This window comes from Ranitomeya variabilis, chromosome 1 (assembly GCF_051348905.1).
Source record: "Ranitomeya variabilis isolate aRanVar5 chromosome 1, aRanVar5.hap1, whole genome shotgun sequence".
NCBI classification, from domain to species: Eukaryota; Metazoa; Chordata; class Amphibia; order Anura; family Dendrobatidae; genus Ranitomeya; species Ranitomeya variabilis.
The window spans coordinates 116,608,994-116,681,082 of NC_135232.1; the positions used below are offsets into that span (position 1 = coordinate 116,608,994).

At 45.8% G+C, this 72,089-nt stretch overlaps 1 protein-coding gene across 4 annotated transcripts; it reads right to left on the bottom strand.

Moving 5' to 3' along the window:
• Positions 1-12,102: 12,102 nt before the first annotated feature.
• On the bottom strand, positions 12,103-45,516 carry MARVELD2 (MARVEL domain containing 2). 4 transcript variants are annotated; one of them, XM_077288140.1, is made up of 7 exons: positions 45,345-45,516; positions 36,899-38,086; positions 35,086-35,127; positions 21,447-21,598; positions 20,637-20,808; positions 14,178-14,228; positions 12,103-12,786 (listed from the first exon to the last, which is right to left on the bottom strand). In XM_077288140.1, exons 2-7 carry the CDS (start codon positions 38,075-38,077, stop codon positions 12,667-12,669), a joined length of 1,716 nt encoding a protein of 571 aa, XP_077144255.1. In that variant the 5' UTR covers positions 38,078-38,086; positions 45,345-45,516; the 3' UTR covers positions 12,103-12,666. The 4 variants fall into 4 exon arrangements, with proteins under 4 accessions (XP_077144255.1, XP_077144245.1, XP_077144263.1 ...); XM_077288130.1 differs by having other exon boundaries at positions 45,175-45,396; XM_077288148.1 differs by lacking the exon at positions 45,345-45,516 and adding an exon at positions 45,272-45,343.
• Positions 45,517-72,089: the final 26,573 nt, after the last annotated feature.

Below are 72,089 nucleotides of genomic sequence, written 5' to 3' on the forward strand. Positions count from 1 at the left end.
GGCAATATCCATGGCCCATTACCAGCATGAGAATACCAGCCACCAGCTATCCGCTTTAGCGTGGCTGGCTGACAATTTTCTTAATTTATTTATAGTGCAGGCAGTGCCTGATGAATACTCACATCTGCTGTCTGCTCTCAAGGTTAACAGTTCAATACAAATCTCAACAGTGCTAGCCTTGCTAGCACTGATCACAGCGCAAAAAAGGGACAGTGATGTGAGACGTCTTCAGCACCTGGCGCCAGGGAACAGCGCAAACTATACATCTGATTGTCAGGCGCCGCTTCGTGTCACACTGATGACACACGAATTTCACAAGAAAATTCTAATCACTAAATAGCAGCCATCTAGCACAAAGAGTCATAGAGGTATTACCTGATGTGCATTAGCGGTGAGGGACCCCAAGCCCACCCCGACGCGCGTTTCGGAGCACCGCAATGCTCCTTCCTCAGGGGGTGTGTCCCCCTGAGGAAGGAGCATTGCGGTGCTCCAAAAAGCGCATCGGGGTGGGCTTGGGGTCCCTCACCGCTAACGCACATCAGGTAATACGTCTATGACTCTTATCTTTGTGCTAGATGGCTGCTATTTAGTGATTAGAATTTTCTTGTGTGCATTTGCACTATACTCTCAGTATCAGTCCTATGGAGATTATTCAGCATAAGTGCCCCTCTAGACGTGTTTTCATCCACTCTGCGTGGTCTATACTATTAGTAGATTATGTGCTGCTGCGGTGATGTGATCTTATAGCCCGATGTGCATTGTGCATGGACATACGGTTTTCCTACTAGCACCATTGTTTCCTATGTACCTTTTTCCTGTATTGTTGATTCTTTTAATGTACATCTAATAAAGATATATGTTATACTCTCAGATGAGGTAGCAAAAACCTGGTACCAGATTCCCTTTAAGGCCAGAAGTAGACAACACGCCACATGTATTAGGCTATGTTCACACGATGCGGTTTTCGCTGCGGATCCGCAGACGTTTTCCATGCAGGGTACAGTACAATGTTACCCTATGGAAAACGAAATCCGCTGTGCCCACTATCCTTTTTTCGGCTTGAAAATCAGCGCGGATTTTCAGCGGAAAAAAAGAAGTAGCATGTCAATTCTTTCTGCGGATTCCGCTGCGGGTTTCCACCTGCACCAATAGGAAAATGCAGCTGGAATCCGCAGTAGAAAAAGGACTGAAAACCACAGTGAAAACCACCGCAGGTTTTGCACTGCGGTTTTCACAAATCAGGACCTGAAAAATCCGCAGTGAAAAAAGGATCGTGTGAACAAGCCCTTAGTGTGATCCGACCCATCAAGCTCAGTAGGTGTGTTAAAAGAAAAAAAAGTAAACAGATGTCATATCAACCTAATCCATATGGCATCCCTTTTTACTGATCTATTGAAATTAAAATAGAAAACTGTATTTGGTCTTGTGCAATTTTTTTTTATTGTTGATGTGTGAAAACTGATGTCGTACAAAGGTAAAAACAGGACGAATGGATGGCAATGTGGATGAAAAACTGATAGTACAAGCTGTATTAAAATCTACATTCCCCTAAACAGTTTCACAACACTGGCCAGCTATTCACACCCTTTTAAAAGGAAGGTTTTTCCTTACAAGATTTTGATAAACAGCCTGCGGAGCCAGCAGCTGTTCAGCGAGTCAAGACACACAACTGCTGAAAAAAAACCGTGCCCAAAACTGTATGATTCCCGCAGTGAGGAAAGGAGCTGATGCCTTATATGGATCAGAGAGATTTATTTTGTGAAAATAAACAAACTAAAAAAAAAGGAAGTATCCATCTCTTGGTTAAAGGGTAATGTTACCAGTTTCACATTACACTAGCCGAGCTATATAACATACTGGATAACCTGCAGAAGTTCAGGAGTAAAACAGATTTTTTTGACCTGATGGACTGGTCAGCTGAGAAGCAGCGGTGTAACAATCGTGGTCGCACTTAAAAATCTGAGGTCATGTTACAGTATAATTTATTTATTTTTTATGTATCCTGTTCTAGTCCATAAAAGAACAAAAGGCTGATACCCATCCATGAAAATTTGAAAAAAAAAAAAAAAAAATCTGCCTAGATAGAAAGGGTAGATAGAAAAAGCTCTGGCAAAGCAGAGGTGAAGTATATAACAAAATTATCATATTTGTAATATAATAGATCAAATATCTATATAAAAATCTTTATACTGTACAGTATATAAAAAAAATTAATGTGTATGTATGTATGTATGTGTGTATCAGCCACGCCCACTCCACTTAGCCCCAACCAATCACTAAGCATCTTTCATTTCACCAGAGCTGTTTATAAGAAGCTGAGCTGAGGTTGATTGCTATGAGCAACAGTTTTCCATGTAGACAGTTGTGGTAACTGAGGCCTATTATTCTTATCATTTCTATGGTGTTATCATCCTTCTGTAAAGCTGGAAATAACAATTTTGTTACCGTGCCGAAACAGACAACCCTCTGCCTCAGACTGCAGGGGGAGCCCAGAATCAGGAACTCTTTGTCTGGCATGAAGCATCTCATTAACTTAAAAATTAAAACACAGATTAAAAAAAGAAAGAAACCCAAGACTGATTTCTCAAACCCAGGTATCATTTTAATCGGTGTAACTGCGCCAACCTGACAATGTTGGCTCTGACTGGATGATGTGGGATATTAGGGGTAGTAGTCCGGTGTCTCTGACGGATGATGTTGGATATTAGGGGTAGTAGTCCGGTGGCTCTGGCTGATGGGATGATTGGGATATTAGGGGTAGTAGTCCGGTGGCTCTGGCTGACGGGATGATGTGGGAAATCTGTTCATCTTTGTACCGGAAAAACAAAAATGTTGTTTACCAAAAGGCTCTTGAATGAGTTGAAAATTAAACACTATCAATACTTGGGTAATCATTTAAAGTGTTGCAAATCTGTAGTGTTGAATATATGATGTGAAATATTTTTATGTGCAATATAAGGATTTTTGTGTACTCACCGTAAAATCCTTTTCTCCGAGCCACTCATTGGGGGACACAGGACCATGGGTGTTATGCTGCTGTCACTAGGAGGCTGACACTAAGTTGAGACAAAAAGTTAGCTCCTCCCCTGCAGCATACACCCTCATGCTGGCTTCCAGAGACCCAGTTTAGTGCAAAAGCAGTAGATTAATAACAATATATTACATATCATTTGAGTATAAGATGTCAGAGAAAGTCAAGAACCAAAAAGGTAACGAGCCGTAAAGCTAACAGGGTGGGTGCTGTGTCCCCCAATGAGTGGCTCGGAGAAAAGGATTTTACGGTGAGTACACAAAAATCCCTATTTCTCCTTCGCCACATTGGGGGACACAGGACCATGGGATGTCCCAAAGCAGTCCCTGGGTGGGAAATAATACAACCAAATAAACTCCGTGTACCAACTGACTATAAATGCGCGACGGCTGCTTGCAGAATACGTCTGCCAAGGGCCGCATCCGCAGAAGATTGAATGTGGACATTGTAGTGTCTTGTGAAAGTATGCAGGCTCGACCACGTTGCGGCCTTGCAAACCTGCTCCGCCGTTGCCTGGTGCCGGATGGCCCAGGAAGCACCCATCGACCGAGTGGAGTGTGCTCTAATCCCAGCCGGGATAGGCCTGCCCCTGACCCGATAGGACTCTTGAATTGTAGAACGGATCCATCTCGCTATTGTGGCCTTAGACGCGGCTGAACCCTTTCTGTGACCCTCCGGGAGGACTAAGAGGGAGTCCGATCTGCGGAAGGCAGCAGTCCTAGAGACGTACCTCCTAAGGGCCAGTACCACATCCAGGGTGTGCAGGGCTTTTTCGACCCTGTGTTTTGGCTGTGGGCAGAAGGAGGGAAGAATGATATCTTCGTTAAGGTGAAAAGATGAAACCACCTTAGGGAGAAAATCCGGAGATGGGCGTAGGACTACTTTGTCCTGGTGAAAGGAAAGAAAAGGCACCTGGCAGGATAGTGCGGCCAACTCCGAGACCCGTCTGTTAGATGTTACCACCACGATGAAGGCGACCTTCCAGGAGAGGACAGATAGCAGGACATCCTGCAGAGGTTCGAACGGGGGTTCCTGAAGCACGCCCAGAACCAAATTGAGATCCCAGGTCTCTAAAGGCATTCTGTAGGGGGGTACCACGTGGGAGACCCCTTGAATGAAGGTCCTGACTTGCAAGTTGGCAGCGATCTTACGTTGAAACACCACAGATAATGCTGAGATCTGACCTTTGAGGGAACTGAGCGCCAGGCTGGAATCCAGGCCGGACTGTAGAAAATCCAAAATGGTAGGGATTGAGAAAACAAGCGGAGGGCGACCTCAGAGCCTGCACCATGAGAAGAAGGTTTTCTAGGTGAGGTGATAGATGCAAGCAGAAGACGCTTTACGAGCGCTTATCATGGTGGGAATGACCTTCTGGGAGAAACCAGCTTGAGTTAGAATCCAGGTTTCAACAGCCACGCCGTTAAACGTAGGGCCCCTGAACTCTGGTGGTAGATTGGCCCTTGGTGAAGCAAGTCTGGACGCTCTGGTAACCGCCAGGGGACGTCGGATTCGAGTTGAAGGAGCTCCGCGTACCATGCGCGATGTGGCCAATCCGGGGCGACAAGAATCACCGGAACCCCCTCCGTCTTGATTTTTCGGATCACCTTCGGCAGTAAGGGAAGCGGAGGAAACACGTACGGGAGGTGGAACTGATGCCACGTGGATATCAGTGCATCCACCCCGATGGCTTGGGGATCCCGAGAACGTGCTATGAAGTTGGGAACTTTGGCGTACATTCTGGACGCCATCAGATCCACGTCCAGAATTCCCCAGCGAAGACAAAACATCCGGATGGAGTTCCCACTCCCCCAAGGCGAGACCCTGACGGCTGAGAAAATCCGCCGCCCAGTTCTCGATGCCTGGAATGTGCACTGTGGAAATGGTGGAGTGGTTGGCCTCGGCCCAACGGAGAATGTGGGAGACCTCCTGCAAGGCCGCCCTGCTGCGGGTACCCCCCTGATGGTTTATGTACGCCACCGCTGTGACATTGTCCGATTGGATTTATACTGGGTGACCCGCGAGCAGGAAGTGAAAGCGTCTCAGAGCAAGTCTGATCGCTCGAATCTCCAAAATGTTTATGGGAAGTCTCGACTCCCGAATTGACCAAATCCCCTGGGCAGTGTGGTGGCGAAACACCGCTCCCCAACCGAGCAGACTGGCGTCGGTAGTTACCACCAGCCAGCGGATCGGGAGAAAAGACCTCCCCTGGAGGAGAGATGATCTTAGAGTCCACCATGTGAGAACTTGCCTGATCCGTGGGGACAGAGGACATGGCCGATCGAGGGATAAGGGACTCCTGTCCCAATTGTCCAGTAGAGCCTGTTGTAAAGGGCAGAGATGGAGCTGAGCGAAAGGAACCGCTTCTATTGCGGCCACCATTTTCCCCAGGATCCTCATGGCAAACTGAATGGACCGCGGGTGCGGATGACAGAGTGTCCGAACTCCCTGCTGAAGCTCTTGGGCCTTGGACCGAGGTAGCAAGACCAGCCCCTTTGACGTGTCCAGGATCATGCCTAGGAAGGAGATCCGTTGGGCAGGAATGGGGGAGGACTTGTCCAAGTTGATTAACCAGCCCAGGCGCGAAAGAGAATCCAAGGTAATGCGGACACTTGCTTCGCAGGCCTGATAAGATGGAGCCTTTATCAGGAGATCGTCCAAGTATGGCAAAACGACCACTCCTCGGGAGTGAAGAATGGCCATGACCGCCACCATGACCTTTGTGAATACCCAGGGCGCAGTGGCAAGGCCGAAGGGTAAGGCCGTGAATTGAAAATGGTCCTCTTGGATGGCGAAGCGGAGGAACTTTTGATGTGGCGGGAAGATTGGGATATGGTGATAAGCATCTTTGATGTCTACTGATGCTAGGAATTCGCCTGTCTCCATTGAGGAGATGACTGACCGGAGTGACTCCATCCTGAAGTGCCGAACCCTTACGTACTTGTTTAGGAGCTTTAGGTCCAAAATAGGGCGCACCGTTCCATCCTTTTTCGGAACGACGAAGAGGTTTGAGTAAAAACCTCTGAATCTCTGGTGTTCTGGGACTGGAACAATGACCCCGTTTTGGCGGAGGGATTTGATGGCGCGATGAAGTGTTTGAGATTGAGCCCCCGAACTTGGAAGACGAGAGGGAAAAAACCTTGCTGGAGGAGAGGCGGAGAATTCTATTTTGTTGCAATATATAAAAACGTGGATACTCCAGCTCCAATAAAATGGTGAAATTCTTTATTAATCCAACTTCATAAAACGGACAATCCTTACAATAGTGGGTAGACACAGGTGATTACATGAATGGTGGCAACGCGTTTCGATCACACAGGATCTTACTCATGCCCATATGATTTTTCCATTCAGTGTTGTACATATAGAATCCCTGGACCCATCACAAACACTTCAAAAGTCACGTGACACACTGAAAGGTCCTGAAATGTCAAATGTGCAACAATTTAACAAAACACTGAATGAAAACCTCAGAATATAAATCTAAAAATAATTAACATTACTATAAAATATCAACAATATTGATATAAAATTTAATTCCTTTTGTTCAGACCCGCAGGGAAACGAGTATTTAGATTATACATCCAAAAAGCCTCTCTGGTAAGTAAACGCCTCTTTATATCCCCGCCACGGCTATGGGAGTAAACTTTCTCAATACCCTGAACTCTCAGGGCTGTGATATTGCCATTGTGTATTGTACTGAAATGTTTAGAGACCATAGAGATGTTCCTAGTTGTAGTATTGCGGTTATTAGCATCCCTAATATGTTCTGTGACACGCGTTTTTAATTTGCGTGTCGTACAGCCTATATATGATAACTGACAGGCTATGCAATCTACTTTGTATACTACATTTTTTGTGTGACAGTTAATAAAACTCTTTATATTATAGCTTCTATTCTTTTCTGAGTTTGTAAATGTGTTGCCCAAATGGGAATGTGCACACGTGCTACACGCTGTGGTGCCGCACCTAAAAAAAACCTTATATTGTAGCCATGTGTTTATTCTGGGTTTGGACATAGTTGTATTTGGGGCAATAATATCCCCAATGGTTTGTGCTCTCCTGGCTACCACATTTACTTCGTCTTTTAAAATATCCATAAGGACATGATCTTCATACAGAATGGGTAGCCTTTTATTGATAATTTTTTTAATATGTCCAAATTGAGAACTAAATTGTAAGCACACATGAGGCTTGATGTTGTATTTCTTCTTTGCTAAATCATTAGTCAGATTCGGTATCAATAGATCTTCTCTACACTTCTTATCCACTATTTCTGTAGCTCTATTTAACGACCAATGGGGATATTTGCGAGCACTGAATTTCTTCCTAAGTTCCCCAAATTCTTTTATTTTATCTTCCTCCTTGCTACAATTTCGTTTCGATCTGGTGAATTCGCCCACCGGTATTGATTTTATTGTGTGGGCTGGGTGATTGCTAGTTGCGTGTAAAATAGTGTTCCCACTGATCGGTTTTATATGCGTTTTACTAGCAATAAATTCATCCTCTATCCCAGACATAAGTAAATTTTATACCGAAATCCACCCATTCACACAGGTGTTCCGACATCGACCCAATGCCTGAAACTATGGCTTACTGGGAACAGAAGTATATCTATTCAGTTGAAAATCCATTTATGGATGACATCTCCTGGTATGGCAGATACATCGACGACACCCTCATTATTTGGGGGGGCGATGTGTCTGCCATACCGGGATTTGTGGATTATATCAATGCTAATGATTTCGGTATAAAATTTACTTATGTCTGGGATCAACATAGTATTTCTTTTTTGGACCTTGATTTATGTGGCATAGAGGATGAATTTATTGCTAGTAAAACTCATAAAACCGATCAGTGGAAACACTATTTTACACGCAACTAGCAATCACCCAGCCCACACAATAAAATCAATACCGGTGGGCGAATTCACCAGATCGAAACGAAATTGTAGCAAGGAGGAAGATAAAATAAAAGAATTTGGGGAACTTAGGAAGAAATTCAGTGCTCGCAAATATCCCCATTGGTCGTTAAATAGAGCTACAGAAATAGTGGATAGGAAGTGTAGAGAAGATCTATTGATACCGAATCTGACTAATGATTTAGCAAAGAAGAAATACAACATCAAGCCTCATGTGTGCTTACAATTTAGTTCTCAATTTGGACAGATTAAAAAAAAATCAATAAAAGGCTACCCATTCTGTATGAAGATCATGTCCTTATGGATATTTTAAAAGACGGAGTAAATGTGGTAGCCAGGAGAGCACAAACCATTGGGGATATTATTGCCCCAAATACAACTATGTCCAAACCCAGAATAAACACATGGCTACAATATAAGGTTTTTTTTAGGTGCGGCACCACAGCGTGTAGCACGTGTGCACATTCCCATTTGTGCAACACATTTACAAACTCAGAAAAGAATAGAAGCTATAATATAAAGAGTTTTATTAACTGTCACACAAAAAATGTAGTATACAAAGTAGATTGCATAGCCTGTCAGTTATCATATATAGGCTGTACGACACGCAAATTAAAAACATGTGTGTCAGAACATATTAGGGATGCTAATAACCGCAATACTACAACTAGGAACATCTCTATGGTCTCTAAACATTTCAGTACAATACACAATGGCGATATCACAGCCCTGAGAGTTCAGGGTATTGAGAAAGTTTACTCCCATAGCCGTGGGGGGGATATAAAGAGGCGTTTACTTACCAGAGAGGCTTTTTGGATGTATAATCTAAATACTCGTTTCCCTGCGGGTCTGAACAAAAGAAATGAAATTTGATATCATTATTGTTGATATTTTATAGTAATGTTAATTATTTTTAGATTTATATTCTGAGGTTTTCATTCAGTGTTTTGTTAAATTGCTGCACATTTGACATTTCAGGACCTTTCAGTGTGTCACGTGACTTTTGAAGTGTTCGTGATAGGTCCAGGGATTCTATATGTACAACACTGAATGGAGAAATCATATGGGCATGAGTAAGATCCTGTGTGATCGAGACGCGTTGCCACCATTCATGTAATCACCTGTGTCTACCCACTATTGTAAGGATTGTCCGTTTTATGAAGTTGGACTAAAAGAATTTCACCATTTTCATGGAGCTGGAGTATCCATGTTTTCATATATTGCAACTGCTTGGCGTCCGGGTCAGGACGAATCTCCGTGCTCAATTCCTGATGGTCTGGTTGGTGAGCTGGCTACGGCGTTCTACCGATTTTTTTCTGTTTCAATTCTATTTTGTAACCAGAAGACACCAAATCTCTGACCCATTTGTCGTGGACGACGGAAAGCCAGACTTGTTGAAAGAGAAGCAGACGTCCGCCTACTTTGGAGGTGTCGACTGGAAGAGTCCCCGAGTCATTGTGAAGGGAATCTGGCAGGCCTGGACCCTCTAGTTCTGGGTTGTCTAGGTTTTCCTCGCCAGGACTGATTCGGCCGGTATGAAGGCCGGGAATCTCTGTCTGTGCGTGGAGATCGTTCTGATCTGGACGAGGCTGCGGAGTTGGACCAGAATGGGCTACTGCGAAAGGGCCGAAAGCGAAAATATTGTTGGCGCTGAAAAGCAGTTTTTGGCCTGTGTTGTGGAAGGAACTTGCTCTTCCCACCTGTAGCATCGGAAATAAGCTGGTCTAATTTTTCTCCAAAGAGGCGTCCGCTCTGAAAAGGAAAGGAAATCAGAGACTTCTTTGAGGAAGAATCTGCGCGCCACTCTCTAAGCCAAATAGCTCTCCTTATGGTGATGGTGTTTGAAGCCGCAGTTGCCGCACAGTCCGCTGCGTCTAAAGACGCGTACATCACATAATCTCCAGCCATGGCAATTTGTTTGGCAAGGTCCGCCGCCTCAGACGGGAGATCCTGTTCCTGAACGGATTTTGCCAGGGCATCTGCCCAGAAAACCATCGCTTTGGCGACCCAAGCCGCCGCGAAGGAAGGAGATAGAGAGGAACCCGAGGCCTCGTACACTGAGCGAGCTAGGGAATCTAGCTGGCGTGCTGTGGGATTTTTAATTGAAGCACCATCAGGTACGGATAAGAGCGTCTTGGTAGCCAAGCGCGATACCGGAGGATCTACTAGTGGAGATTCCGTCCACTCTTTAACAAGATCTGCGGAAAAGGGATACTTCGATTCCAAGGCCTTTTTGCCTGTAAAACGCTTATCCGGACAGTCCCTGTGTCGCCGGACTTTATCCAGGAAATCTGGGTGAGAGGCGAACACCTTATGGGAACGCTTGGTTCTCGTAAAGGAGACTGAATGGTCCGGAGCAGAATTAGGGTCATCGTCCACTTTTAGCGCATGATTGACTGCCTCGATGAGGGAGTCAACAGTAGATCTAAACTCTGGAGCATCCGGATCTAAGGATGCATCAGACTCATACTCAGACTCATGATCGCTACGAGCCCCTGGAGAGGGTGAGCGAGAAGTGGAGCTACCAGAGGCTGAATGGCGTGGTGAATGCTCAGGAGAGGTAGTGCGGATCCGTTTTTTGGATGACCGTGCCTCCTTGCGGTGAGAGCGGCCCCTGCTGGCCGACCCTTCCCCTGATATAGAGGGATCTCTTAACCCATGAAAAGGAGTGCCCCGCTCCCCAGAGGGGTCATGAAGGGATTCAATCGCTTTGGCCAACAAAGCCATGGATTGTGACAGTGACGCGGCCCACTGAGGGGGACTAGATACACTGGGGTCAGTAGCGGCGGAGAGCTCCTGGGCACATTGGTTATCACAGGCAGGGCAGAGAAGGGAACTTTGAGGCCGAGGGTGAGGAGCCTGGCAGGTGGTACACGCAGTAAAAAAGGTGGTATGCACCTTAGTGGTCTTTTTACCCCTTGACTGCGACATGTTGTATCCCAAAGTGAGAAGCTGCTAGTGGAAGCTGAGGGGTAACTGCTGCAGGGAAGCGCTAAGCGTCGTCTCCTTACTCAGGTCCTGTGCCCCGCAAGTCAGATAGGTGGCGTGGAAAAGAGCCTCCAGAGCTGCAGGCGTGTGGAAGAAGCCGGCCGGCGCTGCTGGGCAGAGGGAAATATGGCTGCCGAGAGTTTGTGGGGTAGTCTCGCAGGGAGCGAGAAGCGCCAGGACTGGGGGCGGAGCCGCAAGAATGACGCGAGCGTGGGCGGGGCTTATCGAGATGCGGCCTGTACTAGGCCGAAGCCGGGGACTACATTTTCGGCTTCGGCCGGCGCACACCCGCGGACCGCCGGAAAGACGTCGCAGAGCCCTTACCGCCATGGAGCCCTCCCAAAGCGCCGGAAAACACGACCCCTTATCAGCACTTACCCCTATTTGAGGGGGGGGGGGCTGAAAACGTCGGATCTCCTACCAGCCTGATGTAGTGATCCAGGTAGAAAAAAAGACGGTGCAGGGTTAGGGGAGCCTCCATCCACCATCCCCTTTAAAGGGGGCTGGAGAGGAACCGTCCGCCTCCTTCCATCATCCGCTTTTTTAGTGGTGATGCAGTGGGGGGCTGCACGGACGCCACAGTGGGAAAGGTGCCTCTGAACAGCCGAGGGGTGAGACCTGGTTGGCAGGGCAGATGTCCGGCAATAAGGCCTGGCTGCAGAAGAGGATACTGGAGGTGACACTCCAGTGCTCGTCTGTAAAGCGGGGGGGGAGATCGGTGCCCTTGAAGTGGCCCGTCGCCCCAAAAGTCAGCTCAGGCAGTGGCTTCCCACGTCGCAGGAGAGGATACGGAGAGGTGAAACTCCCGTGCTCACCTGTTGTTGGTTCGGGGAGATCGGAGCCTTGAAAGGTTCCGTCGCCCCTTCGTCCAGTAAAAAAGAGTGAAATCCAGTGTGCCTCCTACGGACACTAAGCTTGAACTGGGTCTCTGGAAGCCAGCATGAGGGTGTATACTGCAGGGGAGGAGCTAACTCTTTTTGTCTCAACTTAGTGTCAGCCTTCTAGTGACAGCAGCATAACACCCATGGTCCTGTGTCCCCCAATGTGGCGAAGGAGAAATAATCATTATAATTTGTTATAACTAACCACAGTTTGTTACTATGGCAGGGCAACACCGGCGGGCTCTTCAGCTAGTTGGGTATAAAAATAAACCATGCCAGCAATAAAAAGGGAAACTATAGACATTTTATTTGTAAAATGGAAAAATGTTACATCACTGATCTGTAGAAATTACATCTCATTATTACAGTGTATGCCTCAGAAATAGGTAAATGAAATGACAAGTGTTCCCACTAATTGGTCACTAATGTTTATTACAGATAATAAAAATAAACTATGAAAAAAGAAAAAAAAAATACAAAATATTTTTTTTATTACATCACTGCCCACATTACAAGTACTATTTATGAATGGATGTACACAGTCTTTCATATAACTAGCATCTAAACATTTTCACAATAAAATATTATTTACAATATAACATGTAAAATATTCTGCTCTGATTAAAGAAGATGTCCGCTCATATCTCACAATTCTTGCTGTCACTGAGACAGAACCTAGTGGATCCCATTATAATTTGAGGCCGTAGTCCATCTTTGGTGTTGGTTGCGTGATGGTTCCTGCACTGAATGGTGACTTTCGTTTAAAAAAAAAAATCCACAACTCAATTGTGAATAGAGTGAGAGAATATTGACATGACGCCATTTAAAGAAATTAATCTTCCCAACTGCTAATTAAATCCATCATTCCAGGTCATGACCTTGTCATACTCCTGAATCCTCTGCTTAATGTGAGAGAGCTTGTTCTTCAGGTACTCGCAGCGCTCCTTTTTCTCCAAAAATGTAGGATCCTATTAGGAAACAAACTTATTAGTTAGCCTGCATTTCACAGTTACGGCACAATCATTCACATGTTGTACAAAGGCCAGTGTTAAACACCCAACAATAAAACAGGCTGGATGCTCAAAGTTCATTTTGCGCTGAGAAAGAAGACAATGTAGTCTAATGTCCAACTGATATTATTGGAAAAGACAAATATAGTTCCATAGAACGCTATTTAAAGGGGTTGTCCACTACTGGGGCAACACCTTCTCAATCACCGTTTCCCCCAAGTAAAATAAAAGCAGCACTACCTCACCTCCAATACAGGCGCTGTTCCAGCAGTAACGGCACTGGGTCTTTCGTCTTGCATGACATGCAGTCAGTCAGGAAGAAGTCAGAGCTGCGGCTGCTCGCTCACCTCCTCCGAATCTCAGTTACGTCCCAAGGAGAGAAGAGTGAAGCAGCAACTGATTGGCTGAAGGGATCATGTGATAATGTCACGCAATCCCTAAGAGGGTTTAACAGTGTCAAGCAATCCCTGGGAGAGCCAGGGCCAACACTACTGGAACAGCGCTGGCAACGGAGGCAAGTATAACTGTTATAATTTTACATGGCGGAAACATAGGGATTGAGAAGGGGTTGTCTGAGTAGTGGACCATCCCTAGAAATATTATACATGTGCTATTTTCTAACCAACCACAGTATATTTCTATATTACAGCCAGTAACATATTGTTGTTGGAGATTCTTTTAAGCTGGGTAGACCAATAAGATTTCTCAAGGCAGGCCTGGATAAATTGTAGCCAGGCCTAAGAGCAGAGAACATACGTAGAACTCAGTTGAGCATTAATTACCACCCCCAACTCCTATCCTAGTAGCACCCCCCCACACACACACACACCATTACCGCAACCAGTCATATCCGTCCAGAAAAAAAACAGAAAAGGAAAGCAGGCTGCATTCAGATTACAATAATTGCTTTCATGAAAGGGAACCTGGCAGTAACAGTATCCCCGCATAAGCAGAGGTCGTGCACAGGGCTGGGTGAAATATTGAGAGGGATACAGTTTACATAAAAAAGTTAAATTTGGGCAAATTGGATTGGCTCCATGAGAGGTATCTGACAAAAGTTTTCACTGCCCTATCCTGCATCACCTTTTCTGGGTTATGTTTCTGACAGATTCCCTTTAAAGGGAACATAAGCACTAAAAAAAGGAAAAGCGCCCAGTCGGGAAGCCATAAAACAAGGTTAGAACGACTTACAGTAGCTGCAATTAATTTATTATGTAATTAAAATACCACAAATTACTAAAGTGGATGCAAAATGACACTTCTCTATGTTCAGTTTAGCAGATGAGTGAGGAAACCAGAATTTATTCTTGTCACTATTATTATATTCCATGTGCACTGAATATACTCACGTTCTTTTTCTTCTGATATTCCTGCAGAACCTTGGAAATTCGTTCATATTCCTGAAAAATTTAAGGAAAAAAACAAAAACAACAAACTTTAGTATACCTTCCCTCATATACAGAAATGGCTAATATTAGGTTGTATATCTAGCATTTATTAAAAAGATGCCATAGTGTAAATGCGAAATATGGAAATATACAACCACAACTTTGGAATTCTACGGTATATGTCTTTATTTCAGATATTAAGTCCTGTCCTAACAGCCAACATCAGAAGTATTACATAGACATAGGTGGAGCTCCGGAATTGATGCTATTAGTGGAAACAGTAATTAGTCAGCTGCTGTAATGTGAGCAGATGCATATTACATGTTGAGGCGTAATCTGGCGCTGGTAAACATCACACTCCCTACATAGTGATTACACCTTATTGTCACACGTGAAAAACAGCTGGAAACAGTCTTCGGGACTGTCCTGCGAGAACACGTATTACAGTGTGCTGGACTAGTAAAATGTTGCGCACTCTCACAGATCCATCGTTCCTGACAATATTACAATCACAATGAGATATCACGTGCATACTTTTTCCATATTACAGGCGGTATTACCAAATACTGTAGGCCTCGTCACCCTGCCTCTGCTCAGAGATGATGTAACTCCAAGGAAAATCTTTACAATGTTCCCACTATGATTAATTCATTACTATTTTTATATTGCTGGCAGGGTGGAGTTCTGTATAACATATGTATTGTTTCCCAAGAATTAAGTTGTAAAGCAAGGAGTCCCCAGTAATCAGCAGTTACTGCAGGGGAAAGCAGCCGGAAGTCACCTGGCAGTGGCTACTTCGGATGTGTAAAATCGAACATCATGGTTATGGCGAAGAGGTGTTGAAGTGGCTTTATCCTTGAGATTATAGGAGAGGGTAGGAGAAAATGAACTGATGAGACAACCCACTTAAAATATTTTTAATCTTAATCTTCGTTACAACATTTATTTAAAAAGTTAAAGTCATTGTCATAGACTCACACATGAACACTTGAATGGGAGACAAACATCAGTACTCGAAGGTAGCCACTAAACAAGGTACGGAGCTGCGGTGTTCCACTCCAAACATCCAGCCACAACACGAGCAGATAGCAGCTAATCGGTGGGACTGCCGGGTGTCTGACCCCCATCAATGTTATACTAATTACCAATCCTACAGTTAGGTCATCAATATTCAAGTCCTTGACCGCTAATTTAAAGTTTTCACACAACATAGGTTACTGAACAAAATTACTATTTGTGTTCTTATAGTTAAAGGGAACCGGTCATCAGAATAATGCTGCTCAAACCACGAGAACATGAATCAGACACTGACGGTGTGATTGCTGCCTGGTATGATTTACTCTGAAAAGCTGCAAAGCTCCAGAATAAAGACACTTTGAAAAGCTGGCCAGGGACTGTCCTTTTTAGAAACTCCAGAAATCTGATCCCAATTGCATATCTCAGCAATACACCTTGCTCTTAAGGTACCTTCACACGAAACGACTCTACAACGAGAACGACAACGATCTGATCGCTGCAGCGTCGCTGTTTACATCGCTGTAGAGATGTCAAACACAGCAGCTCCAGAACGACGCAGGAGCGATCCTGTGACGTAGCGGTGACGCACTTATCGTTCTCACAGGTCGTTAGCTCCATGTTTAACATTGCTGGCATCGTTGCTTTTGCTGTCAAACACGACGATACACGCCGATCTGACGACCAAATAAAGTTCTGGACTTCTAGCTCCGACCAGCGATATCACAGCAGGATCCAGATCGCTGCTGCGTGTCAAACACAACGATATCGCTATCCAGGACGCTGCAACGTCACGGATCGTTGTCGTTCTCGTTGTAAAGTCGTTTCGTGTGAAGGTACCTTAACTGTAAAGGTGAAATCTCTTTAAGGAATATTTCAATTCTTTAGCATTGTGATTAAAATCAGTTGTAGGCTTCTATTTCACTCCTCAGGTTTTTGTTGTGGAGACTATAAAACTGATTAGCTGAAAAATTGTGGCACTCCAGGAGTCCGGATGCCACAGCAGCAGTGCCTCCCTCACAGGGGGTAATGCCATGCCAGGAAGCAAGAAGGGATTCCCTTAACATATAACAATAGCATGCAACACTTTCCTGACTCCAGACCAGAAGGGGGAGCTCTAAACCCAGTTTCAGGGGAACTTCCCTGATAATTTCTGGTCTGGAGGCGGGGTTAGTCAGTCAGAGACAGAGAAGGAAGAGGAAGCAAGTGAGGAGAAGCTGGGGGATAGGAGATGCGACTAAGCTCTCCCCAGGACTGAGCGCAACAGACCAGACACCGGAGCCCGTGGTTGTGTGGGAACTGCATGCCCCGCAACTGAATCCGGGGAATAGGAGATTGCAGGTCTCCTGGCCACATCTGACTCCCGAAGGCACAGCAGCAAACTAGAGAGCCCAGAGTAACCACGAGGGAGTGACCTCAGGAAAAGGCTCAAGCTGCCTGCCATGCGGGTAGTGTGTCACCAAAAGGACAGAGAGGGACTTGAAGAGAGCTTAAAGGAAACCTGTCACCCCCAAAATCGAAGGTGAGCTAAGCCCACCAGTATCAGGGGCTTATCTACAGCATTCTGGAATGCTGTAGATAAGCCCCCGATGTATCCTGAAAGATGAGAAAAAGAGGTTAGATTATACTTACCTGGGGGGGCGGTCCGGTCCGATGGGTGTCGCGGTCCGGCGCCTCCTATCTTCATCAGATGACATCCTCTTCTTGTCTTCACGCTGCGGCACCGGCGTACTTTGTCTGCCCTGTTGAGGGAAGAGCAAAGTACTGCAGTGCGCAGGCGCCGGGCCTCTCTGACCTTTCCCGGCGCCTGCAGTACTTTGCTCTGTCCTCAACAGGGCAGACAAAGTACGCCTGCGCTGGAGCCGCAGCGTGAATACAAGAAGAGGACGTCATCCTAAGATGGGAGGCCCCGGAACGGACCGCGACGCCCATTGGATCGGACCGCAGCGGGACCGCCCACCCAGGTGAGTATAATGTAACCTCTTTTTCTCATCTTTTAGGATACATCGAAGGCTTATCTACAGCATTACAGAATGCTGTAGCTAAGCCCCTGATGCTGGTGGGCTTAGCTCACCTTCGATTTTGGGGGAGACAGGTTCCCTTTAAGGCAGCAAGAACCTAAATAACAATGCAGTAGGGAGGCTTCCATCCCCACCTGGCTAGGAGGATTCTAAACTGCTTCCAGGCTGCCCAGATCTCCAATACCACCTGTACCTGTGCTCCGGACTGCACCAACAATTAAAAAGGTAAAGAAACTACAGTCCCTGTGTCCTCCAATTATTCCTTCACCCCAACTTCCACAACCCCTCATAGACTGTTCTGGTAGCCCTAGGGCCCCACTCCACCTGTGGGGAGCAGGACCATCCTAGCTGCATCACCATCAGACCCAGCGGTCCCTTTAAGCCATCTATAGCCGAATACCACAGATGGCATTATGAAGAATCCCCTACAAACATTCCCTCATCCCTTTTAACCCCTTCACGACCTCTGCCCTATTTGTACTGCGGAGGTCGCATCTCTTCCTTTGATGCGTGCTCTGGTGGTGAGCCCACATCAAAGCCGGGACATGTCAGCTGTTTTGAACAGCTGACATGTGCCCGCAATAGCGACAGGTGGCATCGCAATCCACCCGCCGCTATTAACTAGTTAAATGCCGCTGACAGCGGCATTTAACAAGCGCTTCCGGCCATTGGGCCGGAAATGCGAGCACTGGTGACCCCCGTCACGTGATCGGGGGTCATCGGTGCGCTGGCATAACAACTAGAGGTCACCTGAAGAGCTCTATGGTTGTTGATGCCGGATTGCGGTGAGCGCCACCGTGTGGTCGGCGCTCATAGCAATGCGGCAATTCTACTACATAGGGGCGATCTAAGCATCGCTCCTATGTAACAGAGCCGATCAAGCTATGCCAGCTTCTAGCTTCCCATGGAGGCTATTGATGCATGTCAAAAGTAAAAAAAAAAATGTTTTAAAAAATATAAACGTTTAAATCACCCCCCATTCAAAATGAAACAAACAAACAAAAAATCAAACCTACACATATTTGGTATCGCCGCTTTCAGAATCGCCCAATCTATCAATAAAAAAAAAATTAAAAAAAATTAACCTGATCACTAAACAGTGTAGTGATAAAAAAAAATTAAAAACGCCAGAATTACGTTTTTTTGCTCGCCGTGACATTGTATTAAAATGCAATAACGGGTGATCAAAATAACATATCTGCACCGAAATGGTATTATTAAAAATGTCAGCTCAGCACGCAAATAAGTCCTCACCCAACCCAAGATCACGAAAAATGGCGCAATTTTTTTTTTTTTTAAGCAAAGTTTAGAATTTTTTTTCACCACTTAGAGAAAAAAAACCTAGACATGTTTGGTGTCTACGAACTCGTAATAACCCGAAGAATCATAATGGCAGGTCATTTTTAGCATTTAGAGAACCCAGCAAAAAAGCCAAACAAAAAACAGTTGTGGGATTGCACATTTTTTGCAATTTGACCGCACTTGGAATTGTTTTCCCATTTTTTAGTACACAATATGATAAAACCAATGGTGTTGTTCAAAAGTACAGCTCTTCCCGCAAAAAAACAAGCCCTCACATGGCCATATTGACGGAAAAATTAAAAAAAGCAAAAAAGAAAAAGGCAGGGTCTTTAAGGGGTTAATTGCTGTCGTGACCACCCCTTTAAGAACCGTCCGATCCTGTTCCGAGTACCCCACGGCCCTAGCGGGTGTTGCAAAGTTACTTGCAGTAATTATAGGACTTTAGGAAAACATAAAAATGGCAATCTCCCAATACATTTATATAGCGGCACTGAAGAGGACTCCAGCTAATGTGTATGGCTAAATAGCAAATCATACAAAGAAAAGCCATGGGTGTAGGCAGGGTGGAGGGATGATTTTTACTCCTAGAAGGCATTAGTTTTCTGACCGTGCCTGTTCTGCCGGCAGGAGAGCAGTCACCACCACGTTGCTTTGTGTGGTGAGCCACATTGATGAGACTGCAGTGATTATCATTACAGTAATACAATCCAGACTACTACAGCTCTGATCATGCCAGAAACATCCAACCTCTACAATGAGAGTTCACGCTGAATCACCAATAGGAGGCTCTGCTTAGTAACCTGGAACCCAAATATTACATACTGAGATATGACACTAAAGTCCCTTCAGTGAGGATCATGACCGTGATGTCATGCCACTCCTAGGAACGTTTGGAGAAGTTTTATCTTCAACTACTACCTAAATATCAAAAAAGCGATGTGCTGGCCTACAGAATTATGAAGGGTCAATTTTTAACAATGTACACACATTTATATTAAAATCTTATGCAGAAAAGTGATTTAAAGAATCTGTTAGCAGAATACAAGGCCCTAAACCATTTATGGTATATGAGCATGTAGCTTTTCCTAAGGCCACGTTCACACCTTCATTCCAAAAACCAGGAGTGGGTGAAAAATACAGAAGTGATGTGTTTCTATTATACTCTGATTGTTCCACTCCTGATTTTGGCTTACAAATACTAAGGTCAAATACTGACCAAATACTGATAGTGTGGACATCGCCTAAGACAAATCCAGCAATACCATTTATATGGGCAGTCCATTCCTCCGTTATTGAACAATCAGCTTGTGAATTGATCTGCAAATGAGGCTGAAGAGCCATTGTAGATATGAAACCTCTGTCACTCCAGCTCTATTCCCTGCCCAATGTTGCTTCCACCTGCTTGACGGACGCTCTTTTGCCTGAAGTCAGATAGACAGCCTAATTTGCATATTAATTAAAACACGTATTTCTCAGTAACAGAGGAATGGACTGACCATGTAAATGTAGTGCTGAATTTGTCTCTGAAAGAGTTAAATGTACCTACAGATAGTTTGGGTTGGTGAAATCATGCTGAGAGATTCCCTTTAATTGGGCGCATAGACATTGATAAAATTACTAGGAAATTCCTCGAATATCCTTGCTGCTTGTAGAGATGAGCAGTTCCCTCACACTCTACTAGAGCTGTTGATACATGTATAGAACATGTGTACATGTTACATCAGGTTCACCGCACCATCAATCACATTCTCAGGGTAACACAAGATAGGATTAGGCGTGATCTGGTGTGATATTGCTTGAAACCCATGAATCATAACAGAAGAGCCACTCAGCAGACCAGAGAACTAGCTGAAATCTCAAAACGTTTCTACCAAACAATGGCTTTTCTCATCGCCAAGTATAACATCCTCTGGGTTAGACTGATTAACCTTTTAAAAATGACTTCCTGCAGAAATAATCTACTTTAATAAGCTACTTTGTGTTGTGGATATAAAGGGTATTTAGACATTTATAGCTTATACATCAGAGTCAATAAGTGAATAACATACTTAAGAAATATTTACAATGTTAAACTTATACTCACGTAGTCATTTTCTGGGTTTCTGGGTAACTTTTTCATTACCGCATCTAGTTCACCAAACTTTTTCATTACCGCTTGTACCTCTGCTGATAACTCTTTGTACTCAGAATACTGGTCATTAAACACAGCTTTATATCGGTCGCGCTCATCATCGGATTTTATTGCCTGGTATTTCCTATTATAAAAGAAAGAAAACACTTTTTTCATAGGGAACTATCAAGGCTTTAATTGTAACAGACTAGAGTAGGGTGCCCTAATTTATTGAGGTGCACATCTAAAAAAAAATAAATAAATAAATAAATTTGAGGGGCGCATCTGTGGGTCGTCCATACACCAGAAAGTGGAATTTATGCCAACTAAGAGCTGGGGTATATTTCAGCTATGATGTACACTATTTTTCTGGTGTACATTAGAGCTAATTTGCCATGAGGTGTTAAACCATGCCCTTGTAGAGATTGATTTCTGCGCAAAATAAGCTAAAAGTCGCAAAATGTCTCATAAGTATCATCTACAACTTTTTAACGTCAGAAAACAGCCATTGAGTGAATGATACATTTTCCCCAGTCTTTCCGTTTTGGTATGTTCTTGGTATGTTCTTTTTCCCCACAGTTATCCCCAAAGATAAGACTTTAAAAATCCACGATACAAAATATAAAGGAATAGCACTAAACACTTAAAAAAAAAAACAGCCTATAAATTTGTTTGAAGTGTTTAAAAACACCCAAAATTGTGTGTAAAGGAAGCCTTACTGAAAAGTAGAGATCAACATAACAAAATCCTTTCCATATAAGAAGCTCTGTGCCCACTACTTACGCCACATAGTCCGGCATGACAATGGGCTTCGGAATATGTCCTGCTGGAATGTACCCGCTTACAAGTTCAGGTCTCATTTCGGGAGGTTGTTTAGCTCTTTGCTTTGCTGGGACATCAGACGCTAGGTGGTCATTACCAGCAGAGGCGTCACGCTAAAACAAAAGCAAAAGCATGAAAGGAAAGGTTGGTGATCACTGTAGTCATAAAACATGTGTCATTTGTGTCTTCATATTAGATCTTTTAATGTTAGAAAGACCAAAATGAAGTTTTCTACCTCAAAACGAGAGAGCTTTGATTGGATGAGCCCTAATTTGACAATTACGCACTTTCTTGCAGATACCCTTAGGGTATGTTCACACTGCATTCATTTCCTCTGGCAGCTGGGATTTTAGTGTGGCAACCACACCGCTTTAGTAGAACGCTCTTAACCTGCAGACTAACTTCATTTCTGCAGGCTAATCACATTTTTTGACACGACAGATCATGTTTAAAGTTTTTTCATCGTTTTTATAGGTATCTTTATTGGAGTTTTCTTTTTTAAATCCATGAAGAAATGAATAACGCTCTTGCATATTTTTAGGGGAAACCGCTTACTTTTGATAACTAATCTGAGAACAGCATAAAGTAGAGACAGAAACCCCGCTTCTTGCGATGTGTCACTTACTGGGCTGCTTGCTATAGTTTAGTTATAATCTCCTGCTGATGAAACAGATTTTGTCTAAAGGACTAGCGAATCCGCTGTTGCGTAGTCCTCTGTATAATCTCACCCACACCACTGATTAGTAGCTTTCTGCCTATGCACAGAGTACACAGAGAGCTGCTCAGCAGTGGTGCTGGCGGGATTACACAGCATTTCCACAGTGCAAACCACAGGAATGAATGCACAGTTTAGTGTGGATATTCCCACTGTGCAGATTACACCGCAGATACATCGTATCGACTTACTCAAAGGGCAGGTACCACAGGGCGCATATTCTGCATTTTACAGTATGAGTAATCTGTGCACACGCTGCAGAGAATATCTGTAGCGTAAATTGACTTATGCAGATTTGGAATCCACAGAACAACTATGGAGATTTGCCATTCAGTGCTCTGAAAAAGTTGTGTAATAATCAGTAAATGCTGCAATACTAAATAGAATGGTTAACAAATGGATAGAAAACACCGCATGTAATGATGATTGACCTAAACCCAAAAGGCAATAAACTGTGCCCAAGGCTGAAAATAAGCGAGGATTAGGCACACTTGTGTCAGAGGCGTGTCGTTTACCACGAAGCACTGGTTCTACAACTATATAACCACTTTCTTGAAGCAGCCACAAGAGGGAACCACAGCTGAGCTCCACGTTACATTCTAACTCTGCTCAAATCTGACTGCATCTTTCTTGAATTTGCAACTTCTCCCTAAACCCTGACACATGGGGATTCATGAAATTGAGATTTATAGCACTGTTTGCACAATGAAAAGTTACATTAGTTGCCCCTGAGCCTACCTGCTTCATGGAGGAACAAAAAAATATAACCAGCACTATTACTGATAACAAAAAATATAAAGCATGTCTTTAAGGTTTTTCTTTCCTTAAAAACATACCAAATGTATTCATTTATTTTTCTTTAAGTCAGTTAAAGAGATTTACAAGAGAGAATTCCTTGTCCATTCTAGATAGGAAAGCTACATTTGAGCTCAGTTTAAAGGGAACCTGTCAGCAGGATTGTGCACAGTAACCTACACACAGTGTCAGGTCGGCGCCGTTATACTGATTACAATGATTCCAGGTTGATGAAATCCTTCTTGTGGTTGTTGTTTAATCTTTATTTTCAGTTTTCAGTTAATGATATGCTCGTGCTCCGGGACGGCCTGTTGGGGAGGTCTTCATGTGGTGCTCTGATATACTCGTGCTTCGGGGCGGGCCTATCATTAACGCAAAACTGAAAATAAAGATTAAACAAACAAGCACAAGACAGATTTCATCAGTCCTGGCATCATTTTAATCAGTATAACGGCACCGACCTGACACTGTCTGTAGGTTACTGTGCACAATTCTGTTGACAGGTTCACTTTAATTACCGTATTTTTCGGACTATAAGACGCACCGTACCATAAGACGCACCCCAAATTTGGGGTGAAAATTGCAGAAAAAAAGATTTTTTATAAGATGGGGGTCCGTCTTATTGTCCGAATTTAAGATCTCTTACCTGAGGGCAGGCAGTGGCAGAGCAGGGTCACAGGAGGCATGGTGGTGGCAGAGGTGAGGTGATGCGGAGGTGCGGTGGGAGGAACGGCGTGCACCTGAGCAGGGTCCCATCCTGCTTAGGTGGGCGACGCCATGGCCTGGTGTCCATGGGGAGGTTGCTGTGGCGGCGGCAGATGTGCGGTCACTTCCTCAGGTGGCGGCGGCCAGGGTCTCTTCCACATTTGAGGTGACGCCACATCAGTAGTGAAGGAGAGCAGCAGAGCTGGGTGAGTCACGGTTTTCCTGGTGGTGGCGGGCTTACCGGCATTGTGGCGGCGACAGAGGTGCGGGGATGATGTGGCGCGGTGAGCTGTATGGCGTGAGCAGGGTCCCGTCCATATTTGAGGTGAATCCGCGGCCCGGTATTGATGGAGAGCAGCAGAGCTGGGTGAGTTACAAATTTTTCTGGTGGCGGCGGCCATCTTGCTGAGGCCGCGCGTGCGCAGATTCACTACTCTGCGTCCCAGGGCTTCAGGAACATGGCCGCGGGAGGTCGCGCGTGCGCAGATGGAGATAGCGGCGGCCATATTCCTGAAGCCGAGATCTCAATCTGCGAACTCTGCTTCAGGAAAATAGCCACCGCGATCTCCATCTGCGCACGCGCGGCCTCCCGCGGCCATTTTCCTGAAGCCCTGGGACGCAGAGTAGTGAATCTGCGCACGCGCGGCCTCAGCAAGATGGCCGCCACCGGAAAATACCGTAACTCACCCAGCTCTGCTGCTCTCCATCAATACCGGGCCGCGGATTCACCTCAAATATGGACGGGACCCTGCTCACGCCATACAGCTCACCGCGCCACATCATCCCCACACCTCTGTCGCCGCCACAATGCCGGTAAGTCTGCGTTCCAACTATAAGACGCACCCCCCATTTTCCTCACAATTTTTTTGGGGAAAAAGTGCGTCTTATAGTCGGAAAAATACGGTACACATTAGTTAGTAGTCTGCCTAATGATTGTTTGGGCGACCGCAATCTTTCACCCAACTCTCCCATACACAGCATCACTCGACTCTACATACAGCACAATATGATTAGCAGTTGAAACTGAAGAGCTTGGAAGCCCCCCATACTAGTCAGCTCATCAATTTTGGCCGAACTTTATCCAATCTGTATGGGGGCCTTAGTGCTCGTTCAGACATGAGATTTTTCCACGTAGTGTGGATCACACTTTGATCAGAGTTTGGTCAGAGCATGGACCAAGTTTTATCAGTTTTTCTTGGACATGGAGAAAAAAAAAAAATATATAAAAAAACCTCCACCTTTTCCATTCTGACAGTCCTTGAAAATCGAACCACACTCGAATGTCCAAGTGGAGTCCAATTTTTTCACACAACCATAGACTTGTATTGCTGATTTTGATCCGACCCTCAGATCAAAATATGACATGTCTCAGAGGACCGCATGGTTCACGAAAAATCGCAGACATGTCACAGTACGTGAAAATCAGAAATCTGAATGAGCCCTTAAGGTCTTAGTTTCCTAAACACAATCCACGCACGTTTTTACAAGTCCTGGTCTGACAACGGTCTACTGACCCGAACTAACAGCTCCACAGATTCCTATAAACTGTTATTTCATAAAACTTACTCGAGCCCACGCACTGACATGAAAATGGGCCACAAAGGTCTTGAAAAAGGCAACTCCATTTGGCATTTATTAATCTCATGCCAACAGGCATAGATTTTATGTCCCTATGTAAGCAGATAACAAGCAGACTTTTAGCACACATGTTGTGTATGCACAAATAGTGTAGCTCATTTCCTCTAACCCAAATCTAACACTGTACTAAACCAAACAACAGTATATATTATATATAAGTATTTGATACAATAAAAAAAAAAAGAACTTAATATTTGGTACAGAAACCTTTGTTTGCATTTACAGAGGTCAGACGTTTCCTGTACTTTTTGCACACACTACAGCAGAGATTTTGGCCCACTCCTCCATACAGATCTTCTCCAGATCTTTCAGGTTTTGGGGCTGTCGCTGGGCAACATTGAGTTTCAGCTCCCTCCAAAGATTTTCTATTGGGTTCAGGTCTGGAAACTGGCTAGGCCATTCCAGGACCTTGCAATGCTTCTTAATGAGCCACTCCTTAATTGCCCTGGCTGTGTGTTTTGGGCCACTGTCACGCTAGCCCAACTTCAATGCTCTTACTGAGGGAAGGAGGTTGTTGGCCAAAATATCACAATACTTAACCCTGTTCATCCTCCCTTCAATATGGTGCAGTCGTCATGTCTCCTTTGCAGAAAAGCACCCCCAAAGTATGATGTTTCCTCACCATGCTTCACGGTTGAGACTGTTCTTGATGTTGTATATCTCCTTCTTCCTCCAAAATACAGAGAGTGGAGTTGATACCAAAACGTTCTATTTTAGTCTAAGCTGACCACATGACCTTCTCCCATGCCTCCACTGGATCATCTAGATGGTCACTGGCGAACTTCAAACAGACCTGGACATAATGGTGGATTGTCCATCTCCTATGTGACCATGCATATGTTTAGTTTGGGTGTAATTATGGAGTAACAGTTCATATTGCCTTCTTGTCCAATACATTAGGTTCACTGCTTAATATTCAAAAGTTAATATATAATAGATGATTTCTTGATGGAAAAGCCGAGATCAGTGTTATTGATATATTGCACAGATATCCTCAGTTATGTGGTTCCGCCAGCCATGTTGGCAGGTGGCTGCTTGCATTGAATTTTGAAAACTTAATAAAAATGTATTGTAATAAAAAACCCAGACCTGGACATGTGCTAGAGTGAGCAGGGGGGACCTTGCATACCCAGCAAGATCTCTTTAGGTCATTGACCAGGTCCTCCCGTGTAGTACTGGATGGATTCCTGACCTTTCTCAGAAACATCTTTACCCCACGAGGCGAGATCGTGACCACAGATCATTTCTCTGTTCTCTTCCTTTTAGCTGTTGTATTAGTCAGTTTTGCATTTTGTTATTGCTCTCAACCCTTGAGGTACTGTACAGTAGCATGAGGCGATGTCTACAACCCACAGTTGTTCAGGTAGTGCGGCTCATACACTATGGCCCATCAATGCGAGCTGTGGCAAGAATTGTAGCTGTGTCTGTCAGCACAGTGTCCACAGCATGGAGCAGATACCAGGAGACATGTAGGGGCAGTAAGAGGGCAACAACTCAGCAGCACTACCGTTACGTCCTCCCTTTGTGCAAGGAGGAACAGGAGGAGCAATGCCAAAGCCATGCAAAATGACCTTCAGCAGGCCACTAACATCCATGTCTGCTCAAATTGTCAGAAACAGACTCAATGAGGGTTGTATGAGAGACAGACGTCCACAAGTGGGTGTTGTGCTTATAGCCCAAAACAATGAAAGGTGATTGGCACTTGCCTGAGAACACCAAGATTGGCAGACTCAACATTGGCGCCCAGTGTTCTTCACTTATGAGAGCAGGTTCATACTGCGCACATGACAGAGTCTGGAGACTCCGTGGAGAACGTTGTGCTTCCTGCAACATCCTCCTACATGATCGGTTTGGCAGTGGGTCAGTAATAGTGTGGGGAGGCATTTCTTTGGAGGGCTCCATGTGCTAGTCAGAGGTACCCTGACTGCCATTAGGTACCGGGATCAGAACCTTAGACCTAATGGGAGACCATATGCAGGTGCAGTGGGCCCTGGTTTCCTTCTGAAGCATCAGAATGCTAGGCCTCATGTGGCTGAAGTGTGTCAGCTGTTCCTGCATGATGAAGGCATTGAAGCTATGGACTGGTCTGCCCATTCCCCAGACCTAAATCCAATACAGCCCATCTGGGACATCATGTCTCGGTCCATCCACCGCCGCCACATTGTACCACAGACTATCCAGTAGTTGACTGATGCTTTAATCCAGTTCTGGGAGGAGATACCTTAGGAGAACATTCGCCACCAAATCAGGAGCATGACCATGTGTTGTAGTGAAGTCATACAGTCACATGGAGATGACACACACTACTGAGCATCATTTCCTTGTCTTGAGGCATTTCCACTGAAGTTTAATCAGCCTGTCATTTTATTTCTCACTTTGATTTTCAGTATCATTCCAAATGCAGACCTTCATGGGATATTAATTTTAATTTACATTGATAATTTTAATGTTTCATTGTTCTCAACGTAACTACAGGTGCTTCACACAAAATTAGAATATCATCAAAAAGTTATTTGTATGTCAGTTCTTCAATACAAAAAGTGAAACTCATTATATAGAGTCATTACAAACAGAGTGATCCAATTCAAGTGTTTATTTCTGTTAATGTTGATGATTATGGCTTACAGCCAATGAAAACCCAAAAGTCATTATCTCAGTAAATTAGAATAAGTAACAAAAAACACCTGCAAAGGCTTCCTAAGCATTTAAAAGGTCCCTTAATCTGTTTCAGTAGGCTCCACAATCATGGGGAAGACTGCTCACTTGACAGATGTCCAGAAGGCAGTCACTGACACAATCCACAAGGAGGGTAAGCCACAAAAGGTCATTGCTAAAGAAGCTGGCTGTTCACAGAGTTCTGTATCCAAGCATATTAATGGAAAGTTGAGTGGAAGGAAAAAGTGTGGTAGGAAAAGGTGCACAAGCAACCGGGATAACTGCAGCCTTGAAAGGATTGTTCAGAAAAGGCCATTCCAAAATTTGGGGGAGATTCACAAGGAGTGGACTGCTGCTGGAGTCATTGCTTCAAGAGCCACCACACACAGACATATCCAGGACATGGGCTACATGTGTCACATTCCTTGTGTCAAGCCACTCATGACCAATAGACAACGTCAGAAGCGTCTTACCTGGGCCAAGGAGAAAAAGAACTGGACTGTTTTTCAGTGGTCCAAGGTGTTGTTTTTGTAATGAAGATTTTCAACTGACAATTTATTCAGTGACATCTTGGATGTGGCATTTTAGTGTTCCCTTTATTTTTTGAGCAGTATATAATTGACTCACAATCGGTCTGGCTTCATAACTGGACAGGTTGATTTCACAGATGTATGACTGACTGGAGTTACATTGTGTCATTTAAGTGTTCCCTTTAGTTTTTTGAGCAGTATGATGTATGATTGATATAGATATATATATATATATATTTATTTATTTTTTATTTTTTTTTCGGTATATTGTTTTGCTGTCACAATTTAGGAACAATTTGCGATTCACTTCACACAAATCACCTAAAATGACCACCACCATTTTACACATTGCAGAAGACTTGCATTAGCCAGTGTAGTTTCAGATTACCCTGGCTTGGCCTAGCAGTTTGCCGCATTAAAACCATCACATCAAGTTATAGTACAGTCAATCAGAAGGGACTGTGAAGCCTGTCTAAGAGCAAAGCTAAGGAATGGAGCAGCCATTTTGCGTTAAATCTGGTTGGTGAGAGGACATCACAGATCACAGTTTAGCCATAGAAATAGACAGTCAAAGTCATGAAGTGCGGAATAAAATTGTGCAGATAATGTGTAATAGCACCTTTCAAATAAATAGGAGTGGATCTGTAGTACTCCACTACGGCCACTATGCAGTTGATTGGGCTGTGTAGTTCTGCTCCGTAACTCATCCGGCTGCCAAGAACAGCTGATCGTTGGTGGTGCTGCAAACACACTGTTCAGATAGTGATAACATATCCTATGGCAGTGGACCTTAACCTTTCTGATCTTGTGAGCCACATACAGTTCAGAGAGAAGGTCGTGAGCCACATACAGCTCTGAGAGTGGATTTGCGAACCACATCCAGCTCCTGCCCTCCTAACAGTACTGCAACCAAAGCTCTAAATATGGGAATAATGAACATAACCAAAGCTTTTGAACAGAAATCATCCTGAAGCAGTATGCAAAGATCCAGGTGTTACAACAACACCCTTATTACATCCAGCTTCAAGCACCTCCTCTGACCAGTAGTATCATCCTGCCTCCAGCGTACCATACCTAAACTATCTCTAAACCCCCAAGACTAGTAGATGTGCATCCAGATCTGCTTTGTTATGCAGGGCTACTTACAAAGTTCACCATTTTGAGATGTGCTCTTCATACCTGTTTGCCAGATCTGGAGCTAATGCAACAAGCTGGCAGACAGCCGCGAGCCACAATTTATGGGATCGCGAGCCACATGTGGCCCCCGAGCTACAGGTTGGGGACCCCTGTACTATGGACAGGCCATCAGTAAAAAATTCCAGGACAACCACTTTAATTTTTCTTAAACACATATTCTTAGACTAGATGGTGGCCCGATTCGAACGTATCGGGTATTCTAGAATATGCATGTCCACGTAGTATATTGCACAGCCCATGTAGTATATTGCCCAGCCCACGTAGTATATTGGCCAGCCACGTAGTATATTGCCCAGCCACGTAGTATACAGCACAGAGCCACGTAGTATATTGCACAGCGACGTAGTATCAGTGGCGTAACTACAAAGCTATGGGCCCCGGTGCGAACTTCGAAATGGGGCCCCCCCCCACATTCCCCTAGATACGCCTCGGACTGTTGCAGGAATCTCCTGCACTGCAACATGGTGTCCAGCACAGCCCGCACAGTGGTATATAGAGCCCAGCCCGCACAGTGGTATATCCAGCACAGCCCGCACAGTGGTATATAGAGCACAGCCCGCACAGTGGTATATAGAGCCCAGCCCGCACAGTGGTATATAGAGCCCAGCCCGCACAGTGGTATATAGAGCCCAGCCCGCACAGTGGTATATAGAGCCCAGCCCGCACAGTGGTATATAGAGCCCAGCCCGCACAGTGGTATATAGAGCCCAGCCCGCACAGTGGTATATAGAGCACAGCCCGCACAGTGGTATATAGAGCACAGCCCGCACAGTGGTATATAGAGCACAGCCCGCACAGTGGTATATCCAGCACAGCCCGCACAGTGGTATATAGAGCACAGCCCGCACAGTGGTATATAGAGCACAGCCCGCACAGTGGTATATAGAGCACAGCCCGCACAGTGGTATATAGAGCACAGCCCGCACAGTGGTATATCCAGCACAGCCCGCACAGTGGTATATAGAGCACAGCCCGCACAGTGGTATATAGAGCACAGCCCGCACAGTGGTATATCCAGCACAGCCCGCACAGTGGTATATAGAGCACAGCCCGCACAGTGGTATATAGAGCACAGCCCGCACAGTGGTATATCCAGCACAGCCCGCACAGTGGTATATAGAGCACAGCCCGCACAGTGGTATATAGAGCACAGCCCGCACAGTGGTATATAGAGCACAGCCCGCACAGTGGTATATCCAGGACAGCCCGCACAGTGGTATATAGAGCACAGCCCGCACAGTGGTATATAGAGCACAGCCCGCACAGTGGTATATCCAGCACAGCCCGCACAGTGGTATATCCAGCACAGCCCGCACAGTGGTATATCCAGCACAGCCCGCACAGTGGTATATCCAGCACAGCCCGCACAGTGGTATATCCAGCACAGCCCGCACAGGGGTATATACAGCACAGCCCGCACAGTGGTATATAGAGCACAGCCCGCACAGTGGTATATCCAGCACAGCCCGCACAGTGGTATATCCAGCACAGCCCGCACAGGGGTATATAGAGTACAGCCCGCACAGGGATATATACAGCACAGCCCGCACTGGGGTATATAGAGCACAGCCCGCACTGGGGTATATCCAGCACAGCCCGCACAGTGGTATATAGAGCACAGCCCGCACAGGGATATATACAGCACAGCCCGCACAGGGATATATACAGCACAGCCGGCACAGGGGTATATAGAGCACAGCCCACATCTCATCCCACCACCCCCGATAATGGCCCCACAGTCCGGTTAAAAAGAAAAAAAACACTCCTCACCTTTCCTTTTGCCCGCGCTGCTCGTCCCTGCTCCTGTCTCGGTGGCTGCAGTCTGCGCAGGACACAGCAGGTGCGCGATGATATGACGTCATCGCGCACCCGCAGTGTACTGTCAGAGGCAGAGCGGGGAATGATGGGAGAGGGAGCGTCAGCAGACGCTCTCTCCGACATCATTGCATTGAACTATACCGGTGTCAGACGCCGGTATAGTTAAATGCGGCGGCAGCACTGGCGGGGGGCGGGGGGGGGAACAGTACAGCGGGCGGCCCACTACTGGCACCGGCTCTTCTGGCATTTGCCAGAAGTGCCCGATGGCCAGTCCGGCCCCGCAGGTCAGGGGCCGGCCCTGGGCCCCTGACCTGCGGGGCCCGGTCTCAATGGCGACCGCTGCGACCGCGGTAGTTACGCCCCTGCGTAGTATACAGCACAGAGCCACATAGTATATTGCCCAGTGACGTAGTATATTGCCGAGCGATGTAGTATATTGCCCAGTGACGTAGTATATTGCCCAGTATACAGCACAGAGCCACGTAGTATATTGCACAGCGACGTAGTATACAGCAGAGCCACGTAGTATATTGCCCAGCCACGTAGTATATTGGCCAGTCACGTAGTATATTGCCCAGCTACATAGTATATTGCCTAGCCTCGTATGTCACAGGTTAAAAAATAAAAATAAACATATACTCACCTTCTGAGGGCCCCTTGTAGTTCTGTCGCCTCCTTCTCGCGCAGGACCTGTGATGACGTCACGGTCACATGACCGTGACGTCATGGCAGGTCCTTCTCGCATACCATCCTTGCCAACGGAACCTGCCACTAGCATGGACCAGTCACCGGAGCGTTGCGAGGAGCGGGAAAGGCGACGGAAGGTGAGTATATAATGATTTTTTTTTTTATTATTATTATTTTTAACAGATGTTTTTACTATTGACGCTGCATAGGCATCATCAATAGTAAAAACTTGGTCACATAGGGTTAATATCGGCGGTAACGGAGTGAGTTACCCGCGGCATAACGCGGTCCGTTACCGCTGGCATTAACCCTGTGTGAGCGGAGTATGGAGCGGGTGCCGGGCACTGACTGCAGGGGAGTAGGGAGGGACTAATCGGACTGTGGCCGTCGCTGATTGGTCACGGCAGCCATGACAGGCAGCTGGCGAGACCAATCAGCGACTTGGATTCCATGACAGACAGAGGCCGCGACCAATGAATATCCGTGACAGACAGACAGACAGCAGGACAGACGGAAGTGACCCTTAGACAAATATATATATAGATTTCTAGTAGATGATTCTGGTGCACAGTACATTATGATATATACTTACTGTACATTTCCTGTTTAGGTTTTGTTTGCAAGTAGTAATTACTATTATAGGACTAATGTTGAGTGTGCAATGAACAAGAAGCAGCAGGCTTAGCGCATTCCACGGTAAGCCCGTCTCCCACTGTTGTGCTGCACATTCCTACATGATTACATTTCTCATGTTCCGGTATGGGCAGTCCTACCTATAATAAGCTACATAAAAGAAACACACTAATGTTGATCTACTACTAAATGAAATGTATGAAACATATGACTGCAAGCACTGAATAAGGGTGCGTGTCCACGGTCCGGATTGACGGCGCTTTGGATGGAGCGGGAAAACCCGCTCCGCCCAAAGCGCTGCCCCCTTCTGTACGCACGGTGATTCCAGATGTGTTCATTGCACAAATCCAGAATCTCCGCACCTCATACATAGGACTGTGTTATTTACCTTGCGGAGACCGAGTGTAAACGCAGGGCCGCCGGATTCGTGTTCGCACGCATAGTGGAGACGGGATTTCATAAAATCCCATCCACTATGCTGTAAAATCTGGACGCTGCGGGTTTGAGGCTGCGGCTGTACGCAGCGTTCAATCCACAGCTAATCCGGATGTAATCCGGCCCGTGGACACATACCCTAAGGATTACATTGGACGATCGTAAACTATATATTTTTTTAAAAATCTAGTATTTTTATAAAATAGTGGGTAAAGCATCAATAACAATTCACTAAGCAAGGTTGTTGGAATATGTCAATTTAAAAGGCACAGACAAGTTACTTATGTTAGTTACATTATAGAGGAACCCTTTAAGGCGACCAGCTCTCCTGACACATCAGGCTTTTTTTTTCTTTTTTTTAAATACGGTAAATATTTGCGTTCTCCATTAAATAATTCTGTAGAATCTTTTCAGAACTCGGTATTGTGCCGTTCTGCTGTTAACCCTCTCAGAAATGTAAAATAGACAAATGGGTGTAAGCAGTGGGGCGTGTGTCTCTCCACGGTGATACTGTCCAATCATTGTGGCCGGTGTAAGATTTTGGGAGAACCCACCTTCTGACAAAGGGGAACAGCAACACCCAGTTGTTCATTCATTCATAAAGTTCTGAAAGGAATAATCCAAGAACATCACAATGCAGAGTTGAGAGAAAATGGTTCCAGAATTGTTATTTCATGGAAAATACAAGAATTTACTAAAACATATGTCAGGAGCTAAACAGATGAAATGTGAGGATGCGCCCACTGCATAGTTAATGAATGTGTCACAGTATAATATGATTAGGACAGTGTTAAGAAGCAAATCACACATCGATACCCGCATAACTAACCATGCAAGTTTCCCCAGACATACCTCTCTATGTACTCCATATGTGCATTGTATCTCACATACATCGTGGTGACATATATCCCGGCAGTAACATATCATTTGCATCATGTCATGTTCAACACCACGAAGCGGCCAGATGTGGATACCTAACAGTCATTCATAACACTGCACTTCTGCAAAGTCCAGCAGAAGATAATCCCATCTGTGGCCAAATTGTCCATGTGATCATACGTCATGCGAAGACGTGATATTACCCAAAAGTTTACAATGCAAAATTGCATCTGTAAAATTCTGGACAATTCACCTGATAAACCTACACAAAGAGGCTCCAAAAGGAATGAGGAATATACATCATAACTCCTGCAGAAAAAAGACGTCAATAGAGCGCGCCCAGCACTTGTGCAATGCACGGTGAATCCAGCATTACCGAGTGATCATCTTACTCTGATCCTTTGCCAAACATAACTCTGCCTTAATCAGACAGATACATTATTCAAGAAAATACCTTCATTGTGTTTGAAACTGTTAAACTGTAAAGCGCTGCGGAAGATGTTGGCGCTATATAAATAAAGATTATTATATCTTACTAGGCAATGCAAAGAATTCACAATATAATCACCATCTTATTTCCATACGTAAATATGCTTACAGTTTTCTTGCTTGAAAAGTACCTGTAGTCAAAAAGGAAGCTAGCACTGTGGCTAATGGACACTTACTAGTGATGAACGAACGTGTTTGGATAAGGCGAGATGTGAAACATGCAGGCGCGGGGACTCAAATTTATAATTCGAGAATTCTCGAAGACACTCGGTTAGCACCCAAGCATGCTCGGGTAACACCTTATCTGAGCATGTTCGCTCATTACTATTGCGCTCACAGCCACCCACACTACCACATCCAACATTTCTGCCTGATCCGATAGTAAGGTCAATAATATGGACACTTTTTTATATATTATACGTACCAAGACTTTATGTGGGTAATCACGTGAATCATGCGACTTCATCTGCCAAATAGAACACAAAATATCAGGTTATTTCATCCTGAATAAAAAGTAATAGTAACAATTCACTGTGCTGATATAAACGAAAAACATCACTAAGGCCAGATTCATCAAGCAGTTTCTGACAATTTTCTGGTGTAAAACTGCTTTAAATATCCCAATTTTTTTCCAAATCCAAAGTTGAGCGAACAATGTGTGGCTTTTGGAGTTTTTATTCCACTCTCAGCCAGCTTTGCCAACGTGTCAAAATGTGGGTGTCACTCAGGCAGGTTGGGCCCAGCAAGCAAGCATGCATGCATGCATGCATGCATGCATGCATGTATATGGGAGAGACAGGAGAAAAAGCTGTAAAGATACAGTGACTTGATTGGGAACACACCCCCGCAGCCCAAGAAACTAACACTTAAAGGGATTGTTCAATACCAGGACAACCCCTTCTTGATCTAAAGGTTTGCCCCCATTGATGCTGTTCCAGCGATGTCAGCACTCGTGGTCCCGGGGCTCTAGTGCGGTTTTTGTGACACGTGAGCCTGGCTCCCAATCAGTGCTGGCGTCACTGTCCCAAACCTTATACGGTTAGGTAATGAAGAGAATGTGAGCGGCAGCCACAGATCTCCCTACCTCTTCATTACTTAACCGAATGAATGCGGGGACAGCGACACCAGCGCTAATTGGGCGCCAGGATCTTGTGTCGAGCCCCAAGAATGTCAGTGCTTAAACGGCGCCAGCATGGGTGGGGAGTATAAGCTTTTTTTTTATTTTACCGGGGCCAAGCATGTGGTATGAGAAGGGGTTGTCCCAGTAATGGACAGCTTCTTTAAGAATACTGGGTAGAAGCACTGCATTGGGCACAGAGTGCATTGGCATGCATCATCAAGTTTAAAGGGAACGTGTCAGAGTCATGATGCCCAAGCCACCGGCAGCATGAATTACTGCATGGCTGCACAATTGCAGTCTGGCATTTCTTTCTTTTTACAAACCAGCCAGGATCCATATGAAGGGTCCCGACTAGTCCAGCGCAGCTCCCGGACAGCTTTTATCAACACCACTCTATTTGATTGACAGGTCTCTCCCATGTGTATACATAATGGGGCAAGAGAGTTTCAGAGAAAGATATACCTGGCTGCAGTCGCACAGTGATTGATTCCTGCTCTCCTTGGTTTGGGCAGCACTGACCCATTCACTTTAAAAGGGGTTGCCGGCATTAGAGTAAAAGCGCGACTATGTGACTGCAGACTTGTGAATCCTCACATCCTGCACACTACGAATATTCTCCGTGATCAGCGGGCATGTTACCACAAGTATGTGATTTGCATACATGCAGTCATGTGCTAACTAGATGGGCGCGGCATCGCTTAATGCAAGCCTATTGAGCAAGGCGGAACAATTCTGGCCAGAAATTTGGAAATCTCATACTTGTGGCCACATGACCACCCGCTACCGATGTCAAAGAATCCTTGCAGAGCACACTGTCCGATTTGTAGCCTAAGGTTGGACAATCCCTTTGATGCAGTTGTTTTAGAATGTCCCTGCATCAATTATTAACAAAAATTAAAAATATCCTAAAATGAAAGAACCAGAAAAAGCAGAGACCCACTGATCCAAGCAAAAGAAAAGGAGATTCCCATCAACTTTACAGGGGAAGACTTGCTGATTGCAGCGGGTCCAGGTGCAGAGAACCAAGCAATCCTGAGATCAGGGCCTTGGTACCCAAGAATTAGAAATGGATCCTAACCTAATACAGTATACCTAAATAAATACTAAAATAACTTACCTCATGCTCAAGAAATTCTCGTCTCTTGCGGGCACTCTCATGTCGCCAAAGCTTCAATGAAACAAGTCCACTGATTAAATAGACTAACATAAGGACAAACAAGAAGATTATAGCTGCCGTCTGACCCCCTTCCACACGACAAAATGTGGAATATAAGGGGTTGTTGAAAAAGGAATAGTAGCACAGTCCTCCTCGGTTTGTGTCATTGACGTACACAATGGCTCCCGCCAAATAGAGAACAAACAGGCAGATGTTAATGCCAAACTCTGTTAGCGGCCACCAGTTAGAATCCAGGAGAATTGTCCTGTAATACATGGACATGCCAAGCACCAGGAGGATTATAGTAGTCAGCCATGCCAAGCCTGCCACCACTAGTACAAAGGGAGTCTTGGGGCCACTATAGTAGTATCCCCCTTGTAAACTAGCTGAATATGAATATGGCTGCGAATAGCCAAACATATTGTACCATTCATTGTCCTTGTGGATATAAGCTGTAACACAGGCAAAAACACCAGCTCCGAGCAAGAGTTCTACAACGCCCAGTATTCTCAGCAATCCGGCCCACGACTTCATGTAAGAGTATCGCAAGTTGTACTCTTCTACCCTCTCACTATAGGTTTTCACAGTCTGCGTCTGGCGACCCAAAGACCCATATGGATCATCGGCAATCATGGCATCAGCTTCTTTCTTAGAGTTGTAGCTACCTCCAGAACCTCCGTATGGGTCTTGGTGCGAGTTTCCAACCAATTTTGCATCCTCAACTGAGCTTTTTCCATGAGGTCCAGAAGCAGGGAGGGACGGTGAACGAGGAGGTGAACAACGGTCTCCTCCAGAAATGTAGTTAATATCAGAAATGGGTTCTTCCCATGCAGTTTCCCTTTTACTCTTGAAAATGTTTTTCCAGGAATCTGGAATAAAACGTCGTACAGGTCTCAGTTCAAGTGCAGTGACTGGTTCCTCACTGTCGCTTGGAAAGAAGTCTGTCCCAAATGGAGGATTAAGTGGCAGTGGAGGTGGTGGCAATGGATCTGCACTCAAAGCCAACTGGCAGTCCTGTAACGTCTGCAGATTACGTCCTGGCTCATGTGACTCAACTGGCACTTGGTCATATTGGACACCACGGCCATTTGTAGCTCTGTGTTTGGATCTTGGTGCTGAAGATGATTCTCCTCCAGACATTTGTGTATGCTTGAAGAACACAAAATGACAATATGAAAACCAACAAAGAGGAAATCTGTCAATAAAAAGCTACTTTTTACTTTATCCAATTAATACAACAGCAGCAGCTACATAAACATGTCTGGAAATTCGCTACAATGTATCAGTCTGGAATCCAGGCTGCTAGCAGCTTCAGACTGGATATAACAGCTGAGATGAAGGCCAGCTATGTACAGGAGGAATCTTCTCATTAACTTATGGCAACAAAAATCCTCAAATCATTAGGAATCAAACACGTTACATTAGAAAGTCATTCAGCTTTTATTTATACAATGTATAAACATTATTTATTTAAAACTCCTTTAATCATTCCATAAGAGGAGTGTATACAACTTTTCAATATACTTAGTGTTTCAGTATAACTGATCTCCACTTGGTGTCAGTGAATGCATATATTCTAGTTTACTTCAAGAGGCTTCATGGTTAAAGGGAACCTGTTAGGGTATGTTCCCACGGTCAGTAATCGGCAGCGCTTTGGACGCAACACATGTCCACTCCGTCCAAAGCGCTGCTGGCTTTTGAACACAGGTGATTCCGCATGTGTTCATGGAAGCATGAAAATGCCACAGCTGACAGGTTGCATTTAAAGCGAACCTGTTAGCAGGATTTTGCTAAGTAACCTACAGACACTGTCAGGTTGGCAGCGCTAAACTGATTAGAATAATACCTGGGGTGAAGAAATCCGTCTTGTGTAATCAGTTTTAGAAGTTTGCAGCTACTGATATGCTCGTGCTCCGGGGCGGGACTAGAGGCAGAGTCTTATGTTCCTGCTCTAAGCCAGAGAAATCAAGGAGAGACCTGCCCACAGGCCGCCCTGAAGCACAAACAATCTGTCTCTATTATGAAGAACATGTTTGTGCGGCATGCTGACAGGTTCACTTTAAGGACCAGACCTATTTTGTCCTTAATGACCAAAACAATGTGGTTGTTTTTTGCTTTATAGTCAAATTTGAGGAGCCAAAAAAAATATTAATAAAATTAACACCATTGTACAGCTGTATAAAGGCTTTTTGTGTGCTGGACATCTTGTCAGAACCACCATTTTGAGGCACATATAAAAGTTAGTAACCAAGTTTTACACCTCATTATCAGGAAGAACATAAAAAATAATTTTATGGATGGGTAGGAGTCCAATTATACGGTATATAGTTTTATCTTTTGTTACTTTAAAAAAATACGTTTGTAAAAACTATGTTTTTATTTTTTGTACATTTTTCTGTTATTGTAATTACTGCTGTCTTCTATTGCAGATAGAACTATATTATTAAGCCCTGTGACAATCTTATACAGTCTGAAAAAAGCGTAAGGGCTTACAACATATTTACCAAAAATGTTGAGTGGCAGCTAAGCAGGTACAAACTGACATTTACTAGGTGGTTCGTGAATTCAGTCCATGATACTATCCAGATCATCTATTAAACATCAGCGTTCCACTTTTTAAATAAATGATTAATATATATAGAACATATCTAAAGAAAAGAAATGATAACTTTCACACTAATTCTCATCCATGCAGGTAACCAGGAATACAAGGCAGACATAGGTCAGTATATACTACTTTTATTAGGAGGTAACCTCATAATGACCAACGGTCCATGTAAATTTACAGTGCAGGATTAAAGGGGTGGTCCGAAGGCAAAGTAATTTTCATTCTAAATCCCTACTTAGTGCCCTAATCTAAACTATTTTCTAATATACTTGCATTAAAAATTTCCTATCCCTCCTTAACTACACTAACTGCTTTTCTTTCTTTTTTAATACTTCATTTTGGATGATGCTTCGTTTGAGAATCCCAGTGCATGCTGATATACTCAAAGAGTCATCGGGGGCCTGAGACTGCCGTCACCGCAGCAGTCCCTGCCCCCTCCCACAGACGAAGAGTCACCAATGATGCTCATTTCAGGGGCTGTGCCGTTTCAGGGGCAGGTTGTCTCTGTGTGATGTGCACAATGACAGTGCACTCTCTGTAGTTATGTGCCAAAAATACTCTTTACTGGTATTCTGAGTAGAGATGAGCAAACTTGTTCGTAATACATTCGCTAATCTCAAATTCGGCACAAACGTAGCACACTCGGATTCGTGTTCAGTTTTCGAAGCATTTTTCCTCAAAGTCAGCAAAACTTGGTCACAGTTCGGTTAATGATCACGTTTCCACTAATATTTTTGTTAGGACTTTAGCTAGAATAGTGGCTCTGTATGATGAGCGGAGGGAGTGTGTATAGGTCAGAGGAGCAACGGAGTGTAATTTTTTTTTTAACTAACTTAATGTATGTATATTCCGGCAGCCAACCAGGGCGCATAAACCATCCACAACGTCATGACACAAGGACTTCTGTCATTGGCCACTGAAGTCACATGTCCCTCTCCATATAAAAAGTGGACGGGTTGTTTTGCTGGAGCCATTTTCTTAGTGAAACAATGCAGAGTGGGTTAGGTGGTAATGTCACTGAAAGCTCTACTGAACAAACAGTCTTGTCCTATCCAAAGGCAACTGACAACATCTGTTACTGGACGGGCTACTCAACTCCCTTTCTCTAGCACCCGCACAGTGGTACGCCTTGTACTTGAGGGCCAGAAAGAGTATGTACTCCAGTAGATGGCAAGCGCTGCATCAAGTGGCCCTCGGTCCTACAGTTGTGGTCTTGTACAAGAATGCTTCCTCCTACACATGCCAAAGCTAAGGGCATGAACTCTACCATCTCCAATCTGCTGGCCACGCAAATGCTGCCTTTCCGTCTGTTGGTTAAAGACGGTTTCTCAAAGTTTATAGCCATCGCAGTCCCCCAGTACCAGTTGCTCAGTCGCCATTACTTCCCTAAAAATAGCTATGCCTGCGCTACACCAGCATCTCACAGACATCACCCATTCCCTGAAAACAATCTATGTCTGTCAGGGTTCATTTCACCACTGACACCTGGATGAGCAAACATTGGCAGGGGCGTTACAGCTCCCTCACTGGGCACCTTTGGTGGCTGTGGGGGCAGGCAGTCAAGGGACTGCTCCACAAGTCTAGGAATCCCCAAGACTTGCGGGACAAACCTCTGTATCTAACGCTTCCTCCACCTCCTCTGTGGCCTCCACCTGCGCCCTCAAGCTCTCCCTTAAGGAGACACACGATTCAACAGTGCAGAGAGAATCCCCCCACCTACTTACTGCAAAGCCAGGGCTCACTGGATTCAGGCAGTGTTTAAATATGCCTTTGAGATCGCAGTCACACAGCTCAAGAGTTGTGGACTGCTATCTAGGCCAAGTTTGAGCAATGGCGGTCTTGACTGAACCGGGAGGTAGGGATGGCCGTGTGAGATAACTGTGCAAACCTGGTGGCAGTCTTACACCGGGGCAACCTCACACACGTGCCTGGCATGGCTCACATCTTCAACCTGGTGGTACAGCAATTTCTGCTGCACTATCCCAGCCTGAAAGCGCTGCTGCAGAAAGACCGTCGCTGTGTGCTCACTTCCGCCAATTGCACCCAGCAGGTCATTGGCTTGCATCGCTACAGAGGTCTTTGAGCCTACTGGTTAATTGTTTGATATGCGATGTGCCAACACGTTGAAATTCCAATCTGCACATGTTGCAGCGACTGTGAGAACAGCGAAGAGCCCCGTCCTTTTGCATAGCCTGGGTCAACGCAGTACGGAGAGTGGGCACAGATGAAGGACCTCTGTACCCTTTTGCACAGTTTCAAAATGGCTACTAAGATGGCTAGCGCTGATGATGCCATCATCAGCATCACTATTCCAGCCATCTACATGCTGGAGCACACTTTGAATAGTTTACGGGAGGAGGTGATGGTCCAAGAGGAAGAGGTGGAAGCAGCGGAGGATTTGAAAGTGATGACAATATCTCTTAGTTCCAAACTGTCATCGCACAAGCAAATGCCATGGGAGGGTGGATTACAGCAATCGAGGGGACCTCATGGTACCAAGACAAACTGTTCGTGAAGGTGCAGGAGCCGAGCAACAAAATGGAGGACAAGGAGAAAGAGGTGATGGGCACGCAACAGTCAAGAGATGAAGAGAATAATGATTTCCACTCTATTGTCCATGGTTGGCAGGAGGGGACAGAGGAAGCAAGCTTTAGTGTTACCGTGTCACTAACACACCACGGACTTGGACCTCATAGAAGCACCAGACACATGAGCGCCTTCTTACTGCAACATGATGCTCATATTGTTAGGATTAGAAATAGGGCTGACTACTGTGTTGCCACTGTTAGATCCACGGTACAAGAGTACCTTGAAAGGGACGCACACATGCTGGAGTATCGAAACACGCTTGTAGTCAATTTTAAGAGTGCTTTTCCCCAAAACAGCAATAAGGCACACAGTGTGCATCGCAGTTCTAGACCTCCAACCTTGGAAACTTTAAGGCGTCAACGCAAAAACATTAACTTTTTTTAGACCAGCCAGTGCACCAGAAGAACAGAGTACAACTCAGACACGTTGTGGACGACTGGAGACGATGGTGCAGGAGTATCTCGAGCTCAATTTCAATGCCATCAGGGTGAATTTGAACGCTTTTGCATTTTGGTCTTCAAAAATGGAAGAGTGGCCTGAGCTTGCCTGTCACCCTCGGAGGTTTTTGACATGCCTGGCAGCCAGCGTGCTCTCAGAATGTATTTTTACTGCAGCTACTAGTGTCCTGACGGATAAGTACATCCGGTTGTCTCTTGAAAGTGTAGACCGCCTAACTTTCATCAATATGAACAAGTCGTGGATCTGCATTGTCTTTTGAACTCCAGTCAGACTGGGCAGACTAGGCAATGGTGGTGTTGGGTCTCCATCTGGTGGGTTGCCTGTTGTGGTAAGAGTGTCAGAGGCCCATTATACTGTTTCTATTCTGTGGAAATTGATGTAACTTTAGTGGTGTGTGCCAATAATTTTTTGAAATATTTGCATTCCAAATTGGGTCTCCTTCATGTGTGTTGCCTGTAGCAGTAGGGCTCCCAGACTGGCAGGCCGGCACTTACTTTCAGTCAACTGTTTTACTATCCTTACAGTTTACTACCAATAGTACTCTATGAATCTGATGTTTGTGCCATCTGACTGTGGCTGCGAAAAAAAAAAAGAGTCTGCGCTGTTGCATGAGGTATCAGGGCCCCAGCAAAAAAGGCTGACACTGATCCCTCACCCACCTCATCTTAAACTTAGATTCATAGCTCTAAATACTAGCCCAGGCCCTGTTACCTCATGCATGGCCCATGGCTGACTGCTGCTGTGCCATTATCAAATTTCTACTGTGGGTCAATTGATGCCACTTTTCCTGGTGTATGCCCCTAATTTTTGGAAATGTGTTTACTCCAAGTTGGGTCTCCTTCACGTGTGTTGCCTGAATTTGGCATGCCTCTCAGAGCACCAGGTCTACACCTGTCACTCATCCACCTGTTACTGATCAATGTTTCAGCTAGAAAAGCTGGTCCAAGCCCTGTCCCATGCATCCTTGCTGCACAATTATAGTATTTAATTGGTCAATTGATGCCACTTTTCCTGGTGTTTGCCCCTAATGTGAGCTTTTTGGGAATCTTTTTGACGCCCCCCCTTAAGGTGTTGTCTATGCATTTGGTTCTGCCTCACATTGAATTCAATGGGGTTTGGGTACGTTCAACGAACATGGGACAGTCACTCATCTCTAGTTCTGAGCAGACAACAGAGAGCACGCTGTCATTGTGCACAGTGCACAGGGAGAGCACAGGCCCTGAAATGAGCATCACTGATGACGCTTCGCTTCAGGGAGCGGCAGGGGTTTTCACACTGCCCAATGATGACACCATTTGAGTATCCCAACATGCACTGGAATTCTCACATGAAGCGTCATCAAAAAGGAAATAGGAAAAAAAAAGCAGTTATTGTAGTTAGGGAAGGTTAAGGAATTACTAATTCAAGTGTATTAGGAAATAGTTTAGATTACAGCACAAAATAGGGAATTAAAATGAAAGTTACTTTGCCTTCGGACCACCCCTTTAATCTAGCAGGAGCAGGTCAAGTGCCGAACTCTCAAGACACAGCTGAGGACCCTGGAGTGCTGTATGACTACTTCTGTTTTCTCTCTTACCTGAGTGAGCATTATGTGGTGAATAGGAGCGACGCAGCGCCAATTCTTGTGTCTGCCAGCATAGCAGAGCTTTGCATATTATCTACATGAATGTAACAACCAGTTATTTGGTGTAAAATGTGAACAGTAACAAAATTAGACACAATTACACAGTATTTTATATGTATCCAAAAACAGTGCTGAGTGAAAAAATAAATGGCCACTGAAAAGTAAAAAAAAAAAAAAAGAAAAACTTGGCCATTTAAGGGATAAAACGTTTGTTGGCCCCCATTACACAGCCGTCATAGGCTAGGTTCACATTAGCGCCTCTGTGCGCAGCTTATCATCTGCATGCCAAAACGCATGGTTAGGCTGCGGTTTTTATCCGCATCAGCTTACGCATGACACAAAATGACCCTGCTGCGTTTGTATGCGGTTTTGCCTGCGTTTGCGTTATGCGTTCGCTATTTCCAGGAGGGCGTGTCTCAGTGGGCGTGTCCTGGACATGCTCAGTCCGAAATAAGCAAGCGCATCGTACGCATGTCCCTGCGTACCAATGCGTTCACATAGACAGTAATGCGTTGTTTTCACTCACTCATCCGCATGCATATGCCTGCGCTAAATTGACACTTCAAAAAATGCAACATGTTGCGTTCGCCGCACACCGCGAAACGACGCATGTCCCTGCGTACACAATGTTAAATATATGTACACAAGACACATGCGGATCAGTACGCAGGTATACGCTGCTCACACATACGCAAATGTGAACCCGGCCATACTCAGACGAGGGCTCATCCCAGAGAAACACAACATGAAGTGACATAAACAACGACGACTGAGCAGTCTCTACATGGGGTCTGCGGCTCTTGTCTTACTACAGTTCTGGGCATGCTGGGAGTTGTAGTGCCACAGGTTGCAGACCCCTGCGCAATAGAAACTCATCATTACCAAGTGTAAACGTAGGTGAGATGAGGACAGGAACAAGGACTGGATACCATAGCAGAGACTACAGAGAGCCCTCACCTGCTGTGTGATGTGCGCAGGTCACAAGCTGCAGTCTAGCATGTCTCTTTGGGACAGTTTCTCAGCTCTTCTCTCTCACACACTATAAAACTCGCACCTTGCTCTTCTTACAGTCCCTGCCCCTCTCAGATCCCGGAATTAGTGGCGGTCTCCATACACAGCACTCTCACCTGCAGGCTGCACTCTCTCCCGGGACAGCTTCCTCTCTCGGTCACATGACTCTCTTCCTATCCCAGGCTGACGTCATGGCCGGCCCCGCCCCCCTCTGCAGGTAGCTGGGCCGGACCCTGACTCACCTTCTGCACTGGGTGTAGAACTGGCTGCTCACTCGCGCCCTCTGGTGGCCGCTCTGGTGCTGAAGATGTTACTTTCCAGTGACATACAAGTTATCTGGTGCATTCTGTACACAAGAGGCTGAGAGGGGAACTGTACAAGAAAGAAGTGAATTGGCACCAGCACAACTCCTCAAGTCAGACTAAAAGGACACGTGACTACAATGACAAGTAGTTACTAGTTGCCAACCATTTGTTTGTTGTTTTTACAGCCAAATCACAGCTTTAAAATAGTGGTACAAATTATTTATTCTGGTCATGAATCTTGATTTGCTGTTATGCGACCAAAGATTTACCCTTTACCCATTCGTGATCATGTACTGTAATCATATATAATAGGGGCAAGAGGTTCTTTGAAGCGGGCTCCGGAGCTGAACCCGCGTCATACAATACGGGTGCCTGCTGTAATACAGAGCCTTTTTTGGAGTTTACTTTATTGCTGCTGTTTACCCACTTTGATGCTGCTGTCAGTTGCTGGGAGATAGATCTTGTTATTGCTTGCTTGTATTTCATATTACCTCAAAGCTGGATTCACAGCTACACTGCTTAGTTCTGCTATATAATATCCTTTATGGTGTTGCTTCTAAACGTGTAATGGCGCACTGTCAGTAGGATTCGGGCAGTACTTAAAATAGTTTCCTTGACAGTCCTGAGTTTCCTGACTAAGTCTACTGTAGTTTTGCATATTTCTTTTGCCATAATGAAAGCTGAGTATGTTCTCCTGATTAACCTATTTGAGGGGAAATGTGTCGAGAATATGCATACTTGGATGGTAATAAGCACATTGGGTTATTGAATATGTTTTAGAGGTGTATGTTATTCTGATTTATCTAGATAAGGTTGCAATTATATACTGTGTATATATCCACACAGTGTCGTACTGGGTTGCCAAGGGCCCACCAGTAACATTGACTTTGGGGGCCCACTTTTCACCTGCATACAAATATTACACGACCCTCATTCACAAATGTACCTAAATCTCTATATAATAACAAACTGAGTACTTTGGTTAGTGCATGATGAGATGCTTTTTTCTGTACAGAGTGAATCAAGTGAATTATGCCAAGTACTGCCCATACAGTGGGTTTGGGAGCCCAGATCTGCCCAGGGGCCCACCGGGGGATTCCCGTTACCGTATGGGCCAGTCCAAGCCTGTATACACAGGTATTGAATTGACCTTTATAACTGCACAGGAATAAATTTACACATGTACGTGACATTTTTTGTACACTTTACCTTGGTTTAGTAGTATTTTGGTATTTTCTGCATGTAGGAATTCATTACACAATAGCTGTGTTTTTGCTAAGAGTAATAGAGTTTATCATTTTCCTAGCAGTAAACTATAGAGTGATGTTCACCAAGAACATTTTATTTAGGTGATTCCTTCATAACTTTGGTAGGGATATTAGAAATTGTTCTATTATTATTATTATTTATTATTATAGCGCCATTTATTCCATGGCGCTTTACATGTGAGGAGAGGTATACATAATAAAAACAGGTACAATAATCTTGAACAATACAAGTCACAACTGGTACAGGAGGAGAGAGGACCCTGCCTGCGAAGGCTCACAATCTACAAGGGATGGGTGAGGATACTGTAGGTAAGGATAGAGCTGGTCGTGCAGTGGTTTGGTCGATCGGTGATTACTGCAGGTTGTAGGCTTGCCGGAAGAGGTGGGTCTTCTGGTTCTTTTTGAAGGTATTATGAATAATATGAAAGTTCTATGCCCTAGTACAATCTGTATCTATTGTAAGGTGGCTACCGGACACATAGTTGATGGGAGGTATGTATCACAGAGGGCGTTGTCATCTGTGATGCAAACCTGGAGTATTGGTCTAGAGCACATAGCACTAAGAGATTTGCTGAATCTGGGCCAGTGTTTACAGGCAGGCTGAGAGATGGGCGGTTCTGGTTGCCCACATACCCGAACTCTGGGTATGGTTTACATGATAAAATGGAGTCTGTTGTTTGACACATGGCTCTGTGGAGGGAGAAAGCCTGCTGAGTGTTATATCCAGACTGAGCCAGTATACTGGATGCTATCCAGTCTTGGTGATCTGGACTGGCTCTAAAGAGACTTTGTCAAGGATTGCTTACTTTGTTATCTCTGCACTGAAAGGTTGTTTATTTCTCCTTTGCTTGTGGCTGATTTGTAAAGTACCAATAAACCAGCATGGACATTTAAATGGAAATGCTTCCTGTGTTGCCTCAAGATGCGAGTAGCAATCCCACAACTGGTATTAGAAGTGCAGGCAGCGTTCCAAGGAAACACATGTGACGGATACAGAGATACTGCATGCTCTGGGTGAAAGCCATAAGCCAGCAAATAATGTCAGATAGCTTGGAGGACCTGGTGAAACACCTGTTGCAAGCCCAGCTGCAGCAGCAGCACAACCAACAGCTGTCGCAGCAAGAAACAAATAAACTGCTGCTACAGATCCAACAGCAGCAGTAGTTTGATCTACTCGCAGAGGCAGTTCATGGCACAGCGGCAGCTCCGACTGCAAGATTGACTGATTTTTTTCAAGGCGGTAAGAGAAGCCCTGCAGAAAATGACTGAGGACGGCCTTTTTGACCATTTTTGAAAGGGTAACCGAGAGGGAGAACCTTCCACCAGAGCAATGGGCCGAAGTGTTGGCGCCATCCTTAACCGGCGAGCCCCAGAAGGCCTACTATGACATAGCCTTACGAGACACCAAGGAGTATGTAAAACTAAAAACTAGAATTTTGGCGCGTTTGGGGGTGACAATGACTGTCATGGTGCAGCGGGTCCACCGCCCGGTGTATCACCGTCACAAACCCCCTCAATCCCAAATGTTTGATCTACTGCACCTGGTCCAAAAATGGCTGCAGCTAACGTCCTCTACCCCCCACAGATGGTGGAACGAGTGGTGATGGACCGAATCATGCATTCTCTTCTGAGGCCAATACAGACTTGAGATACACAAGGTGATCCTCAAAACGCCGATGACCTAGTCGAGAGGTATCAGGGGGTTAAGGGTTCTTTGGGGAGGAAGTCCTCTCTATCCTGGGGGTCCCAACAGGGGGAAGAGGCCCAAGACAGAATAGGACATCCAAGGTCCATGGGAGGTAATGCTGAAGGTTCCAACCTGCAACATTATATGCTGGAAATGGCACGACTCAGGCCATATAGCCGCCCATTGTCCCCTAACCTCTGAGTAGATGGACTGTATCCTGGGACGCTGCTATTGATACTATGCATATCCGGCCTGCAGTGTGAACGGTCCACCAGGTGAGGGGACACAAGCCTGTCCCATAAAGGTGAATGGTTGACAAGTGACTGGACTGCTAGACTCAGGGAGTTTGGTGACCCTCATGCGGGCCACACTTCCTCTCTACTGATACCTGGGAAGAAGGTTGTTGTCCGCTGCATTTATGGGGATCCCAAAGGCTATTCTGTGGCCAGAGTGGACATTGAAACAGCCTAAGGTATTGAGTCTCACTCGGACGGCACATTCCAAGACTTATTTTGAAGGGGGTGGGAATAGAGCTTGGTTGCTTGGATAAGAGAACGATCGAACCTAAAGAAGTGTCACCACACCCAGAATTGCGTATTTGATGCGTTTTTTCAATTCGGAATTGCCCAAAAATGCTAGGGAATCCTTATGCCAGCAAAGCTTATGACAATACTGAAGTGCAGTGCACATGATCAGTAATTTTCCTTTCAGGATTTGGTGTGCATTGTGATGTAAATCTGCAGCATGTCAATTTTTAGTGCGTTTTTGCCCTCAGTCAAAAACGCAGGGCTAAACTGCATGCAAAAATGCACCAAATCGGCTTGTATTTTCCGCAGTGTTTTTGCTGCCAAGTGATGCAGAAATTTCTGCAAGCAATTACTCAACATGCGCACATGCCCTTATATATAAAAGAAAACAATAATCCAGAACACAGAATAGTGTGTGTAGGCCTCTGATTCGTCATACTGTGCACACAGGCCTAGATGGTGATGGGCAGTCTGTCTCTTTTTGGTGATCCGGCTCTCATGGCTATGCTCACCAAAAAAAGCAGGCTCTTTTTGCATCCTAAATGGATCCCTTATAAATATGTGTTCACCATAGGTGAACACATATTTAAAAGGAACCTCTCAGCAGATTTTGCCGCTATAAGATGCAGCCACTGCCTTTCAGGGCTTATCTACAGCATTCTATAATGCTGTAGATAAGCCCCCGATCCGACCTGCAAGTGAAGAAAAATAACTTTTATTATACTCACCCGGGTTGCGGTCCGGTACAGTATGGTCCGATAGGCGTCCGTCCGGGTCCGGCGCCTCCCATCTTCTTTGTAACACCGCCCTCCTGCTCCTCCCCAGCATCGGAGCTCTTGCGCAGGTGTACTTCTGTGCCCTGTTGAGGGCTGAGTAAAGTACTGCAGTGCGCAGGTGTTGGGAAAGGTCAGAGAGGCCCACAAGTGCCGATGCCGGGGAACGATGAAGAAGCAGGAGGGCAGCGTCGCAAGAAGATGGGAGGCACCGGACCCGGACCTGCAACACCCATTGGACTGGACCGCCCTCCCCCTCCCCGAGTGAGTATAATATAATTTATTTCTCTTCACTTGCAGGTCGGACCAGGGGCATGTCTACAGCTATATAGAATGCTGTAGATAAGCCTTGAAAAGCAGTGGTCGCATCTTATAGCCTCAAAATCTGCTGACAGGTTCCCTTAAAGATGACGTGGTCAATATGGCTGAAACTCCGCCCAACCATGGCTGAAACCCCGCCTACTTGCAGTAAGCCAATTACATTGATGAATGGACGGGGTTTGGGTCAGTGGGAGGAGTTACCTCCTCTGAAACCCGGAATTGTATGCCCAGTGAGAGCCAGAGAATTCAGTGGCTCTCACTGGAGTGCCGGCTCCCATTGTTCACAGTAGGGAGCTATCTCTTTCTTGGAACGTTCACGAACGACCCATCACTATTAGACAAGCACTCTCACTCCGATGTGGAGTGTCACAGAGCTGTGCAATGACGTCAGTGTGCCAAGTTGGACAGCGCCTGTCCTATTATAACCCATGATGATGTCACACAGCCAGCCAATCATAATAATGACACAAACAAGATGGCTATGGCATTACAGTGATGCACAGGCTATCCCCGCATGATTATTGGCTGTGTAACAGGCTCCTAAAATAAGGGGTGGAGATTCAAGTTTTACATAGAGCACTACCCATTACCTACCAAGTGCATCCCAGCACCGTGATACTCGAGTGACAACCGAATATCACTGAGCACGTTCACTCTTCCTTATTAATACCACCCCCTTTTGGGCCTCCGCCCCCTGTTCTGGTGGCAGTTTCTCCCTCTCGGCAACCCTTTCAAACACCGTAAGGAAGGCCCCAACATCATCCCCGGGAGTCATTTTCTGCAAAGCCAGTCTGACCGCCTTCCGGACGTGGGCGTCATCAGCCGGACCTAGGGTTGGGGCGCTCATCCTTCCCTGGATTTCATTTGCCAGAAGCTACATCTGCTGCCGTTGCTCCTGCTGGCTCTGCTGGATCTGCTGTAACAACAGCCTGTTGGTCTCTTATTGTTGCTGCGGCGATTGGACTAGATGTTTCAGCATGTCCTCCATTTTCTCTGGCGATACTTGCTGGCTTGCAACAGACTTAACCCAGGACATGCAGTCCCTCCTGTGGGGTGTTCAAGGTCCAAAGGGGTGGGGGAGGTGGTGCCAAAGGTCCCTGCGGGTGATGATATTTGCTGGAGGTGCCATGGGCCAGGACATATAGCTGTCCGTTGTCCCCTGACCCCTGAACAGATGGACTGCAGCATAGGACGCCATAGTTCATATTATGCATATCCGGCCTGCAGTGTGAACTCTCCACCCAACGAGGGGCCTCAAGCTTGTCCCGTGAAGATGAATGGTCAGAAGGTAATAACACTGCTAGACTCCGGGAGTTTAGTGACCCTTGTGAGTGCCATTTTTCCTCTCCACCTGATCCCAGGGAAAAAGGTTGGCGTTCGGCATACATGGTGATGCTAAGGACTACCCTATGGCCAGAGTGGACATTGAAGTTGACGCGCTCACAGGGCCGTGGGGTACTCGGTACTGGGTCCTGCGGTTCACAGGGGGATCTCACGGTGGTGACCCGGTCCGTGGCCCTGGGCATCAACATTAAAGGGGGAAAGGTCTTTAAAGGGAATAAAGTTTGTCTTCGTGATGCCACCTGTGGTATTCGGTCAGTGGGGACCGACGCTGCTTTAAGGGGTCCTCTGGGGTTATGGCAGCTAGATGGTATAACTTCCCACAGGTGAAGTGTGTCCCCTGGGCTCTCGGTGTGTAGATGGAGGATGGTGAAAGGCATAGTAAAGAATGAGGTCACAGGTTTGCAGTCTCTTTACCTTGTTTACTGTCGACTTCAGCATCCGCAGTCCAGAGCACCAGATCACAGGGCAGGCAGGGTCAGGCCGGCTTGAAGGCAAGTTAGGAGTCCCCTTGTCCAGGTGGAAATCAAAAGCCTTCCTCTAGCGCCGTGGTGGTGTAGTCCCTTACGGCTTAAAGCTCCACATAAGGTCCTCACAGATGTTATCTCTCTCTCTGTCCCCCAGGTAGGATAGGACATAACCCGTATGACTGGTGGCTTGAGGCTGTTTATAGGGACTCTAGCACACCCCGGCCTCTGAGGGGTGCCACCGTGCCTCCTGGGTGTTAGGTCGGACAGGTAACATTGAGCTCAGCTGTCCTGCCGGTCTCTGATGTAGGAGGCAGCCTGCTCGGGGCTGGTCTCCCCCTGGTATTCTCTCCTGTGCTTTGCTCTCCTGCACGTTCGCTGCAATCAATTCGGCTTTCTAAATGTCTCTTTCCAGGAACTGCTGCACTGCGGCTGCACAGCTCCGTAAAACCTTCCTCTGCCTCAGACTGATCCAGTCTGTTTCCTGGCAAGACTGAACTCTCTCTCCCTACAGACTACCAGTTATATATATATATATATATATATATATATAGGGAGTCACCTAGCAAGTAGGATCAAAAGCTCCCCCTGGTGACCTGGAGTGTGAATGTGTTGCATGTTTGTGGTACCTGGTTGCAGTTATCCCTTCTTGCCTTCAAGTGTAACATCACTCTCCCCGTGAGGAAAGCAATGCTACTGTGACGACCAGGACCCTGGGGCGCCACAAAATGGCAAACGGTACTGAGTCTCATGAGGTTGGCATTGTCCGGGACTTGTTGCACCATATTATTATAGCCCGGGACTTTTGCTTATGTTGGGATCTGTGGGGGAAGGGTTCTGAGTTTGCTGGCACGAAAAGGGAACCGGTGAACCCTAATAAGTTTTTACCACACCCAAAAGCAGACTGGTTTCCCTTTTGTGTCCTGTGGGGGATGAGGAGGAAGTGTCCCCTGTGTCTGACATTGTGGAGTTTGGGGTGACCGGTGAAAATTTTGGGACTGCCAACATAGGGACCCAACTCTGAAAGAAGCCTTTAACACTGTCATTAATGGGGTTGCACAGGACCCGGGGCTGACACAAGGTTTCCCTATTCTAGGATGAGAGGGGAGTTGTATCGGGTCACGAAAGTGAGGGAGGAGCTTATGGAACAGTTAATAGTGCCGGGCCCCTATAGACGGAAGGTGTTGGACATGGCCCATTCACACATCTTGGGGTGAGATCTGGGAGTGGAAAAAATGCAGGAATGGATTGTGCAGATGTTCTATTGGCCTGGGTGTCACCAGGAAATATTAAACTATTGCAGGTCCTGCCCTACATGTCGGTTAACTGCCCCCACCTCTCACTTTCGGAGTCCCCTCATGCCATTGCCCATCATCGAAGTGCTGTTCAAGAGAATTGCTATGGACTGGACTGGGTTGGTCCCTGTTGTGAATTTGGTTTCTGGGCTCCCCCGGTGGTTTCTGGTGGTACTGCACTTATGTGCTTCATCTCCTCTGTTCACCTGTTTCCATCAGGATGTGGGAGTTGTCTATTTAGCCTTGCTCCTCAGTCATTTCTATGCTGGCCAACAATGTTACCAGAAGCCTTTCTGTTGCATGTTCCTGCTCCTAGACTACTATCAGCTAAGTTGGACTTTGAGTCCTAAGTTTGTTTTGCATTTTTGTTCCAGTTCTCTGTGTTTGAATTTTTCTGAGGCTGGAAGCTCTTGTGAGCTGAAATTGCCACTCTGGTGTCATGAGTTGATATTAGAGTCTTAAAGTAATTTCAGGATGGTGTTTTGAAAGGGTTTTTCAGCTGACTGTGTAGTTCCCTTTTCTGTCTTCCTACTATCTAGTAAGCGGACCTCAATTTGCTAAACCTATCTTCATACTTCGTATGTCAATTTCCTCTAAAATCACCGACATTATATGTGGGGGCTACTGTCTGCCTTTTGGGGAAAATTTCTCTAGAGGTAAGCCAGGTCTGTATTTTCCTCTGCTAGGGTCAGTCAGTTCTCCGGCTGGCGCTGGGCGTCTAGGGATAAAACGTAGGCACGCTACCCGGCCACTGTTAGTTGTGCGGTAGGTTTAGCTCACAGTCAGCTCGAGTTCCCATCTTCCAAGAGCTAGTCCTTTGTATGCTTTACTACGGTCTCTTGCCATTGAGAACCATGACAGTTTGGCCGGCCAAGGGTTAAAATAATTGGCAGAAGAAAGGAGAGAAAAGAAGTCTGCAGAGAATTTTTTTTTTTTTTTCCTGAGTTTGCTCATTAGTTGATTCACTAGCATCTCTGCTTACTGCAGCCTTCGTCTCTCTCTCCTTCTAATCCTTGAATGGTTCTGATTTCACCTGATTAATATGGATCTTCAGAGTTTAGCTACAGGTTTGGATAATCTCGCTGGGAAGGTTCAAAGTTTACAGGATTTTGTTATTCATGCTCCTATATCTGAACCTAGAATTCCTTTACCTGAATTTTTCTCCGGGGATAGATCTCGCTTCCAGAATTTCAAACATAATTGTAAATTATTTTTGTCTCTGAGATCTCGCTCCGCTGGAGATCCTGCACAGCAGGTCAGGATTGTAATTTCCTTGCTCCGGGGCGACCCTCAGGACTGGGCATTTGCTTTGACACCAGGGGATCCTGCGTTGCTCAATGTGGATGCGTTTTTCCTGGCTTTGGGGCTGCTTTATGAGGAACCTCATTTAGAGATTCAGGCTGAAAAAGCCTTAATGGCCCTGTCTCAAGGGCAAGATGAGGCTGAAATATACTGCCAAAAATTTCGTAAGTGGTCTGTGCTTACTCAGTGGAATGAGTGCGCCCTGGCGGCGAATTTCAGAGAGGGTCTCTCTGATGCCATTAAGGATGTTATGGTGGGGTTCCCTGTGCCTACAGGTCTGAATGAGTCCATGACAATGGCTATTCAGATTGATCGGCGTTTGCGGGAGCGCAAACCTGTGCACCATTTGGCGGTGTCTACTGAGAAGGCGCCAGAGATTATGCAATGTGATAGAATTCTGTCCAGAAGCGAACGACAGAATTTTAGGCGAAAAAATGGGTTATGCTTCTATTGTGGTGATTCAACTCATGTTATATCAGCATGCTCTAAACGTACTAAGAAGGTTGATAAGTCTGTTTCAATTGGCACTTTACAGTCTAAGTTTATTCTATCTGTGACCCTGATTTGCTCTTTATCGTCTATTACCGCGGACGCCTATGTCGACTCTGGCGCCACTTTGAGTCTTATGGATTGGTCCTTTGCCAAACGCTGTGGGTTTGATTTAGAGCCTCTGGAAGTTTCTATACCTCTGAAGGGTATTGACTCCACGCCATTGGCTAGTAATAAACCACAATACTGGACACAAGTAACTATGCGTATTAATCCGGATCACCAGGAGATTATTCGCTTCCTTGTGTTGTATAATCTACATGATGTGTTGGTGCTTGGATTGCCATGGCTGCAATCTCATAACCCAGTCCTCGACTGGAAAGCAATGTCTGTGTTAAGCTGGGGATGTCAGGGGACTCATGGGGACGTACCTTTGGTTTCCATTTCGTCATCTATTCCCTCTGAGATTCCGGAATTTTTATCTGATTATCGTGACGTTTTTGAGGAGCCTAAAATTGGTTCACTACCTCCGCACAGAAAGTGCGATTGTACTATAGATCTGATTCCGGGCAGTAAGTTTCCAAAGGGTCGTTTATTTAATCTATCTGTGCCTGAACATGCTGCTATGTGGGAATATATTAAGGAGTCCTTGGAAAAGGGACATATTCGTCCTTCGTCATCTCCCTTAGGAGCCGGTTTTTTCTTTGTATCTAAAAAAGATGGCTCTTTGAGGCCGTGTATTGATTATCGGCTTTTGAATAAAATCACGGTTAAATATCAGTATCCTTTGCCACTGCTTACTGATTTGTTTGCTCGAATAAAGGGGGCCAAGTGGTTCTCTAAGATTGATCTTCGTGGGGCGTATAATTTAGTGCGAATTAAGCAGGGGGATGAGTGGAAAACCGCATTTAATACGCCTGAGGGCCATTTTGAGTATTTAGTAATGCCTTTTGGTCTTTCAAATGCCCCTTCAGTCTTTCAGTCCTTTATGCATGACATTTTCCGTGAATATTTGGATAAATTTTTGATTGTGTATCTGGATGATATTTTGATTTTTTCGGATGACTGGGACTCTCATGTCCAACAGGTCAGGAGGGTTTTTCAGGTTTTGCGCTCTAATTCCTTGTGTGTAAAGGGTTCTAAGTGCGTTTTTGGGGTTCAAAAGATTTCGTTTTTGGGGTACATTTTTTCCCCCTCTTCCATTGAGATGGACCCTGTCAAGGTTCAGGCTATTTGTGATTGGACGCAACCCTCTTCTCTTAAGAGCCTTCAGAAGTTTTTGGGCTTTGCTAATTTTTATCGTCGATTTATAACTGGTTTTTCTGATGTCGCTAAACCGTTGACTGATTTGACTAAGAAGGGTGCTGATGTTGCTGAATGGTCCCCTGCGGCTGTGGAGGCCTTTCGGGAGCTTAAGCGCCGCTTTTCTTCCGCCCCCTGTATTGCGTCAGCCTGATGTTACTCTTCCTTTTCAGGTTGAGGTCGACGCTTCAGAAATCGGAGCTGGGGCGGTTTTGTCGCAGAAAAGTTCCGACTGCTCCGTGATGAGGCCTTGTGCGTTCTTTTCTCGTAAGTTTTCGCCCGCTGAGCGAAATTATGATATTGGTAATCGGGAGCTCTTGGCTATGAAGTGGGCTTTTGAGGAGTGGCGTCATTGGCTTGAGGGGGCTAGACATCAGGTGGTGGTATTGACCGACCACAAGAATTTGATTTATCTTGAGTCCGCCAGGCGCCTGAATCCTAGACAGGCGCGCTGGTCGTTTTTTTTCTCTCGGTTTAATTTTGTGGTTTCTTACCTACCGGGTTCTAAAAATGTGAAGGCGGATGCCCTTTCTAGGAGTTTTGAGCCTGATTCCCCTGGTAATTCTGAACCTACAGGTATCCTTAAGGATGGAGTGATATTATCTGCTGTTTCCCCAGATTTGCGACGGGTCTTGCAGGAGTTTCAGGCGGATAGACCTGATCGTTGCCCGCCTGGTAGATTGTTTGTTCCTGATGATTGGACCAGTAGAGTCATCTCGGAGGTCCATTCTTCTGCGTTAGCAGGTCATCCTGGAATCTTTGGTACCAGGGATTTGGTGGCTAGGTCCTTCTGGTGGCCTTCCCTGTCGCGAGATGTGCGAGGTTTTGTGCAGTCTTGTGATGTTTGTGCTCGGGCCAAGCCTTGTTGTTCTCGGGCTAGTGGATTGTTGTTATCCTTGCCTATTCCGAAGAGGCCTTGGACTCACATCTCCATGGATTTTATTTCTGATCTCCCTGTTTCTCAGAAGATGTCTGTCATCTGGGTGGTGTGTGACCGTTTTTCTAAGATGGTCCATTTGGTTCCCTTGCCTAAATTGCCTTCCTCATCCGAGCTGGTTCCTCTGTTTTTTCAAAATGTGGTGCGCTTGCATGGTATTCCGGAGAATATCGTTTCTGACAGGGGAACCCAATTCGTGTCTAGATTTTGGCGAGCGTTCTGTGCTAGGATGGGCATTGATTTGTCTTTTTCGTCTGCTTTCCACCCTCAGACTAATGGCCAGACCGAGCGAACTAATCAGACCTTGGAGACTTATTTGAGGTGTTTTGTGTCTGCGGATCAGGATGATTGGGTTGCCTTTTTGCCCTTGGCGGAGTTTGCCCTCAATAATCGGGCTAGTTCTGCCACCTTGGTTTCTCCTTTCTTCTGTAATTCGGGGTTTCATCCTCGTTTCTCTTCCGGTCAGGTGGAGTCTTCGGATTGTCCTGGAGTGGATGCTGTGGTGGAGAGGTTGCATCAGATTTGGGGGCATGTGGTGGACAATTTGAAGTTGTCCCAGGAGAAGACTCAGCATTTTGCCAACCGCCGTCGTCGTGTTGGTCCTCATCTTTGTGTTGGGGACTTGGTGTGGTTATCTTCTCGTTTTGTCCCTATGAAGGTTTCTTCTCCTAAGTTTAAGCCTCGGTTCATCGGCCCGTACAAGATATTGGAGATTCTTAACCCTGTGTCCTTTCGTTTGGACCTCCCTGCATCTTTTTCTATTCATAATGTCTTCCATCGGTCATTGTTGCGCAGGTATGAGGTACCGGTTGTGCCTTCCGTTGAGCCTCCTGCTCCGGTGTTGGTTGAGGGTGAGTTGGAGTACGTTGTCGAGAAGATCTTGGACTCCCGTGTTTCCAGACGGAGACTTCAGTATCTGGTCAAGTGGAAGGTCTACGGTCAGGAGGATAACTCTTGGGTGACAGCCTCTGATGTTCATGCCTCCGATTTGGTCCGTGCCTTTCATAGGGCTCATCCTGATCGCCCTGGTGGTTCTGGTGAGGGTTCGGTGCCCCCTCCTTGAGGGGGGGGTACTGTTGTGAATTTGGTTTCTGGGCTCCCCCGGTGGTTTCTGGTGGTACTGCACTTATGTGCTTCATCTCCTCTGTTCACCTGTTTCCATCAGGATGTGGGAGTTGTCTATTTAGCCTTGCTCCTCAGTCATTTCTATGCCGGCCAACAATGTTACCAGAAGCCTTTCTGTTGCATGTTCCTGCTCCTAGACTACTATCAGCTAAGTTGGACTTTGAGTCCTAAGTTTGTTTTGCATTTTTGTTCCAGTTCTCTGTGTTTGAATTTTTCTGAGGCTGGAAGCTCTTGTGAGCTGAAATTGCCACTCTGGTGTCATGAGTTGATATTAGAGTCTTAAAGTAATTTCAGGATGGTGTTTTGAAAGGGTTTTTCAGCTGACTGTGTAGTTCCCTTTTCTGTCTTCCTACTATCTAGTAAGCGGACCTCAATTTGCTAAACGTATCTTCATACTTCGTATGTCAATTTCCTCTAAAATCACCGACATTATATGTGGGGGCTACTGTCTGCCTTTTGGGGAAAATTTCTCTAGAGGTAAGCCAGGTCTGTATTTTCCTCTGCTAGGGTCAGTCAGTTCTCCGGCTGGCGCTGGGCGTCTAGGGATAAAACGTAGGCACGCTACCCGGCCACTGTTAGTTGTGCGGTAGGTTTAGCTCACAGTCAGCTCGAGTTCCCATCTTCCAAGAGCTAGTCCTTTGTATGCTTTACTACGGTCTCTTGCCATTGAGAACCATGACAGGTCCCCTGGTGAAATCTGCTCATGGGCATCAATACATATAGGTCATCCTGGACTATGCCACATGCTACTCTGCAGCAATTCCCTGAGAAACTCCTCCGCAAAAAGTATAGCCCGTGAATTGGTCCATGTCTTTTCCAGGACATGTTTACCAAAGGAGATCTTTTCTGAGTAAGGTGATGAGGGAGTTATGCAAGGTCCTGCAAATCTCTCAGTTGAGGACTTCAGTGTACCATCCTCAGACAGATGACATTGTCGAAATGTTCAATAAAACACTGAAAAGCATGCTGAGGAAAGCTATAGAAAAGGACGGTAGAGACTGGGACTGTCTGCTACCATATCTGTTGTTTTCCATCCCTGAGGTTCGGCAGGCCTCCATGGGGTTCTCATCATTCGAGCTTCTGTATGGCTGACATCCATGAAGTCTCCTGGATGTAGCCTAGGAAACCTGGGAAGCTGAAGTCACGCCCCACAGAAGCATCATTGAGCATGTAGCACTGATGCAGCAGAGGATTGCGAAGGTGAGGCCTATCATAAAAGGACACCTCCTCCAGGCACAAGAAGCTCAGGCCAGGGTCTACAACAGGTCAGTCAGAGTGAGGCAGTTCAATCCAGGAGAACAAGTTCTTGTTCTAATTCCGACAATGGAGAGCAAGTTCTTGGCCAAATGGCAAGGGCTGTATGAGGTGGTGGAGAAACTTGGTCATGTCAATTAAAATATTCATCAACCAGGAAGACGGAAACCATATCAGGTCTACAAAGTCAACCTCATCAAGCCATGGCAAAACAGAGAGCCGGCTGAAACTCTGTGCTTGTTGGGCAACCCAGAAGGTGAGGTTGGAGGTGTTGCCATAGCAGAGACGCTGTTGAAGGCCCAGAAACAGCAGTGACGGGAGTTGCTCCAGAAGAACTGTTCTCCGAATTGCCGGTGTGCACGAAGGTCGTAGAACATGAAGTTCTGATGGAGCCACATGTAAACATGAAGCCTTATCAGATTCTGGAGGGACGTCGAGAAGTGATCTCCAAGGAAGTGGAATGCATGTTAAAACTTGGGGTCATTGAGGAGTACAAGAGCAGTTGGTCGAGCCCGACTGTCCTGGTCCCAAAACCCGATGGTGAATGGAGGTTCTGCAACGAATATCGGAAGTTGAATGAGGTCTTGAAGTTCGACGCATATCCCATGCCACACGTTGATGAGCTAGTCGAGAGACTTGGGCCTGCAAAGTACATAACCACCTTGGATTTGAGATACTGGCAGATCCCCATGGCACAGGAAGCCAAGGAGAACACTGCGTTTTCTATGCCGGACAGATGCTTCCAATATGTCCGGGTGCCATTTAGACTGCAGAGGGCTCCGGCAACCTTCCAGAGAGCTATGGATAGAATCCTTGCACCGCATAATCAATACGCCGCTGCATACCTTAATGATATCATTATTTTAAGCCCGGACTGGGAGAGTCATCTGGAAAAGGTCCAAGCGGTGTTTGATGCTCTAAGGAAGGTGGGGTTTTCAATAAACCCGAAGAAGTGTACCTTGAGAAAAGAAGAAGCCAAGTACCTGGGATATGTAGTGGGTTGAGGCGAGATAAAACCCCAAATGAGTAAAGTGGAGACAATTCAAACATGGCTGAGACAGTTGTCCAAGATGCAAGTTAGAGCCTTCCTGTGGAACGTGGGATACTGCAGGAGGTTCATCCCAAACTTCGCCATGATGGCCGCGCCTCTGACTGACCTCCTCAAGGGGACGGCATCAGTAATGGTCAACTGGTCTGAAGAGGCAGAGACGGCCTTTCAAGAAATAAAAGGGGCTCTGTGTAAGCAAACGGTTCTGGTGGCCCCTGACTTTAAGAAAGAGTTTATTCTCCAAACAGATGCCTCAAATGTCGGGGTAGGAGCAGTCATTTCCTTTCCCAGGAGATACACGGGGAGGAGCACTCTGTTCTCTACCTGAGTAGGAAGCTATCCTCATGTGAGAGGAATTATTCAGTCGTAGAGAAGGAGTGCTTGGCCATAAAGTGGTAGACACATTACGGTACTATCTGGTAGGACGTAAGTTTAAGTTGGCATCCAACCATGCCCCACTAAGATGGGTGAGGGAAACAAAGGGGAAAATGCTAGGGTCAGCCGTTGGTATTTAGCCTTACAAGATTTCAACTATCATGTATAGCATAGAGCAGTGAAGCTACATGGCAATGCCCTCTCGAGAATACCTTGTTTGGTGGAAGAAATTGCCAAGCCCCACGGCTTTAGGCAGAGGGGGAGGTATGTAGTGTGGCTAATGGCTGTGAAGTCGATGGGAGGTATCTGTCACAGAGATGGCTTGTCTCTGTGATGTAACCCAAAGTATTTTTTTTAGTGCATGAAAGCACTAAGAGGTTCGTTTGTTGCACCTGGGTCCTTGTTGCGGGTAGCTATGAGAGATGGGCGGGTCTGGCTACCCACATACCTCACCTCTGGGTGTGGTTACATCCTATATAATGCAGGTTGTTGTTTGGCACATGGTTGTGTGTTGGGAGGGAGAAGGCCTCCTGTGTGTTTGGCTCCAGACCGAGCATGAGTACTGGACATTACCCCAGCCTGTGTACCCACAGGCCTGGCAGAGCATAGCCCTTCTATGGACATTTATACTTTGTTTTGCCTTATCTAAAGGCTGTTTACTTTCTGTTTTTGCTTCTGGGTTTATGAAGCAATAAACCCACATGAACTTTTAAAGGAACATGCCTCCTGTTTTCCTCCCGTCGCACCCAAGTGAGTACAACCCCTACAACAGGAACTACAAAGCCAGGAAATAATTATAAGGATGGTGTGGTAGATCGGCTCACTCGGCTGGACACAGAAGTAGAAATGGAATTCTGTCTCTTTAAGAGCGTGCTTAGCTTATTAATTGCAGCATAAACCAAGCTGGATAAAGTAAACATGGCCCTCTAGGCAAAACAGCAAAGCAATACAAAACACAGTCCTTCTCTGTTATGATCTGGTGACCTTGGAGCCGCATGAAAACTTTCTCTGGAGTCGGTGGAACCTGTACTGACCGCAAATCCTGAACTAACACCGCAACTGTTGTGAATTCCGTTCTCGGGCTCCCTCCTGTGGTCATGAGTGGTACTTTGTGAGTTCTGTTCATGGGCTCCCTCTGGTGGCTTTTAGTGTTACGGCTGGTCTGTAGCTGGACTCCAGCTGCCTCATTTCCTGCTAGGCCTGCTGCCTATTTAACTCCATCTGGACCTTTACTTGTTGCCTGCTGTCGTTGTATTCAGTACTGGTTCAGATCTCTTTGGGACTTCCCTTGTGACCTGTCTCCTCGTGAGAAGCTAAGTTCATGCTAGTCCTTTTTTGCTCATTTCTATTTGAAAATGTTTCTCAGTATGTTATGAGTTCAGTCCAGCTTGCTTATATGCTATTTGATTGCTAGCTGGAAGCTCTGGGGTGCGGAGTTGCGCCCCTCACATCGTGAGTCGGTGTGGGCGTCTTTTTGTATTCTCTGCGTGGATACTTTTGTAGTATTTTATACTGACCGCACAGATTCCTTGCTATCTTCTGACTTTTTAGTTATTAGCGGGCCTCATTTGCTAAAACCTATTTTCATTTCTATGTTTGTGTTTTCCCCTTAAACTCACCGTTATTATTTGTGGGGGGCTGCTTACACTTTGGGGAAAATTTCTCTGAGGCAAGTGAGGCTTTGTTTCTCTCTAGGGGTAGCTAGTTTCTCAGGCTGTGAACGAGGCGTCTAGGCTGTGTTAGGAACGCTCCACGGCTGCCTATAGTGTGGTTTGATAGGATCAGAATTGCGGTCAGTAAAGTTCCCACATTCCCAGAGCTTGTCCGTATTTTTGGGTTTACTTATCAGGTCAGTTCATGTGTTCTAACCACCAGGATCATAACAGTACAGCAGGCCCGTAAAGTGTTAATGCATCGCAAAAGAGGGATAAGAGAAGCTCTGAGTTTTTTTTTTTTCCTCTGCAGTGTGTTTAGCCTCTCTCCTCCCCTTAATCTCTGGGTGGTTCAGGACTCAGCTGCAGATATGGACATTCAAGGTCTATCCTCTTGTGTGGATCAGCTTGCTACAAGGATAAAAAGCATTCAGGATTATGTAGTTCGCAGTCCTATGTCAGAACCTAAAATACCAATTCCTGAGCTGTTCTCTGGAGATAGATCTAGGTTTTTGAATTTCAAAAATAATTGCAAATTGTTTCTTTCTCTGAGACCTCATTCCTCTGGTGACCCTGCTCAGCAAGTTAAAATTATTGTTTCTTTGTTACGTGGTGACCCTCAAGATTGGGCATTCTCCCTGGCGCCAGGAGATCCTGCATTGCTAAATGTGGATGCGTTTTTTCTGGCGCTTGGATTGCTTTATGAGGAACCTAACCTAGTAGACCAGGCAGAAAAGATTTTGCTGGCTCTCTCTCAGGGTCAGGATGAAGCAGAGGTTTACTGTCAGAAGTTTAGGAAGTGGTCTGTGCTCACTCAATGGAATGAGTGTGCCCTGGCAGCGATTTTCAGAAAGGGTCTTTCTGAAGCCCTTAAGGATGTTATGGTGGGGTTCCCCACGCCTGCGGGTCTGAATGAGTCAATGTCTTTGGCCATTCAGATTGATCGGCGTTTGCGGGAGCGCAAACCTGTGCACCATCTGGCGGTGTTTTCTGAACAGAAGCCTGAGTCTATGCAATGTGACAGGATTCTGACCAGAATTGAACGGCAAAATCACAGACGTCAGAATGGGTTGTGCTTTTACTGTGGTGACTCCACTCATGTTATCTCTGATTGTTCTAAGCGCACAAAGAGGTTCGCTAAGTCTGTCACCATTGGTACTGTACAGCCTAAATTCATTTTGTCTGTTACTTTGATTTGCTCTCTGTCATCCTACTCTGTTATGGCTTTTGTGGATTCAGGCGCTGCCCTGAATTTGATGGATTTGTCATTTGCCAGGCGCTGTGGTTTTATCTTGGAGCCATTGCAATTCCCTATTCCACTAAAGGGAATTGATGCTACGCCATTGGCCAAGAATAAGCCTCAATACTGGACTCAAGTGACTATGAGCATGACTCCTGCACATCAGGAGGTTATTTGCTTTCTGGTGTTACATAATTTGCATGATGTTGTCGTGTTGGGTCTGCCATGGCTGCAGGTTCATAATCCAGTCCTGGATTGGAAAGCAATGTCTGTGTCAAGTTGGGGTTGTCAAGGGGTACATGGCGATGTTCCTTTGGTGTCAATTGCTTCTTCTACTCCTTCTGAAGTCCCTGAATTTTTGTCGGATTACCAGGATGTATTTGATGAGCCCAAATCCAGTGCCCTACCTCCTCATAGGGATTGTGATTGTGCCATAAATTTGATTCCTGGTAGTAAGTTCCCTAAGGGTCGACTTTTTAATTTATCTGTACCAGAACATACCGCTATGCGGAGCTATATAAAGGAGTCTTTGGAGAAAGGGCATATTCGTCCGTCCTCGTCACCTTTGGGTGCAGGGTTCTTTTTTGTGGCCAAGAAGGATGGTTCTCTGAGACCCTGTATAGATTATCGCCTTCTAAATAAAATCACGGTCAAATTTCAGTACCCTTTGCCTCTGCTGTCCGATCTGTTTGCTCGGATTAGGGGGGCTAGTTGGTTCACCAAGATAGATCTTCGAGGAGCTTATAATCTTGTGCGTATAAAGCAGGGCGATGAATGGAAGACAGCATTTAATACGCCCGAAGGTCATTTTGAGTACTTGGTGATGCCTTTTGGGCTTTCTAATGCCCCTTCCGTGTTTCAGTCCTTCATGCACGACATCTTCCGAGAGTATCTGGATAGATTCATGATTGTGTACCTGGATGATATTTTGGTCTTTTCTGATGATTGGAATCTCATGTGAAGCAGGTCAGGATGGTGTTTCAGGTCCTGCGTGCCAATGCCTTGTTTGTGAAGGGCTCTAAATGTCTCTTTGGAGTCCAGAAGGTTTCCTTTTTGGGCTTTATTTTTTCCCCTTCTACTATCGAGATGGATCCAGTTAATGTCCAGGCCATCTATGACTGGACTCAACCTACATCGGTGAAGAGCCTTCAGAAGTTCTTGGGCTTTGCTAATTTTTACCGGCGCTTCATCACTAATTTTTCTAGTGTGGTTAAGCCTTTGACGGATTTTACTAGAAAGGGTGCTGATGTGACTAATTGGTCTTCTGCGGCCGTTGAGGCCTTTCAGGAGCTGAAACGTCGGTTTTCTTCGGCTCCTGTCTTGCGTCAGCCTGATGTCTCTCTTCCCTTTCAGGTCGAAGTTGATGCTTCTGAGATTGGAGCAGGGGCTGTCTTGTCACAGAGAAGCTCTGATGGCTCGGTGATGAGACCATGTGCTTTCTTTTCTAGAAAGTTTTCGCCTGCCGAGCGGAATTATGATGTTGGTAATCGGGATTTATTGGCAATGAAGTGGGCATTCAAGGAGTGGCGACATTGGCTTGAGGGAGCCAAGCATCGCGTGGTGGTCTTGACGGATCACAAGAATTTGATTTATCTCGAGTCTGCCAAGCGGTTAAATCCTAGACAAGCTCGATGGTCGCTGTTTTTCTCCCGTTTTGATTTCGTGGTTTCATACCTTCCGGGCTCAAAGAATGTGAAGGCTGATGCCCTTTCTAGGAGTTTTGTGCCTGACTCTCCGGGAGTTTCTGAGCCGGCTGGTATCCTCAGAGAGGGGGTGATCTTGTCTGCCATCTCCCCTGATTTGCGGCGGGTGCTGCAGGAGTTTCAGGCCGATAGACCTGACCGTTGTCCACCGGAGAGACTGTTTGTCCCGGATAGATGGACCAGTAGAGTTATTTCCGAGGTTCATTCTTCAGTGTTAGCGGATCATCTTGGGATCTTTGGTACCAGGGATTTGGTGGCTAGGTCCTTTTGGTGGCCTTCTTTGTCGCGGGATGTGCGTTCCTTTGTGCAGTCCTGTGGGATTTGTGCTCGGGCCAAGCCTTGCTGTTCTCGTGCCAGTGGATTGCTTTTGCCTTTGCCTGTCCCGAAGAGGCCTTGGACGCATATTTCCATGGATTTTATTTCGGATCTTCCAGTCTCTCAGAGGATGTCTGTCATCTGGGTGGTTTGTGATCGTTTTTCTAAAATGGTCCATTTGGTGCCTTTGCCTAAGTTACCCTCCTCCTCTGATTTGGTTCCGCTGTTTTTTCAGAATGTGGTCCGTTTGCATGGTATTCCGGAGAACATTGTGTCTGACAGAGGGTCCCAGTTTGTGTCCAGATTTTGGCGGTCCTTTTGTGCTAAGATGGGCATTGATTTGTCTTTTTCTTCGGCCTTCCATCCTCAGACGAATGGCCAAACCGAACGTACGAATCAGACCATGGAAACTTATCTGAGATGTTTTGTTTCTGCTGATCAGGATGATTGGGTGACTTTTTTGCCATTGGCTGAGTTCGCCCTCAATAATCGGGCTAGTTCCGCTACTTTGGTTTCGCCTTTTTTTTGTAATTCTGGTTTTCATCCTCGTTTTTCCTCAGGTCAGGTTGAACCTTCTGACTGTCCTGGGGTGGATTCTGTGGTGGATAGGTTGCAGCAGATTTGGAACCACGTAGTGGACAATTTGACGTTGTCACAGGAGAAGGCTCAGCGCTTTGCTAATCGCCGTCGCTGTGTGGGTCCCCGACTTCGTGTGGGGGATTTGGTATAGTTGTCATCTCGTTATGTTCCTATGAAGGTTTCCTCTCCTAAGTTCAAACCTCGTTTCATCGGTCCTTATAAGATTTTGGAAATCCTCAATCCGGTGTCATTTCGTTTGGACCTTCCAGCATCTTTTGCCATTCATAATGTGTTCCATAGGTCATTGTTGCGGAGGTATGTGGTGCCTGTGGTTCCGTCTGTTGACCCTCCTGCTCCGGTGTTGGTCGAGGGAGAATTGGAGTATGTGGTGGAGAAGATCTTGGATTCTCGTATTTCGAGACGGAAGCTTCAGTACTTGGTTAAATGGAAGGGCTATGGTCAGGAGGATAATTCCTGGGTTGTTGCCTCTGATGTCCATGCTGCCGATTTGGTTCGTGCCTTTCATTTGGCTCGTCCTGATCGGCCTGGGGGCTCTGGTGAGGGTTCGGTGACCCCTCCTCAAGGGGGGGGGGGTACTGTTGTGAATTCCTTTCTCGGGCTCCCTCCTGTGGTCATGAGTGGTACTTTATGAGTTCTGTTCATGGGCTCCCTCTGGTGGCTTTTAGTGTTACGGCTGGTCTGTAGCTGGACTCCAGCTGCCTCGTTTCCTGCTAGGCCTGCTGCCTATTTAACTCCATCTGGACCTTTACTTGTTGCCTGCTGTCGTTGTATTCAGTACTGGTTCAGATCTCTTTGGGACTTCCCTTGTGACCTGTCTCCTCGTGAGAAGCTAAGTTCATGCTAGTCCTTTTTTGCTCATTTCTATTTGAAAATTTTTCTCAGTATGTTATGAGTTCAGTCCAGCTTGCTTATATGCTATTTGATTGCTAGCTGGAAGCTCTGGGGTGCGGAGTTGCGCCCCTCACATCGTGAGTCGGCGTGGGGGTCTTTTTGTATTCTCTGCGTGGATACTTTTGTAGTATTTTATACTGACCGCACAGATTCCTTGCTATCTTTTTAGTTATTAGCGGGCCTCATTTGCTAAAACCTATTTTCATTTCTATGTTTGTGTTTTCCCCTTAAACTCACCGTTATTATTTGTGGGGGGCTGCTTACACTTTGGGGAAAATTTCTCTGAGGCAAGTGAGGCTTTGTTTCTCTCTAGGGGTAGCTAGTTTCTCAGGCTGTGAACGAGGCATCTAGTGTTGTGATTCGGTTCGTGGGCTCCCCCGGTGGTCTCTTGTGGTACTGGTGTCCTGCAAGCTTTGCCTTCAGTTCACCTGTTCCTATCAGGATGTGGGAGTATCCTATTTAACCTTGCTCCTCAGTCATTCTAATGCTGGCCATCAATGTATCCAGAGTGATTCTGTTGCATGTTCCTGCTCCCAGTTTTCTGCTCAGCTAAGTTGGACACTTTAGTCCTTAAGTCTATTTTTGTATGTTTGTCCAGTTTGCACTTATGTGAATCTCTGCAGCTGGAAGCTCTTGTTGGGCTGAAATTACCACTCCAGTGGCATGAGTTGTCACATGAGTTAAGGTAATTTCAGGATGGTGTTTTGAAGGGTTTTGCAGCTGACCGCGAAGTCCTCTGTTGTATCTTTCTGCTATTTAGTTAGCGGGCCTCTCTGTGCTAAATCTGCTTTCATACTACGTGTGTCTTTTCATCTGCTCTCACCGTTATTATATGTGGGGGGCTGCTATCTCCTGTGGGGACATTCTCTGGAGGCAAGCCAGGACTGTGTTTTCTTCTACCAGGGGTAGTTAGTTCTCCGGCTGGCGCGCGGCATCTAGAGACAACGCAGGAATGCCCCCTGGCTACTTCTAGTGTGGTGTGTAGGTTTAGCATCGCGGTCAGCTCTAGTTTCCATCACCCGAGAGCTTGTCCGTTTATTCTATGCTTCTGATGTTTCATTGCCATTGGAAACCATAACAGTATGGCCAGCCCAAATGTTTAATCTATAGGCTGAAGCAGGAGAGAAAAGGAACTGTGTGAAACCATTTTTTTTTTTTTCCTTCCTCTGAAGTTGCACTCCAGCTCTAATTGCAGTCTCCTGTTTTCCTCTCCTCTTAACCCCTGAATGGCTCAGACTTTATCTGTTGAAATATGGATCCCCAGAGTCTGGCTACCAATTTGAATAATCTTGCCTCTAAAGTTCAGAATATACAAGATTTTTTGTTACATGCTCCTCGGTCTGAACCTAAAATTCCTATACCGGAGTTTTTTTCTGGAGATCGATCTTGTTTTCTAAATTTTAAATACAATTGTAAATTGTTTCTTTCGCTGAGATCTCATTCTGCTGGAGATCCTGCCCAGCAAGTAAAAATTGTTATTTCTTTACTGCGGGGTGACCCCCAAAATTGGGCATTTTCATTGGCACCAGGGGATCCTGCGTTGCTCAATGTGGATGCGTTTTTTTCTGGCTTTGGGGTTGCTTTATGAGGAACCAAATTTGGAGATTCAGGCTGAGAAAGCCCTAATAGCCCTCTCTCAGGGGCAAGATGAAGCCGAAATATATTGCCAAAAATTTCGAAAATGGTCTGTGCTTACTCAGTGGAATGAGTGCGCTCTGGCGGCAATTTTCAGAGAAGGTCTCTCTGATGCTGTAAAAGACGTCATGGTGGGGTTTCCTGCGCCTACTGGTCTGAATGAGTCCATGACAATGGCAATTCAAATTGATCGGCGTTTACGGGAACGCAAACCTGTGCACCAGTTGGCGGTGTCTTCTGAAGAGGCACCACAGAGTATGCAATGTGATAGCTTTCTGTCCAGAAGCGAACGACAGATTTACAGGCGCAAAAATCATTTGTGCTTCTATTGTGGAAATTCTACTCATGTTATATCAGCATGCTCTAAACGAACAAAGAAAGTTGATAAATCCTCTGCTATTGGCACTTTGCAGTCCAAGTTTATTTTGTCTGTAACTCTAATTTGTTCGTTATCTTCTATTGTTGCGGATGCGTATGTGGATTCTGGCGCCGCTTTGAGTCTTATGGATTGGTCCTTTGCCAGGCGCTGTGGGTTTGATCTAGAGCCTCTGGAAGTTCCTATACCTTTAAAGGGTATTGATTCTACACCATTGGCTAGTAATAAACCACAATACTGGACACAAGTGACTATGCGTATGACTCCAGACCATCAAGAGGTGATTCGCTTCCTTGTACTGTATAATCTACATGATGTGTTGGTGCTGGGATTGCCATGGTTGCAAACTCATAACCCAGTCCTTGACTGGAAAACAATGTCTGTACTAAGCTGGGGATGTCAGGGAAATCATGGGGACACACCTTTGGTCTCCATTGCTTCATCTATTCCCTCTGAAATTCCTGAGTTTTTGTCTGATTATCGTGAGGTTTTTGAGGAATCTACTCTTAATTCTCTTCCTCCTCACAGAGATTGCGATTGCGCCATAGATTTGATCCCTGGCAGTAAATTTCCTAAGGGTCGTCTATTCAATCTGTCTGTACCTGAACATGCTGCCATGCGAGAGTATATTAGGGAGTCCTTGGAGAAGGGACATATTCGTCCTTCTTCGTCTCCTCTTGGAGCGGGGTTCTTTTTCGTAGCTAAAAGTGATGGTTCTTTGAGACCTTGTATTGATTATAGACTCTTGAATAAGATCACAGTCAAGTATCAATATCCTTTGCCATTGCTGACAGATTTATTTGCTCGCATTGAGGGGGCGAAGTGGTTCTCTAAGATTGATCTTCGCGGTGCGTATAATTTGGTGCGAATTAAGCAGGGGGATGAGTGGAAAACCGCATTTAATACGCCCGAGGGCCATTTTGAGTATTTGGTGATGCCTTTTGGTCTGTCAAATGCCCCTTCGGTCTTTCAGTCTTTTATGCATAATATTTTCCGTGAATATCTGGATAAATTTATGATTGTGTATTTGGACGATATCTTGATCTTTTCGGATGACTGGGAATCTCATGTTCAACAAGTTAGGAGGGTTTTTCAGGTTTTGCGGACCAATTCTCTGTTTGTTAAAGGTTCTAAGTGTGTTTTTGGGGTTCAGAAGATTTCTTTTTTGGGGTACATTTTTTCCCCCTCTTCTATTGAGATGGATCCTGTGAAGGTTCGGGCTATTTGTGACTGGACGCAACCGACTTCTCTTAAGGGCCTTCAGAAATTTTTGGGCTTTGCTAACTTTTATCGTCGATTCATAACTGGTTTTTCTAGCGTTGTCAGGCCTTTGACTGATTTGACTAAAAAGGGTGCTGATGTTGCAGATTGGTCTCCTGCTGCTGTGGAGGCCTTTCGGGAGCTGAAGCGCCGTTTTTCTTCTGCTCCGGTGTTGTGCCAGCCTGATGTTTCTCTTCCTTTTCAGGTGGAAGTTGATGCTTCCGAGATCGGAGCGGGGGCGGTTTTGTCGCAGAAAAGTTCAGATTGTTCAGTGATGAGACCTTGTGCGTTCTTTTCTCGAAAGTTTTCGCCCGCCGAGCGAAATTATGACGTCGGTAATCGTGAGCTTTTGGCGATGAAGTGGGCATTCGAGGAGTGGCGTCATTGGCTTGAGGGTGCTAAACATCAGGTGGTGGTCTTGACAGATCACAAAAATTTGATTTATCTTGAGTCGGCCAGACGTCTGAATCCTAGACAGGCGCGCTGGTCGTTGTTTTTCTCCCGGTTTAATTTTGTGGTTTCGTATCTGCCAGGTACTAAGAATGTGAAGGCGGATGCCCTTTCTAGGAGTTTTGAACCTGATTCCCCTGGTGATTCTAAACCTACGGGTATACTTAAGGATGGGGTGATATTGTCTGCTGTCTTCCCAGACCTGCGACGTGCTTTACAAGAGTTTCAGGCGGATCGGCCTGATCGTTGTCCGCCTGGTAGATTGTTTGTGCCGGATGAGTGGACCAATAGAGTCATCTCGGAGGTTCATTCTTCTGCATTGGCAGGTCATCCGGGAATTTTTGGTACCAGAGATTTGGTGGCTAGGTCCTTCTGGTGGCCTTCCCTGTCTCGGGACGTGCGTACTTTTGTGCAGTCTTGCGATGTTTGTGCTCGGGCCAAGCCATGTTGTTCTCGGGCTAGTGGGTTGTTGTTGCCCTTGCCTGTTCCTAAGAGGCCTTGGACACACATCTCTATGGATTTTATTTCTGATCTTCCTGTTTCTCAGAAGATGTCCGTCATTTGGGTGGTGTGTGACCGCTTTTCTAAGATGGTTCATTTGGTGCCCTTGCCCAAGCTGCCTTCCTCATCTGAGTTGGTGCCCCTGTTTTTTCAGAATGTGGTTCGGCTGCATGGTATTCCGGAGAATATTGTTTCCGACAGGGAATCCCAGTTTGTGTCCAGATTTTGGCGGGCGTTTTGTGCCAGGATGGGCATTGATTTGTCTTTTTCGTCTGCATTTCATCCCCAGACAAATGGCCAGACAGAACGTACTAATCAGACCTTGGAGACTTATTTGAGGTGTTTCGTGTCTGCTGATCAGGATGACTGGGTCTCCTTTTTGCCGTTGGCTGAGTTTGCCCTTAATAATCGGGCCAGTTCTG

Coding starts and splice junctions, on each gene's coding strand:
- MARVELD2 (XM_077288124.1), bottom strand. Junction 35,128..36,898: donor GAGAATTTCTTGAGCATGAG/GTAAGTTATTTT, acceptor TCTATTTGGCAG/ATGAAGTCGCATGATTCACG. Junction 14,229..20,636: donor GAAACCCAGAAAATGACTAC/GTGAGTATAAGT, acceptor TAAATTTTTCAG/GAATATGAACGAATTTCCAA.